The sequence below is a fragment of the Triticum dicoccoides genome, chromosome 3B, assembly GCF_002162155.2.
Source record: "Triticum dicoccoides isolate Atlit2015 ecotype Zavitan chromosome 3B, WEW_v2.0, whole genome shotgun sequence".
NCBI classification, from domain to species: Eukaryota; Viridiplantae; Streptophyta; class Magnoliopsida; order Poales; family Poaceae; genus Triticum; species Triticum dicoccoides.
The window spans coordinates 154584208-154656102 of record NC_041385.1 but is presented as its reverse complement, the minus strand read 5'-3'; the positions used below and the strand labels follow the sequence as shown (position 1 = coordinate 154656102).

The window sequence follows — 71895 nt, the reverse complement described above, 5'->3', positions numbered from 1 at the left end:
CTATGCCGTACCGGACACAATCGTCTCGACAAAGACCGGAGACAAGCTCGTGTCTACCCAAGACAGAGGCTTTCCCGGGTTCCTCCCGGTATGCATGAGAGGCATATGATGGTGACGACTATCCAAAACATATCAAACTCCAACACCATGAATCATCAAAATGCACTCATGAGTTTGAACGTATCATCACATAAAATGACGGATACTCCGTGTCGAGGTGGTATTGCAACCGTATCAGACAACACACACAAAATTATGCCAGGGTTCAGAATGCTTGCCTTCAAGTTGTGGGGAGGCAGGGTGCACTCCAAAACTTTTGAAAGCTTTCTCCTCTCTCCAAAAATCCTATTTAAAATATTTTTGAATCAATATATAGTTTCAAAAACAGTACCAAAAAGTTGTCTGAAATTTTTTCAATTAAATCTGAAAATAAACTAGACAATATTTGAGAGAGGTAGGAAAAAGAATCAACTCCTTTGAAGTCATATTTAAAAAGTTATAGCCAGTCAAAGTTTGGTCAAATTCTGTTTTTTAAATAAAACAGAAGAAAAAGAAAACGTTTCGAACTAACCACGTCGAAAGTGTATTCTAGAAGTACATCTTCACTTATCCAGCATGGAATGGTGCACGGGTCGCTGACAGTGGGTCCAGGGGGCCCACTGGTCAGGTTTGACCAGTCACCTTTCCCTCCTCTTCCTCTGCCCGAGCGGGGGCGGAACTCCGGCGATCGCCGCCGGCATTTGGAGGCTCCTCGCGGGGCTTCGAGGGCGGGGATGGATCCGCCAGTCCAGGGCGGTCCTCCCAGTGGTCGCCGGGCTGGCGGGGACGGAGGGAGTCACCGGCGGGGAGCTCTGCGGCGGAAGGCAGCTTCAGGTGAATTGGGGTTTCGTCCCACGGTGGTTCCCGAGCGAGATTGAGAGGTTGGGCAGCTCCGCACGGTCGAAGGGAGTCGGGTGGTGGTGTTGGTTGGTCGGGGGAGGGCCTGGTTGCGATGAACGGCATCGAAGGGCGGCGGCGGCCGAGATGGCCGGAGGTGGAGAAGGTGGCCTTCCCAGGTCGGTCGCAGGCTAGGGAAGCACTAGGAGGGTGGTGTGAGATCTCCATGAGGGATTGGACGCACTCGGGGCTCCTTTTATAGACGGCCAAGGTCGGTTCCCGCGGCGGCCGGAGATAAGATCGGCGAACCGCCTTGCTGTAGCTTACAGGGCATCGTGGCGGCGACAGGTGCTAGCGGACGAGCTCGGGCTGTTCCATGAGTGAGCTGGCGTGCTGGTGTGGCTCGAGCGGCGCCGTCCGGGGCAGGAGTCCACTGCGGCTGGCCGCTAGCCGCCTTGACCGACCTGACGGCGGCGCTGTGCGGCCCCAGGGACGAGCTGGCGTGTGCTGGGGAGTGGATGAGGTCAGGGTGTGGCTCCGCAGGCGAGCAAAGGCCAGGGGTGCGGGGTGGCGAACGCGGCGGCTTGGTTGCACGTGCGCGTGCAAAACGTGTGCTCTAGGCGTGCCCAGAGCACGCATGCGACATGCTCGACAGAATGCCAGGGTGGGCTAGAGTGCTCTAGTGAGGCTGGCAACTAACAGGACTAGACTAGAGTTTGTAAGGAAGTTAATGGACAAGGGGTTTAGGCCAAGGGATCAAGTTTACAATGCTAACTAAAAACCATGCCAAAACTGGCCATGCACACAAGGTGTTTGACATAATGCTAGAGGCATCTAGGCAGTTCTTGGAGTGGCCAAAATCTCCAGATCCTAGTCTCTTTAGGTGTAGGTGATGGTGGCCAGGTTAGTTTGTCAAACATAGAAACTTGTTAGCGCAAAAGTTTGAGAAAACCAATTTTGGGCAGAAACTAAAGGCTGTCATTTCATGGACCAAAAATATTTCAATGGGTTCATGCTTCTGGACTTAAGGGTTTTGTAGGAAGGACTACAAGCAGGAAAAAGAACCATGGGTAAAAGAGCAAGCAAAAATATGGTTGCAGTACAAATCCTCAAGTTGGACCAGAATGAAAATGAGGTTGATTCACTCAAAATTTTCAAATGACATAACTGGGTTTTTGCATAAAGATGGATAATATACTCCTACTGACCTCCCCTAATATTGGTGGAAGTTTTAAAGAAATATTTATATAGGTTGTAGTGCAAAATTGCCCACTGGACCAGATTTGAAAACTTGGTGTAGAGCTCAAAATCTCCAATGAACAGAAGATATTTGTGCATGAAAGTGATTTAGGGACATCATATGTCATCCCCAAATTTTGGTGGAAATATTAGATGCATTTATCAAATGGTTGTAGTGCAAAAGAGGCTCCAAAACTTTATAAAAATTACTTTAAAAGAATAAAGCTCAGGAAAAATAATTATGCAAATAAAACCACTGGTCAAGAATTGTTTTATTGAGTGAGCATACAAGTCCAATAATATTTTTGGAAAGTTTCCACTTGGGGTAAAAACTCCTCAATATTAAAGTAAAGGGGTTCTGAATTCAAAAGAAAATCCAGAAAGCAAAAAATTTAAACTCCTGGGAAAATTTCAATAATTCAAAACATGGTTAAATTTTTCGGGGTGTTACAACACTACCCCCCTTAAGGAAAATCTCGTCCTCAAGATTTGATAAGGGTTTTTAAAAAAAAAATCTTTACTCCTACTATCACAAAAACAACCATCCTACTTCTGTAATTAAAACGTAGCTACAGTGAGAGGGCAATAAGTGGTGCAAAACTACAATGTGGCATACTCGCGTTGCGTGAAAAAATTTATGGTCAGTTTCTACTATTGGTTACAGTAAATTTAGAATAAACTTCTAAATTACTGAAAAAAATACGTTGGTCGTACCCAAGAGCACAGTGCTCTCTGTGGCCGATAGGCAGACCCAGGGCCCACTGTCGGTCTCTTCCTCTTCCTCTGGCTCTCTCTTCTTCCTCTCTCCCGCGCGCTTTCTCGTGCTTTCTCCACCGGCGACGTCTAGCTGGTAGGGCATCTAGGACGTACTGCGGTAGTGCGCGGCGTGCTAGCTGCCGGCGCAGCGTGCACTCACCTCGCGGGCCAGTGTGTTGTCGGCACTGCTCGCGGATTCGCCTCCGAACACCGGCGATCGAGCAACGAGCGGTGCTGGTGGACTTCGTCCATCGCACACCGATCTCGAGCTATAAAACGACTGCGGTGCTCCTTCTTCTTCCTCCACCTGACCTCGCTTCTCCTTCTCCTCCCTTCTCCTTCATTTTTGTCTGCAGGAGCTCGAGATGAGGCTCTAATGGCGGAGGTGATGCCGGAATGGTACGTGGTCCTGATGTGCGGAGGGTTGGCGGCATTGCTGGGGTTCTCCGTGCTCCTGTGCGTGATGATCCTCGATGATCGTCGTGATGCGGCCGCTCGAGTGTTAGTTCTCCGCGGTGGCGGTGATCACGACGATTAGGTGCGGTGTTAGGTGCTAACTGCTGTCAGGGTGCCGGAGGTAACTCGTACCCGAGTAATTACTCACAAATCTCTCTCTCTGAGACTATGGGGTGTTAGGGAGGTGATTAGTTTGGTGCAAAAATGCGTGGATTTGCACTAGGTGGTGTGGTTGGGGTCGTGAGTCTGCTGTTATGGTGCTGCGAGAAATAAAAATCTATGTCGTGAAGAAATGTATGCTGCAACAACTCCGAGAAAAAAAAATTCTCACTTCAGGATTTACTGAGAGTGAAAACGGTTAATAAAATATTATCGTAGTAAAAATCACCCACATAGATTGAAACTAACAATTTAACTCATCGCACAAATTTAGGATACCACACACAAGTTGCACACATAAATAAATATAGCGACAATAAACACAGCAATGACATCTACAACGACAATGGTAATTGGACAGGGTCCTGAGAAAAAGTCTCTGGAATCGGGACACACTCTTCTTCTATCGGAGGAAGTGGATTGACTAGTCGATGAATGTGCCTCTCCTGGTTGGGCCTCAGTGGTCTGCCGATGGCGATCTGAGGATTCAAATCAGTGAGGCTCTGAAGATAACCCATTACTCGCTGGGTTAAATGCTCTTGAGCAATGACATACTGGGCAAGATTGGCCAGTACTGGGTCTCTCTCGATTCGTCCACCGGGAAAAGATGCTACTTCTCCGGGTGCTGCACGACTCGGGAAATAGTAATATCGCCGTTCGCTGGCATAGGGGACCGCGAATCAAAGACGAGTAAGCGCCTCATATGCAGCAGCTTCTATGGCCATATGCGGAGTCGGCATAGATTTCACCACGAAGGAAGCTTCCGTGGGGTCTTGGTTAGGGTTTGCGGGAGGGACGTGCACCACTGCCCAATATTTTGAGGTGGATGGGGTGATCCTCGATTTGAGCAACTCATACTGGGGTGGATGGGTGGCACTCATGGTACTGCAGGTAAAGTCCCACAAAATTTTAACAAAGCTGCCTGGAGTTCTCAGATAAATGCTAGGGCTCGGCATGGCAATGGAAATGGTTGTGCGAGTGGTGCTCAAGGTGAGGGGTACCTGGTAAGATCATGGGGTGGCCTTTTATATATCATTGGGGCTGGGTTATTTACCGCGGTGAAGAGTAACTAGTCTATCGAGTCTACTCCATGGGGTCGGGGTCAATGCTACAGATACACCTATCTCGTAAAAGTGACATATTATTGTGGGAGTCGTCGGTGTGGTTTTGGTAGCTGTGCCCGAAAAAAATGCAACCGCATGCTAACATATTTAATGCAAGGATACTATTTAAAACAGAGGCATACCAGTAGGCTGCGATTATTCAAGGTGACGCAAGATTACATAATTACAGGGCGTGGGCATGCTGAGACTCGGTACTACTCGAGTGACTTAGTCTACCTCGTTTATATCTAAATGAGCCTGCCTTGTGGACGTCGAGGCCTCTCCACGGGTTTCACCGTCGGGATTAGCTGGAGGGGGGTGAGGGGCTGCCGGGTCGGGGTAGCGATGATGACCATCCCGGGGATTGTTGGCCACAATCCCGCTGGAGCGTGTTCCCAAAAGGCGACGAAGCACTTCTGGGGACACCAAAGTATTTTGGTCGATGGCCGGGGCAGTCCTCAAGGACTCGATCGGGTGTCCGAACAACACGACTGGGTTGTCGGCGTCGGGCTCATCTTCTCCTCTTGCCGGGGCTCAGCGGACCAGTTCTCCATGAGCTGCGATCAGATCAAGGGTGATTTGATCGAACAGCTCCTCTAGTGCACCTACATAGCGCACCAAATGCAACAGTGCAGGATCCGTCTCGTGATCTCCGTTGACAACCTGGGGTGGCCTACCATACCCGTCACGGCTGGTGTAGTAGTAGAACGAGCGACAGTTAACTCTGGGCGACAAGTGCCGGAGTTGAACTATAGCCTCTAGAGCAGCTAGTTGGATGGCTTGTGGCTCAAAGGAAGTTGTCCTTCCGGTGAACCTATAGGGGCGTTCTGGCGATAGACCCCTACCATAGATGTGTACAGTGGCCCAGAATTGACGGCTCTCACCGCTCATGGGTCCTTGGTACGCAACATATTCTGGAGGCTCCTCTAATGCAAAGGCACGGCGGGTGAGGTTTGCTAGCACGGTCACAAATCCTCCAAGGTTGTTTGCCATGGTTTCATTGTGCATGACGGGTCCAGGCATTATGGCTTGGTTTGGGGAAAGAGGTTGTGTTGTGTTGTGTTGAGGTTAGCGTACCCTTTTTATAGAAAAAGAGGGCGGAGTCTTCCTTCGCACGCTTGTGAATGAGACAATTTAGGTGTCGGTCACTGGCGTGTGATCGACAGGCTAGACTGATAGGTTAGGCACCGACTGCCAAAAGGTGTCGGGTCACTGTGGGGCTTATCTTACATGAGAAGCTTGGCCGGGGTTAGGTTATGGTCTGGTGGTTTGGTTAACCTAGGTTTATTGACCTGGCTAAGATAGGATTAGCCAATGGTCAGCCTGGCTCTGATACCAAGTTTGTCAGGACCGGATTTCGGGATATTAATTTCCTAGGAAATGGCCCTTATGCTTACCAGCCCCAGGATTACTGTTAGCTGGAGAGACATAAACTTGATACAATAACTCCAAGCAAAATACATAATATGTAGTACAAGACCATTCTGGCATGTGAGTACAACACAAGGTTTCTAGTGGTTGATGGCGGAAGCGTTTTGTGGATCATCGGTGTCTATGGGACTCCATTTCCCACAGGAACAGCTGGCCAGATTAACTCCTATCCTCGCGAGGCTGCTATCACCATTGCTTAGGTTCCGAGGCTGTCATCTCGTCGCTCCTCTCCGGGCAAGAAATCTGGCCAAGACAAGTCCCAGGGACAAGCCAGTGAGTACTTTGAATGTACTCGCAAACATTATGAACACGGGTATAATATAACAAATGATAATCATGCTCTGAAAATCCTATGATCGCAACGTCAGTCTCAGAAATAAAATCCATGATGCATGCAAGCAAGTTAATCACATAGCACATGAGTAATGCAATTAGAGAGTAGAAATAGAATGCCTCAGTCGGGCTTCTGAGCGACACCACAGAAAGGGCTCATAAGTGAAATGAGTAACAAACGTGCCGCAGTCGGGCGTCTGTGCGACGCCACATAAAGGGCTTATAAAGTAAATACATAACAAGCATGCCACAGTCGGGCGTCTCAGCGACACCACATAAAGGGCTTATATGGTAAATAAATAACAAACATGCCACAGTCGGGCGTCTGTGCGACACCACATAAAGGGCTTATATGGTAAATAAATAACAAACATGCCACAGTCGGGCGTCTGTGCGACACCACATAAAGGGCTTATAACAGAATAATCACAGTGAATATCCAGGAGGTAGAACCGTCCCAGGGATACTCAATAAATCAAATAATGAACATAGTTAGTCCACAATAATACTAATCATACTCATCATATGTCACCTGTCATAGTCAATGTTCTGACTTAGTAGTTTTTCCCCCGAAGACCGACACTAAGACCGACACTTGACCCAACCCAGACTGTAGTCCTTAACTATGGACACGGCTATTCGAATAGATATAATCTCTGCAGAGGGTGTACTCTTTATCCACGAGTAACGGATTCCGTTAGTCCATCCGGACTAATTCTGCCTACGGTCTTTTAATTGAAAACAGACCTAACCACACACACCAGCCTGACTTATCGGCGTCTGGAATCACCCATGACACATGTTTAAGAAAAACTCTAAGTGGGGAGGCTACAACCTCGATTAGCATGGGATCACAAAATTTATACCGCGCGCAAACTGGGGGAGCCACCCCCTTCGGCTACAACCAAAACACCCATGCCCCTGGACCAGGTGGCATGCCTACCGGATGCAGCCGGTATCTTCCACCATGGCCTCTCTGTACGGTGTGTGCTAGAAAGGGGTTGACAACTTACTGAACCGTACCCTACCTACGGCAGGGACAAGTGGTAGCACGAAACAAGTATGGGGGTTACTGGAACAAGACTCGATCTACGGTCGACTCAGGAGGTTTAGGTGTTACCTGCACGATTAGCACAACAAATATGTTTCAACCAACAGCCACAATCATCACTCATCATGTCTCACTATGCCGTACCGGACACAATCATCTCGACAAAGACTGGAGACAGGCTCGTGTCTACCCAAGACAGAGGCTTTCCCGGGTTCCTCCCGGTATGCATGAGAGGCATATGATGGTGACGACTATCCAAAACATATCAAACTCCAACACCATGAATCATCAAAATGCACTCATGAGTTTGAACGTATCATCACATAAAATGACGGATACTCCGTGTCGAGGTGGTATTGCAACCGTATCAGACAACACACACAAAATTATGCCAGGGTTCAGAATGCTTGCCTTCAAGTTGTGGGGAGGCAGGGTGCACTCCAAAACTTTTGAAAGCTTTCTCCTCTCTCCAAAAATCTTATTTAAAATATTTTTGAATCAATATATAGTTTCAAAAACAGTACCAAAAAGTTGTCTGAATTTTTTCAATTAAATCTGAAAATAAACTAGACAATATTTGAGAGAGGCAGGAAAAAGAATCAACTCCATTGAAGTCATATTTAAAAAGTTATAGCCAGTCAAAGTTTGGTTAAATTCTATTTTTTTAAATAAAACAGAAGAAAAAGAAAACGTTTCGAACTAACCACGTCGAAAGTGTATTCTGGAAGTACGTCTTCACTTATCCAGCATGGAATGGCGCACGGGTCGCTGACAGTGGGTCCAGGGGGCCCACTGGTCAGGTTTGACCAGTCACCTTTCCCTCCTCTTCCTCTGCCCGAGCGGGGGCAGAACTCCGGCGATCGCCGCCGGCGTTTGGCGGCTCCTCATGGGGCTCCGAGGGCGGGGATGGATCCGCCAGTCCAGGGCGGTCCTCCCGGTGGTCGCCGGGCTGGCGGGGACGGAGGGAGTCACCAGCGGGGAGCTCTGCGGTGGAAGGCAGCTTCAGGTGAATTGGGGTTTCGTCCCACGGTGGTTCCCGAGCGAGATTGAGAGGTTGGGCAGCTCCGCACGGTCGAAGGGAGTCGGGTGGTGGTGTTGGTTGGTCGGGGGAGGGCCTGGTTGCGATGAACGACACCGAAGGGCGGCGGCGGCCGAGATGGCCGGAGATGGAGAAGGTGGCCTTCGCAGGTCGGTCGCAGGCTAGGGAAGCACTAGGAGGGTGGTGTGAGATCGCCATGAGGGATTGGACGCACTCGGGGCTCCTTTTATAGACGGCCAAGGTCGGTTCCCGCGGCGGCCGGAGATAAGATCGGCGAACCGCCTTGCTGTAGCTTGCAGGGCATCGTGGCGGCGACAGGTGCTAGCGGACGAGCTCGTGGATGAGCTCGGGCTGTTCCATGAGTGAGCTGGCGTGCTGGTGTGGCTCGAGCGGCGCCGTCCGGGGCAGGAGCCCACTGTGGCTGGCCGCTAGCCGCCTTGGCCGACCTGACGGCGGCGCTGTGCGGCCCCAGGGATGAGCTGGCGTGTGCTGGGGAGTGGATGAGGTCAGGGTGTGGCTCCGTAGGCGAGCAAAGGCTAGGGGCGCGGGGTGGCGAACGCGGCGGCTCAGTTGCGCGCGCGTGCAAAACGTGTGCTCTCGGAGCGCCCAGAGCACGCACGCGACATGCTCGACAGAATGCCAGGGTGGTCTAGAGTGCTCGAGTGAGGCTGGCAACCAACAGGACTAGGCTAGAGTTTGTAAGCAAGTTAATGGACAAGGGGTTTAGGCCAAGGGATCAAGTTTACAATGCTAACTAAAAACCATGCCAAAACTGGCCATGCACACAAGGTGTTTGACATAATGCTAAAGGCATCTAGGCAGTTCTTGGAGTGGCCAAAATCTCCAGATCCTAGTCTCTTTAGGTGTAGGTGATGGTGGCCAGGTTAGTTTGTCAAACATAGAAACTTGTTAGCGCAAAAGTTTGAGAAAACCAATTTTGGGCAGAAACTAAAGGCTGTTATTTCATGGACCAAAAATATTCCAATGGGTTCATGCTCCTGGACTTAAGGGTTTTGTAGGAAGGACTACAAGCAGGAAAAAGAACCATGGGTAAAAGAGCAAGCAAAAATATGGTTGCAGTACAAATCCTTAAGTTGGACCAGAATGAAAATGAGGTTGATTCACTCAAAATTTTCAAATGACATAACTGGGTTTTTGCATAAAGATGGATAATATACTCCTACTGACCTCCCCTAATTTTGGTGGAAGTTTTAAAGAAATATTTATATAGGTTGTAGTGCAAAATTGCCCACTAGACCAGATTTGAAAACTTGGTGTAGAGCTCAAAATCTCCAATGAACAGAAGATATTTGTGCATGAAAGTGATTTAGGGACATCATATGCCATCCCCAAATGTTGGTGAAAATATTAGATGCATTTATCAAATGGTTGTAGTGCAAATGAGGCTCCAAAACTTTATAAAAATTACTTTAAAAGAATAAAGCTCAGGAAAAATAATTATGCAAATAAAACCACTGATCAAGAATTGTTTTATTGAGTGAGCATACAAGTCCAATAATATTTTTGGAAAGTTTCCACTTGGGGTAAAAACTCCTCAATATTAAAGCAAAGGGGTTCTGAATTCAAAAGAAAATCCAGAAAGCAAAAATTTTAAACTCCTGGCAAAATTTCAATAATTCAAAACATGGTTAAATTTTTCGGGGTGTTACAGGTTATGGCTAATGTTAAGATTTAGGGTTAGGGTTAGAGGTTTTGTTAGCAATGTGGTATATTTAGCTGTGTACATTTCTTATACTTATGTTACCATTTTTTAGATGGACAAGATTGTGAATATTCATTATGTTGACAAAGAGGCATTCATGAATGTGGATATTGTTGACAAGTATGAGGAAGTATTGATATTTCTTGAGACTCCTAGTTATGAAGAGGTTGTGGAAGAAACACAGATAAGATTAAAGTGGGTGAATGCAAGTGACCAAGTTGAATTAGTAGGAAGATATGATGTTGGGTCGGCACACAAGTGTCGAATGAAGACAATGCCTATCAAGTCCAATTTGCATTGGGTTGCATATAAGGAGGTTGTTGCATCCTCGGCAGTCAAGTCACTCGAAGTCTTTGCAAGTAAGGTGGTCAAGGCTCCTCTCTTTCATGTTGACTTGAACCAAACCTTAGTAGATGATGTGAGCCCGGTTAGTAGTGTGCCTCCTATTGTTGAGCATAAAGTTTAAGCGGAAGCCAATGAGTATCCCCAATATGAGTTCGGAGGTAGTGCACCAATGAAATATGATGGCAATGACTCCGACGAAGAGTATGAGAGGCACCACAACATTGTTGGTGATGTAGAGGCTGAAGTAAGGCATCAGGACATGGATCCTGACATTATCTATCAACGTGCTTGTGTGGATGACTCAGATGATGAAGGCCGGTGAATGAGTTGAACGAGGATGGCTTGACTGAGAAAGAAGCAGAGTGGTACACAAAAATCACCGGTAGGGATTACAAAGTTCCCTTGTTTTGTGATGTTAGCCTTGCAGATAAGGCTATAGTCGACGGTGGCATGAGCAAGACAATTGAGGCTAGACAGTTCCCAAGTAGTACACCCGACGCAATTTCGATGTCGTACATGAGGAAAGGTTTGATGTTTGAGCACATGCTAGAATTCAGGATGTGGTTGTGTGAGTATGCTGTCAAACACCACATGCCTTTCATAGTTGTTCACTCGGACTGCAACAAGCGATGCACCATGAAATGTGAGGTAGAAAGATGCAAATGGAAAGTCAATGGAAGACTCACGAAAGATGGTTGGTGGAAGATAACTAGTTGCAAAGCCACTCACCAATGCACACCGCCGGCCGTAGAAGCACGGAAGACACACCGTCAACTAACCTCGGAATTCATTGGTTATAAATACCAGAAACATATAGCCGAGGATCCAACCATTAAAGTGAAGTTGTTGATGAGTTGGATTGAAGATAAGTTCGGATATAAGGTCAAGTACGGGAAGACATGGAAGGCCAAGCAAGTCGCTCTCAAAATGTTGTACGGTGGATGGGAAGAGGCTTACAACATGCTACCCAGGTTGCTGGGAGCAATGTCGTATAGAAACCCAGGAATGTACCACTATGTCCAAGATATTGAAGGAGTGTTCCGTCGTGCCTTTTGGACATTTGGCCCATGCATTGCAGCTTTTGAGCATTGTCGACCGGTTCTGTCTATAAATGGGACATTCTTGACAGGGAAATACAAGGGCACACTCATGATAGCAATGGCACATGATGCTAATGATCAGGTGTTGCCTGTGGCATTTGCTTTGGTCTCCATGGAGAACCAAGACAACTGGGAATGGTTCATGAGACTTGTTAGGAGCACGGTCATTCCTCCGAATAGGGAGGTATGTGCTACCTCTTGAGCACTGCGTTGGATTTCCCCGAAGAGGAGAGGATGATGCAGCAAAGTAGAGTAAGTATTTCCCTTAGTTTTTGAGAACCAAGGTATCAATCCAGTAGGAGACCACACACAAGTCCCTCGTACCTACACAAAACGATAGCTCCTTGCAACCAACGCGATTAGGGGTTGTCAATCCCTTCACGGTCACTTACGAGAGTGAGATCTGATAGAGATGATAAATAATATTTTTGGTATTTTTGGTATATAGATGCAAAGTGAAAATTAAAAGGCAAAGTAAAAACAAAGCAAGTAATAAAGTAATGGAGATTGATATGATGAGAATAGACCCGGGGGCCATAGGTTTCACTAGTGGCTTCTCTCAAGAGCATAGATATTCTACGATGGGTGAACAAATTACTATTGAGCAATTGACAGAATTGAGCATAGTTATGAGTATATCTAGGTAATGATCATGTATATAGGCATCACGTCCAAGACAAGTAGATCGAAATGATTCTGCATCTACTACTATTACTCCACTCATCGACCGCTATCCAGCATGCATCTAGAGTATTAAGTTAAAAATAGAGTAACGCCTTAAGAAAGATGACATGATGTAGAGGGATAAATTCATGCAATATGATAAAAACCCCATCTTGTTATCCTCGATGGCAACAATACAATACGTGCCTTGCTGCCCCTTCTGTCACTGGGAAAGGACATCGTAAGATTGAACCCAAAGCTAAGCACTTCTCCCATTGCAAGAACTACCAATCTAGTTGGCCAAACCAAATGGATAATTCGAAGAGACTTGCAAAGATAACTCAATCATACATAAAAGAATTCAGATAAGATTCAAATATTATTCATAGATAAGCTGGATCATAAACCCACAATTCATCGGTCTCAACAAACACACCGCAAAAAGAAGATTACATCGAATAGATCTCCACAAGAGAGGGGGAGAACATTGTATTGAGATCCAAAAAGAGAGAAGAAGCCATCTAGCTACTAGCTAACCCGTAGGTCTGAAGTAAACTACTCACACTTCATCGAAGGGGCTATTGTGTTGATGTAGAAGCCCTCCGTGGTGGATGCCCCCTCCGGCAGAGCTCCGGAACAGGCCCCAAGATGGGATCTTGTGGATACAGAAGGTTGCGGTGGTGGAATTTGGTTTTTGGCTCCCCTGATCGTTTGGGGATACGTAGGTATATATAGGAGGAAGGAGTACGTCGGTGGAGCAACGGGGGGGCCACGAGGCAGGGGGCGCGCCCTAGGGGGGGCACGCCCCCACCCTCGTGACCGCCTCTATTACTTCTTGGAGTAGGGTCCAAGTCTCCTGGATCACGTTCGGTGAGAAAATCACGTTCCTGAAGGTTTCATTCCGTTTGGACTCCGTTTGATATTTCGTTTCTTCGAAACACTGAAATAGGCAAAAAAACAGCAATTCTGGGTTGGGCCTCCGGTTAATAGGTTAGTCCCAAAAATAATATAAAAGTGGAAAATAAAGCCCAATATAGTCCAAAACAGTAGATAAAGTAGCATGGAGCAATAAAAAATTATAGATACATTGGAGACATATCAGTATGCATCATATTCGATCGACTCAAAGGCATATTGAAGGCCGTGGATATTCATATTCCAGGATATGCGAGGCTTCACCGCTGATGGTGTCTGAGGCACTTCGTTGCAAACTTTTACAGGGCTTGTAAGAACAAGGATCTTTGCAAGGATCTTAACTCCGCATGTGTAGCCTTCTCCGTTAAGTCATTCATGACACGCTTGAACAAAATCTATGAGAAGGCAAACGAAGGTGGGAAAGATTTCTTAGAAATGAATATTGATGAGAGACACAAGTGTTCACAGGCATGTGATGAAGGAGGCATGAGATATGGTGACATGACAAGCAATCTTGTTGAGTGCTTCAACTTTGTCTTGAAGGGTGCCCGTCAGTTGCCGATGATGGCAATAGCGGAATATACCTTTTACAAGCTAAATGAGTATTTTTTGAAGCACTCCGATGAAATCGACAAGTTGATTGCTGATAGTGAGAAGCCTCCCAATGAAATTTATCCGAAGAAGGTTGCCGAGTGGCTGGAGTTTTAGAGAGACAAGTCAGCCATCCAGCGAGTCACTTGTTTCGATAATGTAGAAATGAAATACCAAGTGGATGAGCCAGGTGGGACAACTAGAGATGGACAATCATATGGTGGTCACTCATTTAAGGTGGCTCTTAGGACAAGACATTGCACTTGTGAGCGGCCTAGTAAGTACCACTGGCCATGCTCACACATGATGTCAGCGGCCCGCATCAGGAATGTGGATATCTCCGATGGAGTAGTTGTGAGGTTGCATGAATTCAACTTGCAAACTCATAAGTTAACATGGGCGTCTAGATTCCACCCTTTTCTGGACGCATCGCAGTGGCCAGAGTATTATGGTCCTAACATTAGGCCCGATCCGGAGATGATGGTACAACCCAAGGGTAGAAGGATAACAAAGCGATACAGGAATGATATGGATGACCTCATGAGAACCAGAGAGTTTGGTAGTGGACATTTCATGGAGCCACGTGTACTCTAAATTGCTTTGGAGTCCTCTATGTGTACTCCTTTATGTGGTGAACTATGTGATGTCACAATTGCTTTGGACTCCTCTATGTGTACTACTTTATGTGGTGAACTATGTGATGTCACAATTGCTTTGGACTCCTCTATGTGTACTACTTTATGTGGTGAACTATGTGATGTCACAATTGCTTTGGACTACTTTATGTGGTGAACTATGTGTACCACCAAATTTCTTTGGAGTTTGTTTTTCACATCCTGTTCTGATAGCAACGCCAAACCAGGGGCGTTGTACTGTACTCTGGCAACGCCAATGACCCTAGCATTTCTGCCCTACATCAAAACATTTAATTTGGCTTGGCGTTCCTTTAAGACAGAGGCTGCCTGGGACTTTTCCACGAAACGTTGTGGTGTACGCTGGCAACGCCAATGACCCTGGCGTTTCAGCCCTACAGCGAAACGCTCTACGTGGCTTGGAGTTTCTTTAAGACAGAGGCTGCCTGGGACACGTACATGAAACGTTGCCGCTCACACCTGAAATGCCAGCTGTGCTCGGCGTTTCCAAGCCACATACAAATGCCAAAGTCTTTGGCGTTTCTGCCCTGTTATGCAGATCACAGCTGTAAGGGCATATTTATCCCCAAGATGTTTTGGTGATTGATGGCAATGCTTTTGCGGACTAATCGTGTGCGTTGAGTTCTTTCAGAGATTCATCCTTTGGCACGAGACGATTACCTCCCCTCGGTGTTTTATTCAAGGCGGTGTAGCTCCTTCGTTTCTCTGTTGGTGGACTAGTTTCGTAGGAGTCACCGTACTATCAAGAGGGGATCTGCTTTGGTAAGGCTAGGGTGGAATCAACACGTACACATCCTTATCACACCCGATGTTCCTTTCCGCTTCATTGGAGCTTCCCTTCCTATTTGTGCCTGCCCTGACCTGTCCCAGCGGTAGTACCGCGGTCCTCAGCGGTAGTACCGCTGAAGCACGTCAAGCGGTAGTACCGCTCTCCGAGCGGTAGTACCGCTTGCGGTCTTCGGCCGTAGTACCGCAGTGGTTCCGGGCTACTACCACCTCGACTCGAGACTGCTGTTTTTCATGTCGGGTTTTAAGGTACTAGTTGCGGCAGTAGTGGCGGTAGTACCGCTCCAAGCGGTAGTACCGCCAAGACTTCCGCGTTAGTACCGCTCTGGGGCCAGGACCCTGCATCCCTCGTCAGCGCGGCAGTACCGCTGGGATGGAGCGGTAGTACCGCTTGTCAGCGGTAGTACCGTCCTACCCAAGCGGTAGTACCGCTCTGTGCGTGGCTGTTTGGGGAGGTAACGGTTGGATTGTTTCCCCCACTATATAAAGGTGTCTTCTTCCCCAAAGTTGACCCACCTCTTCCTCCAAAATCTCCATTGTTGCTCCAAGCTCCATTTTCACCCGATCTCTCTCCCTAGCCAATCAAACTTGTTGATTTGCTCGGGATTGGGTGAGAAGGCCCCGATCTACACTTTCACCAAGAGAAATTTGATTCCCCCCACTAATCCCTAGCGGATCTTGTTACTCTTGGGTGTTTGAGCACCCTAGACGGTTGAGGTCACCTCAGAGCCATAGTCCATTGTGGTGAAGCTTCGTGGTGTCGTTGGGAGCCTCCAATTAAGTTGTGGAGATTGCCCCAACCTTGTTTGTAAAGGTTTGGTTGCCGCCTTCAAGGGCACCAATAGTGGATTCACGACATCTCGCATTGTGTGAGGGCGTGAGGAGAATATGGTGGCCCTAGTGGCTACAACGGATCAATCCATTCAAATAAATGAAACCATTAGGTACGCCCCGGGATCTACTCTATTTCTAGATTTTCTAATGTCGAGATCCGATGCGAAAGCAAAGTCTTGGGGAGAATTGTGCCTCCATACCGCTCTAACGGAGACGTACTTCCCCTTAAAAGGAAGGAACTTCGGTAACACATCCTCGTCTCCACCGGCTCCACTCTTGGTTATTTCGTGCCTTTACTTTTGCAAGCCTACTTGTGTTGTATCTCTTGCTTGCTTATGTGCTAGTTGTTGTTGCATCATATAGGTTGCTCACATAGTTGCATATCTAGACAACATATTTTGTTGCAAAGTTTAAATTGGTAAAGAAAAGCTTAAAAATTGTTAGTTGCCTATTCACCCCCTCTCTAGTCAACTATATCGATCCTTTCAATTGGTATCAGAGCCTCGTCTCTTTATTAAGGACTTTACCGTCCGAAGAGTATGGTTGACACCACAGACGGTGCGGAGGAGCACTCCGATGTGAATCCTATCTCGTCTACGGCCAATGGGGGAACCTCGGTCTCTCGTGAGGAATTCAATGTGGCTCTAGACACATTGAAGGACTCCATGATGACCAAGGTTGAAAGCATGTTTACTAAATTTCTTGAAGGACTTAAACTGTCCACCTCGCCGATGAAAGTGGGTGATACCACTAACAAGGTGACGGATGCTACCTCCGACAAGGGGGAAGCTAACAGTGAAAAGAGTCCTTCTACTAGTGGTATAAATGGCACCGGCATCTTTGCCCATGTGGAACCTCCAATTTATGGAGGATCGATTCCCTCTACTCATTTAAATCATGCCGGTCCTCCTCCTAAGATTGTGAAAAATGAGCATTTTGATTCTTGGGTGTATCGTTTCAAGCGTCATTTAAAACATGTGAATACTAATCTTTGGAGAATCATTGAAGAAGGTTTCTATCCACATGACCCAAGCAACTTCACCCCTCGAGAAGCCGTGGATAATCAATTCAATGAGAGTGCTCTCTTCACCATCCAAGATGCAATCCTTCCCGAAGATCTCCCTCATCTTCGACCTCATGCCATGGACAAAGACGCATGGCAATGCGTTGTGTCTCTCTATCGAGGAAGTGCTAGCATTCAATGCTCCAACTATGAAGTGGTACAAGATGAAGCCGATGAGTTTGCAATGAAAGAAGATGAAGAACTTCGTGAGCTCTTTCGAAGAGTGACCACACTCGCGGTCTCACTCTGAGATCATGGGAGCAAGGACACGGATGAAAATTGGATCAAGCGCAAGTTCCTCCAGGCCATGATGCCCTACAACAAGGCCATGTCCTCCGTCATTCGTCAAAGACCGGACTTCCACTCCATGACCTCAAGTGAAGTGTTGGATGAGTTCGTTGCAATGAGCATTTTGGACAAGACCGCCGACAATGCGGTGCTCCGTTCCCAAAGGGTAAAGAAGCCAAACCTTGCTTTGAAGGCCAAGGTTAGTGTGGAAGAAGAGGAAGAAGAGGAAGATGAGGAGAGAAACCCCGAAGACACCAAATATGATTATCATGAGCACATGGCTCTTGCTTCAAGACAATTCTGGAGCAAGAAGAATACAAGACCCAACTTCAACAAGAACAACTCAAGTGGCGTCAAGGGCAAGCAACGAGTTAGAACTTGCTTCAACTGTGGCAATGTGAGCCATTTCGTTGCGGATTGTCCTTACGAGAAGCGGGAAGACAATGGTGGCAAGTTCATCCGAAAAGACAAAGCCAAGTCCTTCCCCAACAAGAACAACTTCACCAAGAAGACTCCTACTCGTGGGTTGGTGGTTCAAGAAGAATACCATGAGGATGACGATGATGATGAAAATGGAGAAGCGATGTCCATGGCATCTGTTTCCATTGCTTCCACTCCCCGGGTGTCTCTCTTTGATTCACCCAACGAGAACATCACCGCCAAGTGCCTCATGGCTAAAGCTTCCAACAAGGTAACCCCCAACATCAAAACCACCATCATTACTAATCCCTCCTTGGAGGATTGCATTGATGAACATGATGGGTCTAATGAGGAAGTGAATGAATTGGATTCTTTTATGAGTAATCTCAAGGGCAAATCCAAGAAGCACTGTGTTGCTCTCTTGGAACAACTTGGTGAGGCCAATGACATGATCGAGGCTCACGAAGAAACCATCTCTAAGATGGAAGGTCATAGTCGTGACTATGCCGATGAGATATCGTATCTCTCTAATGCTCTTGAGGAAGAGCGTGTGCATCGTTTGACTCTTGAGGAGTCATACAATGATAACCATGCTAAGTTAAAGAAAGATCTTGATCATGCTCTTGTCATGTCTCGTGTGCTAACTTCCGAGAAGGCTAAACTTGGGGCTGATCATGCTAGACTCAAAGAGGAGTTTGAGATACTTGACAAGGCCCACAAGGTCTTGAAGGGTGCTCACGCTAATATCAAGGAGTCTCATGCTCAACTCCAAGTTAAGCTAACCAAGGAAAAGGCCACCTTCCCTCATATGGTACTAATTGATAATGCATATGCTACTAACCATGTTGTGAGCATGTGCATCTTGTGGAGGAGAATGACAAGTTGAGGGATCAACTTGAGATAAGGCCTTGTGATTGCATTCGAGGTGAGAAGAACCTCAACGACCTTTTGAGCAATCAAAAGGAAGTTGTGGCCAAGAAGGGAATTGGGTTTGCACCCAAGTCCAAGAATAAGAAGGAGAATGACAAGACCAAACGTCCTCCTCCTCTCAAGCAAACTTTTGTGAAGGAGGGAGAGGGTGCTCCTAAGGAGAAGAAGGAAAAAGTGAAGGACGTTGATGTCAAAAAGGGCAAAACCATTTCCTCCAACAAAGCCGGCGACTTTAACCCGTCATATGTGTTGTGCCGTGCTAGTGATGGACATGTTTATGCTAAATTTGTTGGTTCTCCTTATGAGTACATTGAATGGTCTATTTGGGTTCCTAAGACCCTTGTTACTAACATCAAAGGACCCATTACTAAATGGGTACCTAAAACCAAGCATTGATCTCTTGTAGGTGTTTGCTTCCGGTGGGGGATCATGGTTGCTCGATAGTGGAGCAACAAATCATATGACCAGGAGCAAGGAGTTGGTGGTGGACGTGCAAAAGATTCCATCTATGCCCACCAATGTCGAGTGGGGTGATGCCTCACATTCTAAGGTATTGGGTCTTGGCAAGGTTGTCATTTCTCATGATCTAACGATCGAGAAATTCATGCTTGTTGAGTCCCTTGCATACAATTTACTTTCCGTTCGTCAACTTGCAATCATGGGCTTTGCCACTTTCTTTGACATTGATACCGTGGCCCTCTTGTGGAGCAAGACTCTTAAAGTAGCCTTTGTTGGGCATGTCGAGAACGGTCTCTATGTGATTAACTTTTCGGAGCGACCCACTAAGACCGCGACATGCCTAATGGCTAAAGTTGACGTGGGATGGCTTTGGCATCGCCGTTTAGCCCACGTCAATATGAGATCTTTGCAAAGTCTTCTCAAGGGGGACCATGTCCGTGGACTAACAAACGTTAGTTTTGCCAAAGATCGTGCTTTCAGTGCTTGTATTGAAGGAAAGCTCCATGAGAAGGCTCACCCTCCCACGACCATCATCTACTCGAAGAGACCCTTGGAGCTCCTTCACATGGATCTCTTTGGGCCTCCATCTTTTGATAGTCTTGGAGGTAGAAAGTATTGCTTGGTGATTGTGGATGATTATTCAAGATACACTTGGGTATACTTCTTCAAGAGGAAGAGTGAGGCTCAACAAACCGTCATCGACTTTGCAAATGAAGCTCAACGTCAACATAATGCAAAGATCTTGACTATAAGAAGTGATAACGGCACCGAGTTCAAGAACTACACCTTGTATGAGTTTCTTAGTGATGAGGGGATCAAGCATCAATATGCTGCACCATATACCCCTCAACAAAATGGTGTTGCGGAGAGGAAGAACCGGACGTTGATGGATGCGGCAAGGACCATGATGGTGGAGTTCAAGTCTCCATACAACTTTTGGGCCGAAGCCATCAACACAGCATGTCATGCATCCAATCGGCTCTATCTCTGCAAAGGCTTGAACGAGACTCCTTATGAGATACTCACCAGCAACAAGCCCAATCTCAAGTACTTCCGGGTGTTCGGGTGTAAGTGTTTCATTCTCAAGAAAGGTGTTCGTTTGTCTAAATTTGAGGCTAGAGCTTATGAGGGCATATTTGTTGGTTATGCTACAAACTCTCATGCTTACCGTGTTCTCAACAAGTCCACCAGACTCATTGAGGAGACGTGTAACGTGGAGTTTGACGAAAATAATGGCTCCCAAGTGGAGCAAAGTGGTACTTGTGATGTAGGTGATGAAATTCCTCCCCAAGCCATAAGAAGAATGGGTATTGGTCATATTCTACCCATTAAGGAACCCCTTGTGGCCGAAGGAGAAGGACAATGCTCCAATCAAGTGGAGCCTTCACCTACTCAAGACCCACACGCTTCCGAAGAACAAAGTGAAGGCCCTCAACCTCGTGAACAAGACCAAGGGCAAGATCAATCTCAAGATGGTGGTGAACCTCCAAATGATGCCCAAGGTCAAGTTCTTTCCTTTGAGCAAGTTCAAGATCATGAGCAAGCTCAAGATCAAGAACAAGCTCAAGACGGTGCTCAAGATAATCAAGTTAACCCTCCCCCTTCCACATCCGAGGAGGAATTAGAGCGTTGTGCCGTGAAGATTGCTTCCAAAATCACCACCAAAGGCCATCTCATGGAGAATGTGGTTGGAAGCCTAAGAAAGGGGGTAAGCACTCGTAGACAATTAGCAAACTATTGTGAACATCACGCGTTTGTCTCTTGTGTTGAACCCCAAAAGGTCCATGAGGCGCTCGAAGACTCGGATTGGCTCAATGCCATGCATGAAGAACTCAACAACTTCGAGTACAACAAGGTGTGGAGATTGGTGCCAAGGCCATCGGGGAACCACAACGTCGTTGGAACCAAGTGGATATTCAAGAATAAGCAAGATGCTCATGGGAACATTATTCGCAACAAGGCAAGATTGGTAGCACAAGGCTACTCCCAAGTCGAGGGTATCGACTATGGTGAAACCTTTGCTCCCGTTGCTCGCCTTGAATCCATTCGTTTGTTGATTGCTTATGCTTCCCATCACAACTTTAAGTTGCAACAAATGGATGTGAAAAGTGCTTTTCTTAATGGTCCTATTAATGAGTTGGTCTATGTCAAGCAACCCCCCGGGTTCGAGGACCCCTACTTCCTGGATCATGTGTATCAACTCGATAAGGCACTCTATGGCCTTAAACAAGCCCCACGTGCGTGGTATGACCACCTTACCGAGTTGTTACAAGATCGTGGATTTGAGGTAGGGCAAATCGATCCCACTCTTTTTACTAAGAAGGTCAAAGGGGAGTTGTTTGTATGCCAACTATATGTTGATGATATTATCTTTGGTTCCCCTAACAAAGCTTTCAATGAGGAATTTGCCGCTCTCATGACCTCCAAGTTCAAGATGTCTTTGATGGGAGAGGTGAAGTTCTTCCTTGGTTTTGATATCAAACAACGAAGAGAAGGTACCTTCATCAACCAAGCCAAATACACTCAAGACATGCTAAAAAGATTCAAGCTAAGTGATGTCAAGCCGGCTACTACACCAATGCCTACCAAGTGCCAACTTGACATTGATCCCAATGGTAAAGCGGTGGATCAAAAGGTATATCGCTCCATGATTGGCTCCTTGCTTTACCTTTGTGCATCTAGACCGGATATCATGTTGAGTGTGGGAATGTGTGCACAGTTTCAAGCCGCACCAAAGGAAAGTCACTATGTGGCGGTCAAGAGAATCTTTCGATATCTGGCTCATACCCCAAACTTTGGCTTATGGTACCCAAGGGGAGAAAACTTCAAGCTTGAAGGATTTACGGATTCTGATTGGGCGGGAGACAAAGTGGATAGGAAGTCCACCTCCGGAGGGTGCCAATTTCTCGGGTGCTCTTCGGTGAGTTGGTCTTCCAAGAAGCAAAGTTGTGTGTCTCTCTCATCCACCGAAGCGGAATATGTGGCGGCCGATAGTTGTTGTGCACAACTCTTATGGATGAGGCAAACTTTAAAGGAATACGGTGTCATTTGTGACAAAGTGCCTCTTTGGTGTGATAACGAAAGTGCCATCAAGATTTCTCTCAACCCGGTGCAACACTTCAAGACGAAGCATATTGAGATTCGGCATCATTTCATCAGGGATCACATTAGGCGAGGGAAGATCGAGCTCAAGTATGTCAACACTCATGATAACCTTGCAGATATTTTCACGAAGCCCTTGGATGAAGCAAGATTTCACGAGTTAAGGCATGAGCTAAATATCATTGATTCGAGCAATGTGACTTGAACCCTTGCACACCCCACCTCACTCAACTTGTTGTCTAGTTTAGATGTAGGCATGGACATAGGGGGAGTGTTGTTCTCTCAATGAACTCTCCCTCCCCCCATTATGCATAAATTGATCTAGTCTTTCAATTTAACCATTTTTTTGGTACTAGTGCTTCAAGGACGAGTTTTGGTCATGGGTCCAAGGTAAAAATCTTCGCGACGGCATACCTCTTGACTCAAACATAGGTGGCCTCGGCCACCGCCCTCTCTTGAAGAGGTGTGTTCTGGACCGTTGTTAGTGTGTTTGTGGCCGTGTTGGTCTTTCCTCCTTCTTGGCTGTGTTTTTCGTTTCTTTTTGAGCTTTAGCCGTCTGTCTAGAGGCCTGTTGGTTGCTGAGCGGTACTACCGCTGGTGGTGCGCGGTACTACCGCTCTAAGCGGTACTACCGCCCACCAGCGCGGTACTACTGCTGCGAGGCGGGGGCAGGGGGTTATATCGAGGGTAGGGGGAGTTTTCTTCTCCCCCATACCCATTCGCTCGCCCCCTCGCTCTGTTCGTCTCTCCAGCAACCGGCGCTGCGGGAGGGCTCCGGTGGATCTCCTTCTCCGGGGCGTTCCTCTCCATTTCCTTCAGTGGAGACGATCCCCACCTTGTCCTCTTGCCATGGATGCCGGTATTGCCCCCGTTCCCTCTCTCTTCTTGTCTAGATTTCCAATCTAGCATCATAGGGGCAATAGTGGTTGCATCTCTAGATTTTTGGCCAAATCTAGGCTTGAGTAGGATGGAGAAGGCATCTAGGCAGTTTGGATTGGTGGTTGGTAGGAGTATTTTTTAATTTGGTAGGACAGTAGTGCCGGATCTGACCACGGCAGTAGGAAACTGTTGTTTCCCTGTCTCGAGCGGTACTACTGCTCCCTCTGGAGCGGTACTGCCGCTTGGAGCGGTACTGCCGCTCACAGGTCGCGGTACTACCGCCCTCTACCAGGTTCCACCATACTCTTACTACTCAGTGATCCTTTTTGGTTGTGTTTGGTGGCTTATGCTCGTTCTTTCTGGTTGTTTGCGTGTTCTTGTGTGTGGTTCCAGGTGATGAGCTTCCTGAGCATCAGGCTTGGCGTATCAACCCTGGTCGTGCCACGTCAAAGCGTTACCGCACAACTGAGTCTGCAGGAGGTTCCTCAAGTGCTCCACCTCCACCTCAAGTCAAGAAGAAGTCTACTGTCAAGCCGAAGCAATCTGGCAAAACCATGCCAGAAATGCAAGCCAAGGAGTTCTGGGCAAGGCGTCGCCGCAACCCCTATGAGGCAGACCACGATCCCACTTTGGTCAATCGTCCGTTCTGGAACAGGTTTCAGTTTGCCATCTTCTTTGATGTACTCAAAGCCAATAAGAACCTATTTGTTAACATGCACTCCATCGATACCGACCATATGGAGAAGGATCCTGAATACTTTGGTGAAGCTCTTCAGATGTGCACTCAACTGAACATTCTTGGTGTCATGCAATTCAACAAAGATTATGATGCTGATATTGTGGCCCAATTCTATGCCACGGTTCATCTCGGGACTGATGAGGATAAGACACTGACTTGGATGACCAATGGCAAGTTGCTTTCAGTCAAGTGGAAGGCGTTCATGGAGTTGATTGGGGTGGAAGATCAAGGGCTTGCGTCTCCTGTCGGCTTTCGCCCACACCGCAATACCACCTCCACTCACAAGCAAGCTCTATGGCCCTACTGCACTTTGAAGATCAACCCTGAGACGAAGAAGGAAACGTATGAGCTGCCTGCCTTTCTGGACATTCTTAACCTGTCTTCCGTGAGACTCTTTTCCCTCGCATCGGGAATCTGGATATGGTTCATTCTTATCTCGTGGACATGCTTCTCTCCTGCCAGCGTGAGAAGGAACAAAAGTCCGGAGAGTCCCTGGATATCTCTCATGTTATGTGGTATGAAATTTTATCTGCTATCTCCGAGCGCAAGTGCCTGATTTATGGTCCGTTCATCATGCTGCTTATTGAGAAGGCTTGGGATCATCTCTATCCCAAGGTGATGCTAGAGACTGGAGAGCTGGTTTCTCACGACATCAAGCGTCTGAGGAAGAAGGACAACTGGGGCACTCAGGTCCCTAAATCTAGAGGTCCTTCATCTGCTACTGCCATGGGGACTGAGGAGGAGGCTGAGGCTGAGGATGAGGATGAGGATGATGATGACTATGTGCCTTCTGCGGCAGAGCCCTCATGGGCAAAGAAGCTCAAGCTCAAGATGAAGAATCTGTTCTGCATGGAGTCTCACGGTCAGTACATGACTCATGTGTCTGAGAAGAAGGCCCAAGGTCGTCACAAGGAGCTCATGCGTCAGTTGGGCGCCGCCGTTAACAGTGGATCTGAGGACCAGCTTACTAAGGAGGAGGAGTGGATTCAGCAGCACTGTCCGTGGACCGATTCTGATGTCGAGCACTTCCCGACCGACGACGGTGGCGCAGACGATCCCGCTGAGATCTGATATTTGAGTCCCTCTCTTGCTATCACCTGGAGCCGTAGCAACACCCCCTCTCCTTTTTGGTGTCTCGATGCCAAAGGGGGAGAGAGTTTAGGGATTTGTGTTTTGTGCCTTCCGTCTTCTATGTTTGTGTTTTCTTGCAGTTTGCTTTGTTTGGTTTGTGTCAGTGAGACCTAAGTTCCTGTCATATGGTGTGAGACATATGCTACCTTATCTTTCGAGTATCATTATCTATGTCTATCTAGCCTATGAGTTGCATGCTTATCCTGTTATCTATGTTGCTCTCATATACGCTGCTTAGGTGGTTGGTCTCTAAAATGTAGGGGGAGCGTTGATCCTGGTATGTGTACCATGCAGTCCAAAGCACTTATCTAGATAGCACCCATCTAGGGGGAGCCCATCTACATTTTAGGACGGTGGGGTTTTGCGCTTGTCCTATATCTTTCCTGTTTGTGCAAATCCCGTATTGTCATCAATTCACCAAAAAGGGGGAGATTGTAAGGGCATATTTATGAAGGAAATATGCCCTAGAGGCAATAATAAAGTTATTATTTATTTCCTCATATCATGATAAATGTTTATTATTCATGCTAGAATTGTATTAACCGGAAACATGATACATGTGTGAATACATAGACAAACATATAGTCACTAGTATGCCTCTACTTGACTAGCTCATTAATCAAAGATGGTTATGTTTCCTAACCATAGACATGTGTTGTCATTTGATTAATGGGATCACATCATTAGAAGAATGATGTGATTGACATGACCCATTCCGTTAGCCTAGCACTTGATCGTTTAGTATATTGCTATTGCTTTCTTCATGACTTATACATGTTCCTGTAACTATGAGAAATATGCAACTCCTGTTTACCGGAGGAACACTTTGGGTACTACCAAACGTCACAACGTAACTGGGTGATTATAAAGGAGTACTACAGGTGTCTCCGAAGGTACATGTTGAGTTGGCGTATTTCGAGATTAGGTTTTGTCACTCCGATTGTCGGAGAGGTATCTCTGGGCCCTCTTGGTAATGCACATCTTTATAAGACTTGCAAGCAATGTGACCAAATGAGTTGGTTACGGAATGATGCATTACGGAACGAGTAAAGAGACTTGCCAGTAACGAGATTGAACTAGGTATTGGATACCGACGATCAAATCTCGGGCAAGTAACATACCGATGACAAAGGGAACAACGTATGTTGTTATGCGGTTTAACCGATAAAGATCTTCGTAGAATATGTAGGAACCAATATGGGCATCCAGGTTCTGCTATTGGTTATTTACCGAGAATAGTTCTAGGTCATGTCTACATAGTTCTCGAACCCGTAGGGTCCGCACGCTTAACGTTACGATGACAGTTTTATTATGAGTTTAGTTTTGATGTACTGAAGTTTGTTCGGAGTCCCGGATGTGATCACGGACGTAACGAGGAGTCTCGAAATGGTCGAGACATAAAGATCGATATATTGGAAGCCTATATTTGGACATCGGAATCGTTCCGGGTGAAATCGGCATTTTACCGGAGTACCGGGAGGTTACCGGAACCCCCCCGGGGGGTTATTGGGCCTACATGGGCCTCGCGGGAGAAGAGGGAAGGAGGCAGGAGGAGGCCGCGCGCCCCTCCCTTCCTAGTCCGAATAGGACAAGGGAAGGGGGGCGGCGCCCCCCCTTTCCTTCCCCTCTTCCTCCTCTTTCCCCCCTTCTCCCATTCCAACTAGGAAAGAAGGGAGTCCTACTCCCGGTGGGAGTAGGACTCCCCCCTTGGCGCGCCCTCCTTGGCCGACCGCCTCCTCCCCCCTGGCTCCTTTATATACGGGGGCGGGGGGCACCCCATAGACACACAAGTTGATCTACGGATCGTTCCTTAGCCGTGTGCGGTGCCCCCCTCCACCATATTCCACCTCGGTCATATCGTCGCAGAGTTTAGGCGAAGCCCTGCGCCGGTAGAGCATCATCATCGTCACCACGCCGTCGTGCTGACGGAACTCGTCCCCGAAGCTTAGCTGGATCGAAGCCCGGGGATCGTCATCGAGCTGAACGTGTGCTGAACTCGCAGGTGCCGTACGTTCGGTACTTGGATCGGTCGGATCGTGAAGACGTACGACTACATCAACCGCGTTGTCATAACGCTTCCGCTTACGGTCTACGAGGGTACATGGACTACACTCTCCCCTCTCGTTGCTATGCCATCACCATGATCTTGCATGTACGTAGGAATTTTTTTGAAATTACTACGTTCCCCAACAGTGGCATCCGAGCCTAGGTTTTATGCGTTGATGTTATATGCATGAGTAGAACACAAGTGAGTTGTGGGCGATACAAGTCATACTGCTTACCAGCATGTCATACTTTGGTTCGGCGGTATTGTGAGATGAAGCGGCCCGGTACGACATTATGCGTACGCTTACGCGAGACTGGTTTCACCGTTGCGAGCACTCGTGCTTAAAGGTGGCTGGCGGGTGTCTGTCTCTCTCACTTTAGCTAAATCGAGTGTGGCTACGCCCGGTCCTTGCGAAGGTTAAAACAGCAACAACTTGACGAACTATCGTTGTGGTTTTTATGCGTAGGTAAGAACGGTTCTTGCTAAAGCCCGTAGCAGCCACGTAGAATTTGCAACAACAAAGTAGAGGACGTCTAACTTGTTTTTGCATGGCATGTTGTGATGTGATATGGTCAAGACGTGATGCTATATTTTATTGTATGAGATGATCATGTTTTGTAACCGAAGTTATCGGCAACTGGCAGGAGCCATATGGTTGTCGCTTTATTGTATGAAATGCAAACGCCCTATAATTGCTTTACTTTATCTCTAAGCGGTAGCGATAGTCATAGAAGCAATAGATGGCGTAACGACAACGATGCTACGATGGAGATCAAGGTGTCGCGCCGATGACGATGGTGATCACGACGGTGCTTCGAAGATGGAGATCACAAGCACAAGATGATGATGGCCATATCATATCACTTATATTGATTGCATGTGATGTTTATCCTTTATGCATCTTATCTTGCTTTGATTGACGGTAGCATTTTAAGATGATCTCTCACTAATAATCAAGAAGTGTTCTCCCTGAGTATGCACCATTGCGAAAGTTCTTCGTGCTGAGACACCACGTGATGATCGAGTGTGATAGGCTCTACGTTCAAATACAACGGGTGCAAAACAGTTGCACACGCGGAATACTCAGGTCATACTTGACGAGCCTAGCATATACAGATATGGCCTCGGAACACGGAGACCAAAAGGTCGAACATGAGTCATAATAGTAGATATGATCAACATAGTGATGTTCACCATTGAAACTACTCCATCTCACGTGATGATCGGACATGGTTTAGTTGATTTGGATCACGTGATCACTTAGATGACTAGAGAGATGTCTGTCTAAGTGGGAGTTCTTAAGTAATATGATTAATTGAACTTAAATTCATCATGAACTTAGTACCTGATAGTATTTTGCTTGTCTATGTTTGTTTGTAGATAGATGGCTCGTGCTGTTGTTCCATTGAATTTTAATGCGTTCCTTGAGAAAGCAAAGTTGAAAGATGATGGTAGCAATTACACGGACTGGGTCCGTAACCTGAGGATTATCCTCATTACTGCACAGAAAAGTTACGTCCTGGAAGCACCGCTGGGTGCCAGGCCTGCTGCTGATGCAACTGACGACGTTAAGAACGTCTGGCAGAGCAAAGCTGATGACTACTCGATAGTTTAGTGTGCCATGCTTTAATGCTTAGAACCGGGTCTTCAACGACGTTTTGAACGTCATGAAGCATATGAGATGTTCCAGGAGTTGAAGTTAATATTTCAAGCAAATGCCCGGATTGAGAGATATGAAGTCTCCAATAAGTTCTATAGCTGCAAGATGGAGGAGAATAGTTCTGTCAGTGAACATATACTCAAAATGTCTGGGTATAATAATCACTTGATTCAACTGGGAGTTAATCTTCCTGATGATAGTGTCATTGACAGAATTCTTCAATCACTGCCACCAAGCTACAAGAGCTTCGTGATGAACTATAATATGCAAGGGATGAACAAGACTATTCCCGAGCTCTTCGCGATGCTAAAAGCCGCGGAGGTAGAAATCAAGAAGGAGCATCAAGTGTTGATGGTTAACAAGACCACCAGTTTCAAGAAAAAGGGCAAAGGGAAGAAGAAGGGGAACTTCAAAAAGAACAGCAAGCAAGTTGCTGCTCAAGAGAAGAAACCCAAGTCTGGACCTAAGCCTGAAACTGAGTGCTTCTACTACAAGCAGACTGGACACTGGAAGCGGAACTGCCCCAAGTATTTGGCGGATAAGAAGGATGGCAAAGTGAATAAAGGTATATGTGGTATACATGTTATTGATCTGTACCTTACTAATGCTCGCAGTAGCACCTGGGTATTTGATACTGGTTCTGTTGCTAATATTTGCAACTCGAAACAGGGACTACGAATTAAGCGAAGATTGGCTAAGGACGAGGTGACGATGCGCGTGGGAAATGGTTCCAAAGTCGATGTGATCGCGGTCGGCACGCTACCTCTACATCTACCATCGGGATTAGTTTTAGACCTAAATAATTGTTATTTGGTGCCAGCGTTGAGCATGAACATTATATCTGGATCTTGTTTGATGCGAGACGGTTATTCATTTAAATTAGAGAATAATGGTTGTTCTATTTATATGAGTAATATCTTTTATGGTCATGCACCCTTGAAAAGTGGTCTATTTTTATTGAATCTCGATAGTAGTGATACACATATTCATAGTGTTGAAACCAAAAGATGCAGAGTTGATAACGATAGTGCAACTTATTTGTGGCACTGCCGTTTAGGTCATATTGGTGTAAAGCGCATGAAGAAACTCCATACTGATGGGCTTTTGGAATCACTTGATTATGAATCACTTGGTACTTGCGAACCGTGCCTCATGGGCAAGATGACTAAAACGCCGTTCTCCGGAACTATGGAGCGAGCAACTGATTTGTTGGAAATCATACATACTGATGTTTGTGGTCCAATGAATGTTGAGGCTCGCGGTGGGTATCGTTATTTTCTCACCTTCACAAATGATTTGAGCAGATATGGGTATATCTACTTGATGAAACACAAGTCTGAAACATTTGAAAAGTTCAAAGAATTTCAGAGTGAAGTGGAAAATCATCATAACAAGAAAATAAAATTTCTACGATCTGATCGTGTAGGAGAATATTTGAGTTACGAGTTTGGTCTACACTTGAAACAATGCGGAATAGTTTCGCAACTCACGCCACCCGGAACACCACAACAAAATGGTGTGTCCGAACGTCGTAATCGTACTTTACTAGATATGGTGCGATCTATGATGTCTCTTACTGATTTACCGCTATCATTTTGGGGTTATGCTTTAGAGACGGCCGCATTCACGTTAAATAGGGCACCATCAAAATCCGTTGAGACGACGCCTTATGAACTGTGGTTTGGCAAGAAACCAAAGTTGTCATTTCTTAAAGTTTGGGGCTGCGATGCTTATGTGAAGAAACTTCAACCAGATAAGCTCGAACCCAAATCGGAGAAATGTGTCTTCATAGGATACCCAAAAGAGACTATTGGGTACACCTTCTATCACAGATCTGAGGGCAAGATTTTCGTTGCTAAAATCGGATCCTTTCTAGAGAAGGAGTTTCTCTCGAAAGAAGTGAGTGGGAGGAAAGTAGAACTTGATGAGATAACTGTATCTACTCCCTTATTGGAAAGTAGTTCATCGCAAGAACCGGTTCCTGTGACAACTACACCAATTAGTGAGGAAGCTAATGATATTGATCATGAAACTTCAGATCAAGTTTCTACTGAACCTCGTAGGTCTACCAGAGTAAGATCCGCACCAGAGTGGTACGGTAATCCAATTCTGGAAGTCATGTTGCTTGACCATGATGAACCTACGAACTATGAGGAAGCGATGATGAGCCCAGATTCCGCAAAATGGCTAGAGGCCATGAAATCTGAGATAGGATCCAGTATGAAAACAAAGTATGGACTTTGGTTGACTTGCCCGATGATTGGCAAGCAATTGAGAATAAATGGATCTTTAAGAAGAAGACTGACGCTGATGGTAATGTAACTGTCTATAAAGCTCGACTTGTTGCGAAAGGTTTTCGACAAGTTCAAGGAGTTGACTACGATGAGACTTTCTCACCCGTAGTGATGCTTAAGTCTGTCCGAATCATGTTAGCTATTGCTGCATTTCATAATTATGAAATTTGGCAAATGGATGTCAAAACTGCATTCTTGAATGGATTTCTGGAAGAAGAGTTGTATATGATGCAGCCAGAAGGTTTTGTAGATCCAAAAGGTGCTAACAAAGTGTGCAAGCTCCAGCGTTCCATTTATGGACTGGTGCAAGCATCTCGGAGTTGGAATAAACGCTTTGATAGTGTATCAAAGCATATGGTTTACAAGAAAGTGAGTGGGAGCTCTGTAGCATTTCTGATATGTCAGGACCCCGATCCTAAGTCACATCGATCTAGCATGTAACACCTCATATCACTTTGCGGCCTCACGCACGGTATTCCCACGGGTGTCGCCTTACCATGCCCGGGACCGTTTGCGCCTTTTGGCACACGTATATGATAGTGTCGCTAGCATCCATATGACAGAGAACCCGGGCTGACATGGCTAGTCGTGAACCCAAAGTGGCACTAACTTACAGGGACACACATACATGACCCAGCATCGAACGTGTCGGTCATCAGCGAGTGAATCCGGGCTGTAGCAACTGGGCTAACAGGACTCCGGTAAACCGGGCTGTAGCGCGCTAACAGGACTCCGGTATTCATCGCGTGACATTTCCTCGAAGGGACAGACACAGGAACGAAGAAGGACACATGCCGGCCAGCCTAAGTGTTCCGGAGCAGTAGCACGCTACCATGGCTCAGTGGAAACACTAGGAGACATTTCCCGGTAAGAGAGGCTACTAAGGATAAACAACTAGATAGTCAGATCCCACACAGAGCAATACACGTTACACGTACGCATAACATGCAAGTATGTGTTGTACAACATGGCATCACAGCATAACTCAATAACTCACATAGATAAAGCTCAAAGAGCCATCATAGCCTTTATTTCAAACAGGGGTCACAAGACCCATCATACAGAGCATACAAGCAACAAGCGGAAGCATTACATGTCTGGGTACAGACATCTACAAATGAAAAAGGCTGAAGAGCCTGACTATCTACAACATCCGATCAAGATCGTAGCTGAGGTACAAACTACTCGTCGAAGTCCACGAGAACACTATTAAGACCGAAGTCTCCGCTGCAAAAACGTAAATAAAGAAACATGAGTACAAAGGTACTCAGCAAGACTTACATCAGATCCTATCATACATGCATGTGTATCAAGAAGGTAATGTGGGGTTTAGTTGCAGCAAGCCAGCTTTGACTCAGTGGCTATCTTGTTCTACGACTACCAGAAACTCTTGAGGTGATATGGCGCACACGAGTCCACTAATCACCACACAATACACTACTATGGATTTATCCCCGTCTCCCTACGAGAAGGCCATCCATAGCACTCACACTTGTCTTGAGCTTTTTAGAGTATACACTTCAAGTTGTCTATGTACCATGTAAGCATCCAAGAAGTCCATAACCGCGGACCCGGCTATTCGAATAGATCATGTTAACCCTGCAAGGGTGTACTTCTTCACACACGCTCTCGCCACTTACCGCCATGTACACGTCATGTACCTCGGCAACCTTCAAGCGGAAGCCTGGCGAGGGTGTCCGCCACGACCTGACTAACCACACAAGACTCTAGTCCAGGTTTATCGCCTATTTGGGTTCCATCCGCAAGGAGATCCGGCCGGGGTTTCGCTCACGGCCCCAAACGATGTGTGCAGGGTTCCCGAGCCCACCATCCGGGTGACACTCGGTACACCAGGCCACGTGTGCCTAGTCTGTCCCAAGCCCACCCTGCCGGGTGCCACTTGGTAGAAAAATAGCACTACCTACAAACACCAGAAACTAGTTGCGACTCCTGGACAGAGACCAAGTTGGTTAATAAGTCGAGAAGGGTCGAGTTACCGGAACCCAATGTGTGGTAGTATCGAGTCATTGGACAACATACATAGAACTCAGTGCTTAAGGACGGTTCCAGTGAGACAACTCACCATGTACTCCTACATGGCCTCTCACCGCTACCTTTACCAAATCGTGTTCACACACTTCACTCTCAGCATCAGAACATATCATAACACTCCAACTCATTCCCAATGAATCAGACCTGACACAACTCTAAGCAATAGCAGGCATAGCATGGTAGGAACATGGCTTCAATCAACTCCTACACATGCTAGTGGGTTTCAACTATTTACTATGGCAATGACAGGTCATGCAGAGGAATGGGTTCAACTACCGCAGCACAAAGTAGCAGATGAATCGTTGTTGTCCTAATGCAATAACTGAGAGCAGGAGCGAGAGAGTAGGATTGTATCGGAATGAACAAGGGGGTTTGCTTGCCTGGTAGATCAATAAGGGAGGCACTGCTTCACAGACAGGTACTCTGGAACGGTCTCCGGAGCAGGACCTATCGAGAAGGAACGGTGCCGGCAATCAATACACAATCATATGCAACAATATGATGCATGAACATGGCATGTAGATGTGATGCTGATTGTGCTAATGCAGCTAGCATTATATTTGGATGAAGTCCATTTGAACCAAAGGTTCAAATGCATCTCCAAAATAAGCTCTTTATATAAGCCATTATAGTGTTTCACTTATACAACATGTATAAGTTGGTTTGTCATGCATGAAACTAGTACAGATGGATAGATTACATTTTTCTGATAATTTTTCATATATAAATTATTTCAATCTGAGCTACGGTTGAATTGATATGAATTTTTGAAGTTTAAAACATTTTCTGGAATTTCCTGAATTATTTTAATTCCAGAAAATATGTTATTGCGCCAGCATGACGTCAGCACGACGTCAGCAGGTCAACCGGGGCTGACCAGGGTCAAACCTGACGTGTGGGGTCCACACGTCAGTGTCACAGTTAGTTAACAGGGGGGTTAATTCTAATCTAACTTAGATTAGTGGCGCTGGGGCCCACTGTCAGTGTCAGGGGGTTAACTAAGCGGTGATTAGCACTAAACTAATCACCTGATGGGCCGGGCCCACATGGCGGGGCTCAGGCGACGGGGCTCGCCGCCGGCGACCTCTGGACGCGGCGGAGTCCGCGTCACAGGCCACGGGGACGGCGTCTGAGAGCACCGGGGCGTAGCCCGGGCTCGTCCGCATCCAGGGGAGCAGACGGGAAGCCGCGAGGACGCCGGAGCTCACCAGGGCGAAGCTCGGGGCGGCGGTCGGAGTTCGGCTTCGAGCAGAAACGGGCTGCGGGGCACGGGGAGGCCACCTGAGGGGCTCGGCGGCACCCTCGTGGCACCGGGAGCACGATGGGGTGCTCGGTTTGGGCGGAGGCGAGCCGAGACGACAACGGCGACATGGACGGCGGCGAGAGGCTTCGGCCGTGGTGGGGAGGAGGGCTACGGCGTGCGGGCAGCTAAACGGAGAGAGGGGAACGGTGGCGGAGCTCACCGCGGTTGCAGCGGGCGTCGAAGCGGGCTCGGGGACGCACTGGAGACGGCGGGGCGGCGATGGGGATCCACGGCGGCCGGAGGTGAAGAAGGCGACAGCGACGGCTCCACGGGGCGTCCGGCGAGGCACGGCTTGATGGAGAGGTGGTGGACGATGTGGCGGAGCTACCGGACTCGAAGAAAGGGAGAGGGGGAGGTGGTGGCCGCGGCAATGGCGTGCGGCGGCGACGGCGCGTTTGGGCGGTCGCGTGGGAGAGAGACCAGGGGAAGGGGAGGAATGAAAGAGAGGGAGAGAGGTGCGGGGCGGCGCGTGGCGTCGTTCCAGGGCGTCCAGGGCGACGAGGAGGACGAAGCAGGAGGTGGCCGGACGCGTGGCCGCGGCCGGCTAGGGCGCGGGCACGCACCTGCTTGGGCGAGGGGGAGAAGACGACAGAGGAGGAGGCGGCTGGGCCGGGCTGGCCAGCTGGGCCGGCCAGGCCGCACAGGAGCTGGGCCGCAGGTAAATCTCCCTCTTTTATTTCTTTTTCTATTTTTCTGACATATGTTTTGATTTAATTAAAATACTAAATCATTTTATTACCTTATGCCAATTTTTGCAGGAGCTAACTATATTATTCCAGAGCTCCTTAATAAATGGCATAGTTTTTGGACCATATTTCATATATATAACGATATATATCCAAAGCAAATAATTATCAGATTAATCCAAATGGCCAAAATTAAATATCCATGAGCTCCTAAAATATTTGTTGAATTTTACCTCTGACCAATATTTTCAGAGAACAACATGAACATTTCCTTGGATCTTTTTGGAACAATTTTTATTTGGGTCATTTTCAGAGATGATTCTGAGGGTTTCACAAATCCCCATTTCAAATTTAAATGGAATTTAACATGATGCACAAATGACTAGCTAGTCTAGGTCATACCAGAACTAGGGATGTATTATATGTAGATGACAAATTATTAATTGGAAATGATATAGAATTTCTGGATAGCATAAAGGGATACTTGAATAAAAGTTTTTCAATGAAAGACCTCGGTGAAGCTGCTTACATATTGGGCATCAAGATCTATAGAGATAGATCAAGACGCTTAATAGGACTTTCACAAAGCACATACCTTGATAAAATTTTGAAAAAGTTCAAAATGGATCAGGCAAAAAAAGGGTTCTTGCCCATACTACAAGGTGTGAAGTTGAGTCAAACTCAATGCCCGACCACAGCAGAAGATAGAGAGAAAATGAAAGATGTTCCCTATGCTTCAGCCATAGGCTCTATCATGTATGCAATGCTGTGTACCAGACCTGACGTATGCTTAGCAATAAGCTTGGCAGGAAGGTACCAAAGTAATCCAGGAGTGGATCACTGGACAGCGGTCAAGAACATCCTGAAATACCTGAAAAGGACTAAGGATATGTTTCTCGTATATGAATGTGACAAAGAGCTAGTCGTAAATGGTTACGTTGATGCAAGCTTTGACACTGATCCGGGCGATTCTAAATCGCAAACCGGATACGTGTTTTTATTAAACGGTGGAGCTGTAAGTTGGTGCAGTTCTAAACAAAGCATCGTGGCAGGATCTACATGTGAAGCGGAGTACATAGCTGCTTCGGAAGCAGCAAATGAAGGAGTCTGGATGAAGGAGTTCATTTCCGATCTAGGTGTCATACCTAGTGCATCGGGACCAATGAAAATCTTTTGTGACAATACTGGTGCAATTGCCTTGGCAAACGAATCCAGATTTCACAAGAGGACCAAGCACATCAAGAGACGCTTCAATTCCATTCGGGACCAAGTCCAAGTGGGAGACATAGAGATTTGCAAGATACATACGGATCTGAATGTTGCAGACCCGTTGACTAAGCCACTCTCACGAGCAAAACATGATCAGCACCAAGACTCCATGGGTGTTAGAATCATTACTATGTAATCTAGATTATTGACTCTAGTGCAAGTGGGAGACTGAAGGAAATATGCCCTAGAGGCAATAATAAAGTTATTATTTATTTCCTCATATCATGATAAATGTTTATTATTCATGCTAGAATTGTATTAACCGGAAACATGATACATGTGTGAATACATAGACAAACATATAGTCACTAGTATGCCTCTACTTGACTAGCTCATTAATCAAAGATGGTTATGTTTCCTAACCATAGACATGTGTTGTCATTTGATTAATGGGATCACATCATTAGAAGAATGATGTGATTGACATGACCCATTCTGTTAGCCTAGCACTTGATCGTTTAGTATATTGCTATTGCTTTCTTCATGACTTATACATGTTCCTGTAACTATGAGAAATATGCAACTCCCGTTTACCGGAGGAACACTTTGGGTACTACCAAACATCACAACGTAACTGGGTGATTATAAAGGAGTACTACAGGTGTCTCCGAAGGTACATGTTGAGTTGGCGTATTTTGAGATTAGGTTTTGTCACTCCGATTGTCGGAGAGGTATCTCTGGGCCCTCTCGGTAATGCACATCTTTATAAGCCTTGCAAGCAATGTGACCAAATGAGTTGGTTACGGAATGATGCATTACGGAACGAGTAAAGAGACTTGCCGGTAACGAGATTGAACTAGGTATTGGATACCGACGATCAAATCTCGGGCAAGTAACATACCGATGACAAAGGGAACAATGTATGTTGTTATGCGGTTTGACCGATAAAGATCTTCGTAGAATATGTAGGAACCAGTATGGGCATCCAGGTTCCGCTATTGGTTATTGACCGATAATAGTTCTAGGTCATGTCTACATAGTTCTCGAACCCGTAGGGTCCGCACGCTTAACGTTACGATGACAGTTTTATTATGAGTTTATAAGTTTTGATGTACCAAAGTTTGTTCGGAGTCCCGGATGTGATCACGGACGTAACGAGGAGTCTCGAAATGGTCGAGACATAAAGATCGATATATTGGAAGCCTATATTTGGACATCGGAATCGTTCCGGGTGAAATCGGCATTTTACCGGAGTACCGGGAGGTTACCGGAACACCCCCCCCCCCTTGGGGGGGTTATTGGGCCTACATGGGCCTCGAGGGAGAAGAGGGAAGGAGGCAGGAGGGGGCCGCGCGCCCCTCCCCTTCCTAGTCCAAATAGGACAAGGGAAGGGGGGCGGCGCCCCCCCTTTCCTTCCCCTCTTCCTCCTCTTTCCCCCCTTCTCCTATTCCAACTAGGAAAGAAGGGAGTCCTACTCCCGGTGGGAGTAGGACTCCCCCCTTGGCGCACCCTCCTTGGCCGGCCGCCTCCTCCCCCCTGGCTCCTTTATATACGGGGGCGGGGGGCACCCCATAGACACACAAGTTGATCTACGGATCGTTCCTTAGCCGTGTGCGGTGCCCCCCTCCACCATATTCCACCTCGGTCATATCGTCGCGGAGTTTAGGCGAAGCCCTGCGCCAGTAGAGCATCATCATCGTCACCACGCCGTCGTGCTGACGGAACTCATCCCCGAAGCTTAGCTGGATCGAAGCCCGGGGATTGTCATCGAGCTGAACGTGTGCTGAACTCGGAGGTGCCGTACGTTCAGTACTTGGATCGGTCGGATCATGAAGACGTACGACTACATCAACCGCGTTGTCATAACGCTTCCGCTTACGGTCTACGAGGGTACGTGGACTACACTCTCCCCTCTCGTTGCTATGCCATCACCATGATCTTGCGTGTACGTAGGAATTTTTTTGAAATTACTACGTTCCCCAACAATTTATCCCCAAGATGTTTTGGTGATTGATGACAATGCTTTGCGGACTAATCGTGTGCGTTGAGTTCTTTCAGAGATTCATCCTTTGGCACGAGACGATTACCTCCCCTCGTTGTTTTATTAAAGACGGTGTAGCTCCTTCGTTTCTCTGTTGGTGGACTAGTTTCGTAGGAGTCACCGTACTATCAAGAGGGGATCCGCTTTGGTAAGGCTAGGGTGGAATCAACACATACACATCCTTATCACACCCGATGTTCCTTTCTGCTTCATTGGAGCTTCCCTTCCTATCTGTGTCTGCCCTACCCTGCCCAGCGGTAGTACCACGGTCCTCAGCGGTAGTACCGCCGAAGCACGTCAAGCGGTAGTACCGCTCCCCGAGCGGTAGTACCACTCCCCAAGCGGTAGTACCGCTCTCTGAGCGGTAGTACCACTTGCGGTCTTCGGCCGTAGTACCACAGTGGTTCCGGGCTACTACCGCCTCGACTCGAGACTGCTGTTTTTCGTGTCGGGTTTTACGGTACTAGTTGCGGCAGTAGTGGCGGTAGTACCGCTCCAAGCGGTAGTACCGCCAAGACTTCCGCGGTAGTTTCGCTCTGGGGCCAGGACCCTGCATCCCTCGTCAGCGCGGCAGTACCGCTGGGAGGGAGCGGTAGTACCACTTGTCAGCGGTAGTACCATCCTTCCCAAGCGGTAGTACCGCTCTGTGCGTGGCTGTTTGGGGAGGTAACGGTTGGATTGTTTCCCCCACTATATAAAGGTGTCTTCTTCCCCAAAGTTGACCCACCTCTTCCCCCAAAAGCTCCATTGTTTCTCCAAGCTCCATTTTCGCCCGATCTCTCTCCCTAGCCAATCAAACTTGTTGATTTGCTCGGGATTGGGTGAGAAGGCCCCAATCTACACTTCCACCAAGAGAAATTTGATTCCCCCCACTAATCCCTAGCGGATCTTGTTACTCTTGGGTGTTTGAGCACCCTAGACGGTTGAGGTCACCTTGGAGCCATAGTCCATTGTGGTGAAGCTTCGTGGTGTCGTTGGGAGCCTCCAATTAAGTTGTGGAGATTGCCCCAACCTTGTTTGTAAAGGTTTGGTCGCCGCCTTCAAGGGCACCAATAGTGGATTCACGGCATCTCGCGTTGTGTGACGGCGTGAGGAGAATACGGTGGCCCTAGTGGCTTCTTGGGGAGCATTGTGCCTCCACACCGCTCTAACGGAGACGTACTTCCCCTTAAAAGGAAGGAACTTCGGTAACACATCCTCGTCTCCACCGGCTCCACTCTTGGTTATTTCGTGCCTTTACTTTTGCAAGCCTACTTGTGTTGTATCTCTTGCTTGCTTATGTGCTAGTTGTTGTTGCATCATATATGTTGCTCACATAGTTGCATATCTAGATAACCTATTTTGTTGCAAAGTTTAAATTGGTAAAGAAAAGCTTAAAAATTGTTAGTTGCCTATTCACCCCCCCTCTAGTCAACTATATCGATCCTTTCAACAGCAAACCCTGCTGCCCATTCCATCACAGGTAGCAAAGGTACAGCAACAGTTTAGTTAATGATCCAACGGTTTTCACAATATAAATGCCAAGTACAGCAATAGTATAGCAATGAGACATATTTTCGGCAACGAACTTAACATGATCCAGCTTACATAATAATTAACAAGTCTTGGTGACATAGAACTAACAAGTCCATCCGACATAAAACATAACAAGTTCATCACATATAGAACTAACAAGTTCGCTCCATCTGAAACGCTAACTACATTTCTAGTTCACCAATTATAGAACTAACAAGTTCGCATCAGTCATCACTTCACTTCTTGCCTCTTTTTGCAGCCATCTTCCCCCTGTTGACGTACCCCTCTGGAGTCTTCTGCCATCCAGGATGTCGGATGGTTCTTGAGCTAACTCGGCGTGCTTCTTCAGAAGGCTGAGAAGGTTGAGTTGGTTGTGGAGCATCTTCCATCTGCGAAGCCCCAAGCTCCACATAGTCCGGATCCGCATTGTAGTCTGCCTCCTCCTCTTCATCTTCCTGTTCATCAATCCGTGCTTGGATCGAAGAAGCAGCTACTCGGCTGGAAGATGGACGAGCGGAAGAAGCACGTGCTTGGCTCGAAGATGGACGAGCGGAAGAAAGCACATCTGATACGTCTCCGTCGTATCTATAATTTTTGATTGTTCCATGCCAATATTATTCACTTTCATATACTTTTGGCAACTTTTTATATTATTTTTGGGACTAACTTATTGACCCAGTGCCTAGTGCCCGTTCCTGTCTGTTGCATGTTTTATGTTTCGCAGAATATCCATATCAAACGGAGTCCAAACGGGATAAAAATGGACAGAGCTTATTTTTGGAAAATATGGAAAATTCCGGAAGAAAAATCCACGTGAGACAGTGCCCGAGGTGGTCACGAGGTAGGGGCGCACGCCCGTACCAGGAGGGCGCACCCCCTAACCTCGTGAGCCCACCGTAAGGCGGTTGACGCTCTTCTTTTGCCGCAAGAAAGCTAATATTCGGAAAAAAAACACGGCGAAGGTTTCAGGCCAATCGGAGTTACGGATCTCCATATATACACGAAACGGTGAAACAGAGCCAGAACAGAACGCAGAAACAAAGAGATAGATCCAATCTCGGAGGGGCTCTCGCCCCTCCCACGCCCTGGGAGCCAAGGACCAGAGGGGAAACCCTTCTCCCATCTAGGGAGGAGGTCAAGGAAGAAGAAGAAGAAGGGGGGCCCTCTCCCCCTTGCTTCCGGTGGCGCCGGAACGCCGCCGGGGGCCATCATCATCACCGCGATCTTCACCAACACCACCGTCATCTTCACCAACATCTCCATCACCTTCCCCCATCTATATCCAGCAGTCCACTCTCCCGCAACCCGCTGTACCCTCTACTTGAACATGGTGCTTTATGCTTCATATTATTATCCAATGATGTGTTGCCATCCTATGATGTCTGAGTAGATTTTTCGTTGTCCTATCGGTGATTGATGAATTACTATGATTGGTTTGAGTTGCATGTTTTATTATTGGTGCTTTCCTATTGTGCCCTCCGTGTCGTGCAAGCGTGGGGGATTCCCGCTGTAGGGTTTGCAATATGTTTATGGTTTGCTTATGGTGGGTGGCATGAATGACAGAAGCACAGACCCGAGTAAGTAGGTTGTTTGCATATGGGATAAAGGGGACTTGATACTTTAATGCTATGGTTGGGTTTTACCTTAATGAATCTTTAGTAGTTGCGGATGCTTGGTAGAGTTCCAATCATAAGTGCATATGATCCAAGTAGAGAAAGTATGTTAGCTTATGCCTCTCCCTCAAATAGAATTGCAATAGTGATTACCGGTCTAGTAACGTAGTCAATTGCCTAGGGACAATTTCACAACTCCTACCACCACTTTTCCACACTCGCTATATTTACTTTATTGCATCTTTATCTAAACAGCCCCTAGTTTTTATTTACGTGTTCTTTATTATCTTGCAAACCTATCCTATCACACCTACAAAGTCCTTCTAGTTTCATACTTGTTTTAGGTAAAGCGAATGTCAAGCGTGCGTAGAGTCGTATCAGTGGCCGATAGGACTTGAGAGAGTATTTGTTCTACCTTTAGCTCCTTGTTGGGTTCGACACTCTTACTTATCGAAAGAGGCTACAACTATTCCGTATACTTGCGGGTTATCAAGACCTTTTTCTGGCGCCGTTGCCGGGGAGTCATAGCATGGGGTGAATATTCTCGTGGGTGCTTGTTTGCTTTATCACTAAGTAATTTTTATTTGCTGTCCTTAGTTGTTTTCTATCTTTAGTCATGGGTAGGAAACGCAAAATACCAACAAAATTAGTTGTACCTACTGCTCCAATGGTTGAAGAACCACTCAAAATCTATCACACTACTGAAGCTTTTTACTTGGATCATCTTCGATCCCTATGTGCTCGTGCTGAAACCCCAACTAGCTTAGTTGAGGGCAAATCTTTAGATGAGCATGCTTGTTATGTGCGACACCGTATATCTGAAAAAGGGAAACTATTATGGGATCAAATTCAACGTTTGCAATGCTATGCTTGGAATTTATGTTATCTATATGATTTTACTTGTTGCTCTAAAAACCCTAAGAAACACCTTCCCTACCAATGTGAGTTTAGTGATAATGGAATCGTATCTTCGTATGCTAAGGGTGTTTATAATTACTATGATGTTCAACAAATTGAAGAATTTGTTGCTTTTAAGGGTGCTTTAGAAATTGCTTCTTTGATTGAAAAGTATGATGCTACTCTTTACAATTCTGAAAATTTTGCCATACTTGAATATTGTTATGATAATTATGCTTCTAATGCCTATGTTAAACCATATATTGAGAAATTCTCCGCTGTCCAAGAAGAGACTAATATTTTGCAGGAATCTATGGAAGAAGAAATTGATGAAACTGTGAGCTCATTGGATGAAAAAGATGATGAGAAGAGCGAAGAACAAAAGGAGGAAGAGCGGATTGATCACCCGTGCCCACCTTCCAATGAGAGTAACTCTTCAACTCATACACTGTTCAATTCCCCTTCGTGCTTACCGAAGGATGATTGCCATGATGATTGCTATGATCCCATTGATTCTCTTGAAATATCCCTTTTCGATGATGCTTGCTATGCTTGTGGCCAAGATGCCAATATGAATTATGCTTATGGAGATGAACTTGCTATAGTTCCTTATGTTAAACATGAAATTGTTGCTATTGCACCCACGCATGATAGTCCTATTATCTTTTTGAATTCTTTCGACTACACTATATCGGAAAAGTTTGTGCTTATTAAGGATTATATTGATGGGTTGCCTTTTACCATTGCACATGATGATTTTGATGAATGTAATATGCATGTGCTTGCTGCTCCTACTTGCAATTATTATGAGAGAGGAACTCTATCTTCGCCTCTTCATGTTTCCAATATGTTAGAATTGCAAGAATCTGCTTATACTATGCATTGGCCTTTACTTGGCGTGCATGAATTGTTCTTTTATGACATGCCGATCCATAGAAAGAGAGTTAGACTTCGTTGTTGCATCATATATGTTACTTTGTGCTCACTAATAAATTACAAATCATTGTTAATTAAAATTGGCTTTGATATACCTTGGGATCCGGGTGGATTCACTACTTGAGCACTATATGCCTAGCATAATGGCTTCAAAGAAAGCGCTGCCAGGGAGACAACCCGGAAGTTTTAGAGAGTCATTTATTCCTGTTGAGTGCTTTCATATAGTTTAAACAACAAAAATAAAGAGGGGAACCCAAAACTTTTCAAAAAGAGAAGTGAAAGTGAGAGAGACGAGCATTGTGAAAGTGGGGGACGTCCTTGAACTTTGTTCATGCCCATGGGAACTCTGTGAATCTTAATTACAGAAACTTTTCAATAAAAATAATTATCCCCTTGTACAATTCCATTGTATTATAAAAATAATGTGGCAAGGTTTGCCTTTAGAATGTTTACAATGCTTGTTGGTTTGTACGGTTAAGGACAGAAACTTTGGCTGTAGTGCGCGATTTTACATTTTTAACTGGAACGTAAAATGGTTCTGATTCTTTTTGCACTGTCTTTCTGTACAAATTTTTTATTTTTACTAATTTTCGTAGATTTTTTGGGGTACTAGAAGTATGGTGGATGTTCAGATTGCTACAGACTGTTCTGTTTTAGACAGATTCTGTTTTTGATGCATAGTTTGCTTGTTTTGATGAAACTATCAATTTATATCAGTGGATTAATCCATGAAAAAGTTATATTACAGTAGAAAAAATGCAAAAACAAAATATGAATTGGTTTGCAACAGTATTTAGAGTGGTGATTTTCTTTATTATACTAACGGATCTTACCGAGTTTTCTGTTGAAGTTTTGTGTGGATGTAGTGTCTAATCGAGGATGTTTCGATGTGAGAAGAAGGAAGAGAGGCAAGAGCTCAAGCTTGGGGATGCCCGAGGCACCCCAAGTAAATATTCAAGGAGACTCAAGCGTCTAAGCTTGGGGATGCTGGGGAGGCATCCCCTCTTTCTTCAACAAGTATCGGTATGTTTTCGTATTCGTTTCGTTTATGCATTATGTGCAAGTCTTGGAGCGTCTTTTGCAATTAGGTTTTTATTTTTCTTTTATGCACCATGCTGGTATGAGATAGTCCTTGGTTGATTTATAGAATGCTCATTGCACTTCACTTAAATCTTTTGAGTATGGCTTTATAGAATGCTTCATGTGCTTCACTTATATCATTTGAAGTTTGGATTGTCTGTTTCTCTTCATATAGACAACCGCCATTTGTAGAATGATATTTTGCTTCACTTATATTTGTTAGAGCGTGGGCATATATTTTGTAGAAAGAATTAAACTCTCTTGCTTCACTTATATCTATTTAGAGAGATGACAGAAATTGGTCATTCACATGGTTAGTCATAAAATCCTACATAAACTTGTAGATCGCTGAATATGATATGTTTGATTCCTTGCAATAGTTTTGCGATATAAAGGTGGTGATATTAGAGTTATGCTAGTGGGTGACTTTGGACTAGTAGAAGCACTTGTGTTGAGGTTTGTGATTCCCGTAGCATGCACGTATGGTGAACCGCTTTGTGATGAAGTTGGAGCACAATTTTATTTATTGATTGTATTCCTTATGAGTGGCGGTCGGGGACGAGCAATGGTCTTTTCCTACCAATCTATCCCCCAGGAGCATGCTCGTAGTACTTTGTTTTCAATGGCTTGTAGATTTTTGCAATAAGTATATGAGTTCTTTATGACTAGTGTTGAGTCCATGGATTATATGCACTCTCATCCTTCCATCATTGCTAGCCTCTTCGGTACCGTGCATTGCCCTTTCTCACCTCGAGAGTCGGTGCAAACTTCGCCGGTGCATCCAAACTCCGTGATATGATACGCTCTGTCACACATAAGCCTCCTTATATCTTCCTCAAAACAGCCACCATACCTATCTATCATGGCATTTCCATAGCCATTCCGAGATATATTGCCATGCAACTTCCATCATCATCATATACATGACTTGAGCATTCATTGTCATATTGCTTTGCATGATCGTAAGATAGCTAGCATGATGTTTTCATGGCTTGTCCGTTTTTTGATGACATTGCTACGCTAGATCATTGCACATCCCGGTACACCGCCGGAGGCATTCATATAGAGTCATATCTTTGTTCTAGATATTGAGTTGTAAGTAAATAAAAGTGTGATGATCATCATTATTAGAGCATTGCCCGAGTGAGGAAAGGATGATGGAGACTATGATTCCCCCACAAGTCGGGATGAGACTCCAGACTTTATGAAAAATAAAAGAGGCCAAAGAAGCCCAAATAAAAAAAAGAGGCCAAAGAAGCCCACTAAAAAAAGTAAAAGAAAAAAATGAGAGAAAAAGAGAGAAGGGGCAATGTTACTATCCTTTTACCACACTTGTGCTTCAGAGTAGCACCATGTTCTTCATAGAGAAAGCCTCCTATGCTTTCACTTTCATATACTAGTGGGAATTTTCATTATAGAACTTGGCTTGTATATTCCGATGATGGGCTTCCTCAAATGCCCGAGGTCTTCATGAGCAAGCAAGTTGGATGCACACCCACTTAGTTTTCAGTTTGAGCTTTCATACACTTATAGCTCTAGTGCATCCGTTGCATGGCAATCCCTACTCACTCACATTGATATCTATTGATGGGCATCTCCATAGCCCGTTGATACGCCTAGTTGATGTGAGACTTTCTCCCTTTTTGTCTTCTCCACATAACTCCCACCATCATAGTCTATTCCACCTATAGTGCTATGTCCATGGCTCACGCTCATGTATTGCGTGAAAGTTGAAAAAGTTTGAGATTATTAAAGTATGAAACAATTGCTTGGCTTGTCATCGGGGTTGTGCATGATTAAATATTTTGTGTGATGAAGATAGAGCAACAACCAGACTATATGATTTTGTAGGGATAACTTTCTTTGGCCATGTTGTTTTGAAAAGACATGATTGCTTTATTGGTACGCTCGAAGTATTATTGCTTTTATGTCAAATGATAGACTATTGCTTTGAATCACTCGTGTCTAAATATTCATGCCATGATTAGACATATGATCAAGATTATGCTAGGTAGCATTCCACATTAAAAATTATTCTTTTTTATCATTTACCTACTCGAGGACGAGCCGGAATTAAGCTTGGGGATGCTGATACGTCTCCGTCGTATCTATAATTTTTAATTGTTCCATGCCAATATTATTCACTTTCATATACTTTTTGGCAACTTTTTATATTATTTTTGGGACTAACTTATTGATCCAGTGCCCAGTGCCAGTTCCTGTCTGTTGCATGTTTTATGTTTCGCAGAATATCCATATCAAACGGAGTCTAAACGGGATAAAAACGGACGGAGCTTATTTTTGGAAAATCTAGAAAATTCCGGAAGAAAAATCCATGCGAGACGGTGCCCGAGGTGGTCACGAGGTAGGGGCCCACGCCCGTACCAGGAGGGCGCGCCCCCTACCCTCGTGAGCCCACCGTAAGGCGGTTTACGCTCTTCTTTTGCCGCAAGAAAGCTAATATTCGGAAAAAAATCACGGTGAAGGCTTCCGGCCAATCGGAGTTACGGATCTCCATATATACACGAAACGGTGAAACAGAGCCAGAACAAAACGCAGAAACAGAGAGATAGATCCAATCTCGGAGGGGCTCTCGCCCCTCCCACGCCATGGGAGCCAAGGACCAGAGGGGAAACCCTTCTCCCATCTAGGGAGGAGGTCAAGGAAGAAGAAGAAGAAGGGGGGCCCTCTCCCCCTTGCTTCCGGTGGCGCAGGAACGCCGTCGGGGGCCATCATCATCACCGCGATCTTCACCAACACCGCCGTCATCTTCACCAACATCTCCATCACCTTCCCCCATCTATATCCAGCGGTCCACTCTCCCGCAACCCGCTGTACCCTCTACTTGAACATGGTGCTTTATGCTTCATATTATTATCCAATGATGTGTTGTCATCCTATGATGTCTGAGTAGATTTTTCATTGTCCTATCGGTGATTGATGAATTGCTATGATTGGTTTGAGTTGCGTGTTTTATTATTGGTGCTTTCCTATTGTGCCCTCCGTGTTGTGCAAGCGTGAGGGATTCCCGCTGTAGGGTTTGCAATATGTTTATGGTTTGCTTATGGTGGGTGGCGTGAGTGACAGAAGCACAGACCCGAGTAAGTAGGTTGTTTGCATATGGGATAAAGGGGACTTGATACTTTAATGCTATGGTTGGATTTTACCTTAATGAATCTTTAGTAGTTGCGGATGCTTGCTAGAGTTCCAATCATAAGTGCATATGATCCAGGTAGAGAAAGTATGTTAGCTTATGCCTCTCCCTCAAATAGAATTGCAATAGTGATTACCGGTCTAGTAACGTAGTCAATTGCCTAGGGACAATTTCACAACTCCTACCACCACTTTTCCACACTCGCTATATTTACTTTATTGCATCTTTATCTAAACAGCCCCTAGTTTTTATTTACGTGTTCTTTATTATCTTGCAAACCTATCCTATCACACCTACAAAGTCCTTTTAGTTTCATACTTGTTTTAGGTAAAGCGAACGTCAAGCATGCGTAGAGTCGTATCAGTGACCGATAGGACTTGAGAGAGTATTTGTTCTACCTTTAGCTCCTCGTTGGGTTCGACACTCTTACTTATCGAAGAGGCTACAACTATCCCGTATACTTGCGGGTTATCAACATCCATTCTATACTGAGCACGTGCACGCACATCCATGGATGAACCGCCATGGCAAGAGAGTAAAGCGGCTAGTGTTCGGCAACGATTCACAACCTTCTGTAGAGGCAAAGACATTGACATGTAAATATGCAAAAATAGTTCACATGATATAAAACATATGTTCATATTAAGAAGGCCTCTAACCTGTAGAGTACTCCTAACGAGAACGTCCGTTTCTCTACCAGGTGCGCGGCCAAGCAGCACATTACTATCATTGATACATCTCCATAGCTCCGTGCCCTAAATAAAACTTAAGTGACACACCACTCATGGAGAAATGACACATGTTCAAAAAAGAGACAAAAAGACATACCACTCGGTCATGCAGAGGGCCATAATCTAGGTGTGCTCCAATGGTCTCCCTAATAGAGTTGTTCAATGCACCATCAGCAGCCTCACTTGGCATTACTTCCAAGCAATCGACACGAGTCCAAGCACCCTTAAGGATAACTCTGTACTCTTTGCGAAGCCACTCCAAATGACTGAAATATGCCCCCTCATCATTGTCAGGTGTGTGATCATCTTCAACTCGGGCATTCCTCTGAGCATTCCACATGTCCACCCACATAAGATGGTGATCCTCCCAATTAGTGACATTCTTGTTGTGTTGTTGGCTCGTCCTACAAAGCATGAGAAGTATCGGTATCAACTTCATTTTTCCATGGTACACATTGATCAACATATGGTACAAGAAACTCTCACCTATGTAGCACCACACTTGTCTCAACATACTCCGGCGGGGTGCGTTGTTGTACTCCAAATTGCTTCAAACACGATGTGGAAGATGCCACTCCACCGCAAAAAAGCATATCATGGGGCAACGCACACGCCAAAGATGTTGGTCACGAAGGCACATATTGCTTAAAGGGAACTGCCTAAGTACCAAGTACGGCCTCCAATTAACCTACATCACAACATGTCACTAGCTCATGCACAACAAAAAAAATCTGTAATGATGGCAAGGCATTTGATAATTACCTGGTTGTAAGTAAGCATGTCAAGCTCGCTTATGTATGCCTTGTACCGCCCCATGGCGGCGATACTCGACACTTGGACAATAGCCCACATGTATGCGATAGTGGGATACCGCTCCTCATCCCCGTCAAAAGGCCACTCCCAAGGTTCTTCCGGAGCAATGGTCAAGTTACGACCCACAGGGATACACTCCCACATTCAAATCTGTAGGGCCCAAACAAAATCACCAAGACAAGATTTCGGCTTACTTCTCATACATGCTCCGTCCAACTGCATGACCGGGTACACACATTAAACAATCACATGCAAAAATCTCTTTCATATAATGAGAATGCATCAAATTAGCATTACCTGACGGTACAAGAAGGCTAGTGCCGCCGACCCCCAACTCCACTTAACATCCCAGTTACGAAGAGGGTCCAAGAACATCCACGAGGCTGTGTCTCCCGTCCCGTCAGGAAACACCACTTGAGTCAAAAGATTCCATAAGTAAGCCCTGGCGTACCTCTCCACAATAGCCGGACTGGCACTCTCTGGGCACTCGTAAAAATGTTCTTGTAGCCACGAGAACAAAACACCAGATGGCCTAGGATCCTTCTTTGTTTCATGAATCCACGGGGGAGGTTTCAACACCAACCAAACCTGCAACCCTTTGTCGCCACCCCTCAGACTTCACCTTCCCGGTAAGAGCCCTGCTCTTGATCGGAAGACCGGAGATCATCGCAATATCCTCCAAAGTGACGTCATCTCACCAAGAGCAAGGTGAAAAGAGTGCGTCTGCGGCCTCCGACGGTCCGTAAGGGCGGTAATGGCCGTTGAGTTCAGCCATGGTGGTGTGCCTTTAAAGTTGAGCACAAACTGGAGAAGACCCATTCTTCTAAATAATGCTCGTAGCGACGGTCATACTTCAGGGACTCACGTGGGTTGTGGCCTCTCAACCGAAGTACTGGAGGAACTTACAAAAAACACACACACAATTTATATACTTCTCTAAACTACTCACAATATGAGAATCAACAATGTAGATACATAATTACCTCCCCTCTTTCCACTAGCACATCATGATGCTTCTCCTCGTAATAATCATCAAGGCTGGGATATTTATCCGGCTCAAACATCCTACAAAATAAGGTCAATGGATTTGTTATGATATATGCTTAAAATTATGACCACATCATATGCAAAATCGTGTGAGAACTATTACAAATTATCCCAAAGATACAAATCACGAACCACATTACCAACACCAATTCTTTTCAATCTATTTTATCCTAAAGAATCTATCACAACTAATTATTAACAAATAATAGGTTCAACCTAATCCGAAAAATGGTCTCTCTCTAAATCCAATACTAAACAAGTTAACTAAGAATACTTCAACACAAGGAGTACAGGCCGGCCAGGAGTACATGTCTTCTTTCTAAACATAATGTAACCAAAATATTCATCAAACAAATAACTAATAACTCATCTTAGGGTTCCACCATGTTTAAAAAAATGCATCTACAATAGCTAATCTTGACTGAAAATAAATGGAGGATTGGGAAGAGAATACCTCAAGCAACTCGGGATGCTCCGATCTACTCATTTTGATGATCAAAATAGCAGATTTGGGGGAGATTTGGTGAAGAAAAGGGAGGGGGCGGCCGCCAGTTCGTCCCTGGAAGAACTGCCCGACTAGGGCGGCGAGTGGGTCGGGTTAGGCCCCCGCGGCCCGGCACGCATTAGTTAATCCAGTCCAGAAACGTCAGGGACATTGCGTTTCTCACGTGCCATGTCAGCGAAAACAGCGGGTTCAGACTGACTGTGGGCCAGGGCAGAAACGCAAGCTACCACGGCGTTTCCGTGTTGGCCAGGAACGCTAGCTGTCTCGGCGTTTCAATATTGGGTGGAAATGCCACGGGACCTGGCGTTTCTAAAAGGGCCAAATCGTAAAATACTTTTACGTGGGGTTCAGTTTGTGACGATAAACGTTGACAAAGTCAGAAAAGTGATTTCGGCCCCAAATCGACGCCCAAATGAAGGGAAGTTGAGAAAAAAAAACACGAAGGGAAGCGCAGCGCAGCGCCCCCTCTCCTACCTCCACCGCTCAGAGTCCAGAACCCTCCTGCTCCTCCTCCGGCGGCGACAGCAGCGGGCGGCGGGGATGAGCACGTGGAGCTAAGTCGTCACGGCGCACTAGCCGCCCCTGCGTCGGCAACTTCACCAGCCCTCACTAGCTCGACCTCGCCGTGGCGTACTCACCCGCACAACCCCTCTCTCCGCTCCCTCCCTCGAATCCCCAGTCTAGTAGGGTTCAGCTCCCACCCGGATCCGCGTATTAATTCCTGCCATACTCACCTTGGCCTCCTTTCTGCGTTCGAATTCCCGGGGCCCTAGGGTTTTGCTCCCAGCTAGAGGCGGGCGCCTGATTCATTCCTCTCCGGCGAGTTGTTTTTTCTGATTGGCTTTCTGGGAGGATCTGAGGTCATGAGTGCAGGTGCACAGCACTACTGCATACAGTATTTCTCTCGGTAATCAGTATCCTTCTGAAAGTTCTTCTGTAGTCCGATTCCACCTTCCAGTCTGGTTCGGAGCTATATATATATAGGACTCCTCAATTGAACTCTGCGAAAATCGATGGAGAAAGCTTCTGTTTCGGATGATTCTCCAGATTCGAGCGCCGATTGCGATTGGTCCCAGCTTCAGACTGATCTGCTCCTCCAGATCTTTGGCATTCTTGAGATCCCTGATCTCTTCAGCTCAGGTGTGGTCTGTCGATCCTGGCACCTCATTTATCTGGAGGCCCGCCGTCTCCGGCGGTGCTCGCCGAACCAGAGCCCCTGCCTTGTTTACTCACCCGGCAACCGTGACGCTAACACGGTCACCCTGCATAACATGTCCACCAACAAGCTTTACCACGTCACTCTATCGGAGCCTGCCTTCTGCACACGCCACGTCATGGGCTCCTCCTACGGCTGGCTTATCACTGCGGATGAGCGGTCGAATCTCATACTAGTCAACCCTGTAACCAGAGCTCAGATAACTATGCCTCCCCCTGAAACCATGAACAATGTTAGACTGCGCTACACTGAAGAGGGCGTGCTAGATGGATACGATGTTCTTTACATGGATCTCTTCTCTCGGGATTTTGACAATGAAATGGAGCCGTACCATCTTACACTTGAAGAAGCCCGCTTCTACCTCTATGCGAGGGTCGTTCTTTCTTGTGATCCCTCCCATGGAAACTGCACAGTTCTCGTAGTACAATTGCCAAAGGATCAACTCTCTTATACTAGGGTTGGGGACACCAAATGGACCTGGATTGATGCAAATCCAAATTGTAGGGCTTATCAAGATATACTTTATAACAGTAATGATGGTTTGTTTTATGGTGTTCGTGGTAGGGGTCAGGTTGATACTATTAATCTTAATGGACCTTCCGCTGAAGTGAAAGTTATTTTGAAGCCGATCATATCCTATCAAGCGCATAGTAGATATATTGTTCAAGCACCATGGGGAGATTTTTTCCAGATATGGAGACATGATAAATATAATAAGGAGAATGGGAGAAAGGACCGGGTTGCAGACAAGTTTTTCGTGTACAAGATTGATTTTGTTGAACAAAAGCTCGTCCAAACAAATAACATCCAAGATCATGCAATGTTCATTGGTTACAACAGTTCATTCATGCTTCCAGTGAAAGACTTCTCTACGTTGATTCCCAACAGCATCTACCACACAGATGACTTGCTGCATTATATTTTCTGTCACAGATTTGGTCTTAGGCAGGCCGTTGTCTTTAATATGAAAGATAGCAGTTTCATTGAGTTATCGCCCCCTAGTTCAGATTCAAGATTAAACTGGCCACCCTCGGTTTGGATTCAACCATCACTTACTTGAGGTTAGTGAAACTTACTAATGCAGAATATACACGTTATTTTATTTATCTGCTTTATACTTTGTTTTTTTGGATATCTATCCATGTTCTTTAGTTGGCCAGTTAGACCTTTGTAATCGGCACAAGTGATCATGTCTCCTCCATCTTGTGGAGTCATGCACTTAGGCTGCATGATCAGTATTAAGTAATGGCTACAATTTTTTTCAATATTTCTACTTGTAAATAGATGTTTCGGATGTAAACCTATCCATTCAGTAGGATAAGATTGCTATGGTTGTTTTCAAGGAACACACTTAACTAAGTACTCTCTTGCTTAAAGTGTATTAATACAGAAAGTGTAGAACTTGTAGTGTTGCTAAAACGCGCTTAAATGCTTATCCTTTTATGCTTATTATGGCTGCCAAACCAAATATTTATACTTAAATCTAGATCGAAATCCTTTTGTTGCTCTTGGATGGTTCGGTACATGATACATCAACAATTAAGGAGGCCTACGAATAAATATTGAAGTGCCTGAACTAGCTTTGTTAATATCCTACTCCGAATTGTTTTATTCGTCTGTCCCTAAATCTTTATGTCAAATTATTATCTCTTTCCTAAGGTACCAGCATACTGTTTCGAGTGATCCTAAAACAGATTCTGAACTTTTTAGGCGTTACAATATCACTTTTCCAATTTATTATCATCACTATTTATGATGATTAGTATTACTTATCATATAAGGTTAGGTCATGAATTTGTCCCCGTGCCAGAACCATGACTAGGTTTCGAGATCTTATGGGTTTCAACTCTTGCCTATGCTGACTTTTCTGGGGCTAAAATGCTTTGTTGTTGTTGTTGCTGTTGTTGTTGTTGTGTTCAATACATGTATGATCAACTAGCTGGTACGAAGTAATGTAAATAATTTCAATCATGTATTCATGTAGCACATCCATCCCCTATTCTCAGTACAAATCCGATGGTCACTGTAGAAATATAATCATATTGCGTAAACCCCAAAATAAGAGTAGCAATTGTCTCGGACCATTAGCCCAAAGTCAACTCTAAATTTTGTAGACACAATTATTTATTCATTGTAAATAGGTAATAATCATCTCTTTTGTGCTAGCAAAATATTGTATACTACTAAATAGTTGCAACATGATGTTCGGAGCTAGTCATCATAACCGATGCTTTATTTTTTGTTTTCCAGATTATTCTTGCAAATATCCAGTGAATGGAACACTGTTTATCAAGGCCTTCAAATATAGAGGCCCTACTTGGAATTAGCTGCCTAAATGGCACACAACTGACTCATGCCTATTTTAAGGTCCTGCCAGTAATAAACCAGGCCTGTTTTCAAGGTCCTGCTCAGCAATTATGAAACGAATCATTTGTGTTCTGTGTATTTTCATCTTGCTACTTTTTAAAATGAACCAGCACGTTATCCGAAAGAATTATTAGCTTTGCACAAATATGCCTAGACGCTGATACTCACTACGCGTTGTCTCTGCTTAAGGGGCCTTAAAAGTGCTTGAGTGTCCAGGCAAGTTTGGAACTTATTGTGCACTTTGTTCAGAGATATTACAGGCTAGTTAAGAAGACATGTCAATGGGAAAATATTCAGTTGTAGCTTTGTACCATTTTATGTTGAAATATAATGGATTTTGTTCTGAACTTCTGATGAGGCCTTTCTACTGGTTGTTGCGACAGGCACCAGAGCATTCACATCTTAAGGTTCACATCTTGGAAAACAAACTTATCTTGAGAAGGTGCATCCCTTGGTCATCACAACAGTTCAAATAACAAGGATAGAGCCTCTGCTGCGTCTATTGTTTTAGTTGGTTCAAGTGAGGAACTCGGGATATCAATAACTGTTCGTCAGGCAAGTGTAAGGAAACTTTTCGTTTGGTGTACCACCCATGCCGATGAATATCTTTAGTTTATGCAGACAGTTTGATCACTACTAGTCCACTGTTTCAGCAAAGGTTTATTGTTGATGGAATTGAAACTTTGGTCAGGATAGGTATCCCAGTTAACGCTGCTATCTCCTTGTGATGGAACTGTTTGTTCTTTCGTCATTATAGATGGACTTATTGGAGAAAATTTTGCATTCAAGCAAATCTTTCCTTTGCTCAGGATTCTTGTTTATAATCTCATGTATCGATTCCTCCAAGATGAGTAATCCAGAGCGATGACATAGTTGGAACTTCTTTGCTCTTGTTGATGATGGCCTTTTCTGCTTTGGAAAGCCTTGTATCAATCAATTCTTCCAGCAAGTATTTTTGGCAGGAAAAACTATCTTTTGGAGTAATGGATATAGTCATTGGTGAAAAATAGATAGATTGGGGATTCTGTTGGAGATCGACTATGAATACGGCGTTTCCAACTGCGCTGGAAGGTGGGTAAGGATGGTTAGCGAATGGGCTCCCTTGAATGTGTTGGTGCCGACGCGTTCAGCTGCGGTTTGGACGCTCGAATCAGGACTGGAAGTCTCATCCTGCTGTGAGATCTGCTGTAGAGAGGACCTGATGCAAAACCTGCCTGGAGAAGACACCAACCTAGCCCCCGCGTCGCTCCTCCCGCGGGTGACACGGGCGGCGCCGGCACCCCTTGCCACTAGCCCTCCTCCTCCTCCCCTTACCTGCCGCCGCCGGCCAGAGCCGCCGAGGCAAAGCCCTCCGCGGTGGCTGGCGGCGGGGGTCTTCTCCCCTCCTCGCGTTCGTGGCCTGCGGGAGCGGCCAGGCCGAGCGAAGGCGCCGGGCGCGCAGATCTTGGTGGCGCGGCGGCGACGATCTTGACGGCGGTGGGCCCATGGCGCGGTTGCAGATGGGTCGACGCCGAGCTGTGTGGCGGCTGCGTGCGGGTCTCCTCGTGGCGGCGGCCTTCGCCGGCGGCAGGGCGGCACGTGTGTGGCATCTGGCGAGGGGTGGGGACGCGGCCACGGTGGCTTCTCGTGCGAGTACGCGGAGAAGAGGCTGTGGCGTGTGTCCTCGGGGAGGATGGCTATCCTCGCCTAGATCCGTCGGTGGCATGGCGGCGGAGGTCGCAGTGGCCGGTCGGCGGTGGCGGAACTTGGCCGGTGGCAGCGGCGAGGTTCTGTCTGGATCCCGGGGCGGCGGCCCTGGAGGGTGGCGGCTGGTGAAGCTAGGGCTTCCCGCGGTGGCATGGCGTGGTGCAGTCCCTATCCAAGGTGGATCTGTGACGGCGATCTGCTTTGGATTGGTTCGAATCAGAGACGGTGACGAGCGCGCGGGATCCTTCTCGGCGGCTCTTGCGGCTTGGCGAGGCGGGGTGGGAGCCCTCCTCCTAGGCTCCAGTGATGGCACACTCAGGCAGTGGCCGATGCGCCAGGGATCCTACGATGGCACTGTTGCTGCGGGTGGTCGCCGGATCTAGGCGGCTGGATCTGGGGCTTTGAAGGCGGTCAAGACGGTGCACGGGTTGTTGGGTGGATTTCTTGGGACGGATCCGAGTGAAAACCTGGTCTTCGGTTGATGGCCGGAACCGGTGATGACGATGCCCTTATCATCGTTTCCTTCATGAAGACATCATCGAGGTGAAGCTCCCAACTCCACTTAATACCTCCGGGGGAAACCCTAGATCAGCTGATCGGATGTTGGCGGCATTCATGTGTCGTAACCCCTTTGGGGTGGCATTCTTGGAGGTGCACTCGGCTTCGCGGGACCAGCGGATGGCTTCTTTGGTGGAGCGGTGCTTCATCCTACATATTGATGGCGACGGATCTTGACGGCGTGGTGCAGTGCAGATTCGGAGTTCGATGTGGGAGGATGGACTCGCGCAGGAGGACGGCGCTGTCTGGCGTCGTGGTGGCGTCGATGGCAGAGAGACCTGGCACAGTAGATGCAACAGTACAACTCTGAAGATGGACTCGTGGCAGGTGGTTGCGGCGGCCTCATACTCGGCAGGCGTCCTGGTTGAGGAGTGTGCCGGACTAGTAGGTGCCCCATACTAGGCAGGCGTCCTGGTTGGGACCTCAGGTCTTACATGTTTAGGTTTGGCTGTGATGTCTGTTTGGTATTAGGCCCAGGCTATCAGCGCCCCTTATCAATTGGATAGGTGTAGCGACATTTGTTGCTTAGACGGTGGCTTTAGTTTTACTGTTGTGTGAATTTGTAAGGTCTTGTAAGAATAATTAATAAAGTGGCCGTATGCATCGTCCAGATGCAGAGACCGGGGGTCATCCTCCTTTTCTGAAAAAAAAAAGACACCAACCTGTGAGCTGTGAGCCTGTGAGGAGGGGATCGTTGGCTTGTCCATGCCGCTCCTATAATGCGGTCGTCACAGCTCTCTGGCTGGACTCGCAGCAGGCCCCCAACCGACTGTCCGTTTAGCCAACGGCCAGTTCAAAACTTCGAATTTGAAATCTTGCATTTAATGCCGTTATTATTGCTTTGGCATGCACACGTGCTATAAGCTTTATGCAACGTGCTATTTGCACTTGCAGGCCGTTCTGAAAATGTTCGCGTACGTCCCGATAGTAATATCTTTGTTTGGGTGAGGAGCATTTTGTTAAGAGACAACTGAGTCGGGATTTGAACGTAATTTCAACCATTGGACAACAACACATCCAATCATAAATGGACTAGATTTATTTATAGGCTCGATCCAAATGCAAGCCAACACACAACACTCAAACATACAGACACAGTCTCTGACCTCTACCCAGAAGTTCAGAACATCGAAACAGTAGCTATCACAGCATCAGGAACAGCAGCGTCATGAGATCACCATTTGTTCACCAGCACATCATCGCTCAGCGGGCGGGGTACACGAACCGCCTGAGGACTCGCATCAACTCGTCGGCCGCCTGGCCGAACGGCTGACGGACAGAGAAGCCATGCTGCTGCCCCTCGAACTCGACAAGCTCGACGTCTTTCCCCATGTCCTTGAGCCTCGCCGCGTACCCCAGCGAGCGGTCACGAAGCACGTCGCCCAACGGAGCCACGACTAGAGCCGGCGGGAGCTCCAACGGCGCGAGGCTGGGGCTCTCCGGACCGAAAGGGTTCGCCACCGGGTGGTCCCGGCTCGCCCCGACCGGAAGCGACATGTGCCAGAGCTGGTCGGACAACTCCAGCGGCAGGAACACGTCCGACGGCGGGTCTGCCTCCGCAGCCGTGCGCTCGGCGCCGGTGAAGAAGGCAGAGAGGAGTACGTACCCGACTATGCGCACCGGGCTGACCTCGAGGCGCGCCGAGGCGACCTGGACGATGAGGTGGTGGGACAAGTTGGCGCCGGCCGAGACGCCGGAGAGGAACGTCTGGGCGAAGCAGGCGGACTCCGCGAGCCACGGGTCGGCGCCGGCGCCGAGCTCGGCCTGGCCGCGCAGCCAGGAGAGGAAAGCCGCGCCGTCGTCGATCGCGGCGGGGAGGCGATGCTCCGGGGCGAGGCGGTACTGCACGGACAGCACGACGGCCGGGAGCTCGGAGGCGGCGCGGAGGCAGAACGAGTGGAAGGTCGGCTGCGCGAAGGAGCCGAGGCAGTAGCCGCCGCCGTGAAAGTACACCAGCACCGGGAGCTTGTCGCCGCCGGCCACCACCGAAGTCGGCCTGTAGACGCGGACGCGAAGGCCGTGCGCCGCGTGGTACACGACGTCCTTCCACTGCACGCCCGGGACGTCCGGGAACGGCTCCTTTGGGCCGAGGACGGACTCGTCGCCGCGGACGACGGAACCGTCGCTGAGGATCTGCACGAGGCCGAGGAGATCCTCCACGACGTGCGGTGCCGTGTCGCCGGACATGGTTGGTTTTAGCTTTGAGGACACGGTGATTGTCTAGACTTATAGTAGAGCCATCCAAGTCGGTTAGAGAAGGATCCAAAGCGAGGTTACGTCAGGTCACATGTCACCCTCGATAATTTGAATCTCGGTGTGGCGCGGGATCCAAAGCGCGTCGGATAGAATACTGAGTCCTCTTCAATGCCGTGGGAAGAAAGATAGACTAGCGCCGGGGAAAAAGAATAACTAGCCGTGAAAAAACAAGACTCCATTTTGCCTCTGGGTTTGCTTTTTTACACCTATGACTAATGCAACATCAGGTTAGAGAGAAAGGGAAAAAAATTATATGAGACCAGGTCTCATATAAAGCAGGTGAGACCCGTCTTGAGGGATGACACGTGGCATTCACAAATCACAAAGCATCTAATCCCCCCCCCCCCCCCGATTTCAGGTGGGAGTGGGGTAAATGCTTTGTGATTTGTGAATGTCATGTGTCATTTATCAGGATGGGTCTCACCTGCTAATCCGTGAGACCTGGTCTCATAGAATTTTTTTCCGAGAGAAAGTAAGCCCACAAGACTTAGTGTAAGGATTAGCGCGTAGAGGGAGTCGGTAGAGAAAGGGCACTGATCTGCGCCGGTGTGCCGGCCGAACACCGTACCGTGGAGGTACGATATGTTCCATAATAACCGCACGATTGCTTCTTCCCCCAATTGCTTCGTTGGTAAAAAAAAGTCATGCCGTCTGTTCATCCCCACTGCCCCGTGATCTCCCATACGCCAGCCAGCTCGTCGGCTGCCCTCGTCCATGACGCTGCCGTCCTCGTCGCAGTCGTCCGCCCTCGTCCCGCCGGCCACCTTCCTCGTCGCAGCCGTCCGCCGTTGTCCCCGCCGGCCACCATCCTAGTCACCAGCCCAACCACCGCCGTCCATCCTTGTTGCTTTGCCCCGTGCAAAGGCCGCACCCCGCGGTTGAAGCTCTTGTTGAGACCGTTGTAGCTCCGGTTGCGACGACTGAAGCTCGCCAGCATGCTCGCCGCCGCTCATCCCCGGTGTGCAGCTTGCAACAAAATATCGAGCACCGGGGGAGATGCCCAGTGCTACAACTAACGACCAAAAAAGCTACAACTAGCGATAGGAAAAGCTTCAACCGGCTACGAAAAAAGCTTCAACCAGTATACGACTGGTGCTATGGATGACCAAGAAAAATAACAATCGGTGACAGAAAAATCTTCATCTAGCGATGAAAAAAGCTTCATCTGACTATAAAAAAAGTTTCAACCGTGGAAACGAAGCCATGGACGAAAAACGAAAAGTTGCAACCAACGGTTATAAAAGTTACAACCGCATTGAAAAAAGCTTCAAACTTCTTATCTCAGCTACGCCCCCCGCGATGACGATGACGCCGTTTTGCTGCAACCGTAGTAGATTTTTGCTACCACCGGCGATTGAATTTGCTACAACCGGTTCTAGCAAAAATTCGCCGCGGGGTGTAGTCTGCCATGGCTGGTTGCAGCTCCGGCGTGGCCGGGTCCGGTGAGGTAGGCAGAGCTCCGATGCATGCGGATCCGCGCGGATCTGGTCGAGGGCGGCCAGATCGGCTGATTCCCATGACAGTGACGCCCCTGGGAGGCCTCCGACGCGGGCAACGGGTTGACCATGGCAACGGGGAGAGAGAAGAGAGAGATGACCGAGAGGAAGAAGAGAAAAGGCAGGAGGGAGAAGACGTACGTGGGCGGGCCCCTCATCCTACGTGTCGCTAGGCGCGTTTGCGCGTGGACGCGACCGGCCAAAGCTTCGGCCGGTGCACCGTCGCCAAACGATTCCCGTAGAAAAATCATCCACAAGTATATGATTGTTTATTCCTTGCACGGTAAGTCCGTAGGAAAAACTAAGAGAAAAAAAGTAGTCGTGTTAATCTCTTCATACTCATTTCAAGTTCTGGAGGGAGTTCCCGTTTGGTAGCTTTTTTTTGAGACAATTTCATGAAGCTTTATTAATTCGTCACAATGTTTACAGGGACGGACAAAAGATTTTCCGGATGACCTAACCAAACATGGCGGCCACCTCCCAGTGTGAGTGCGTGCTTCACTAAATTGTGAGCCTCAAAACTTGAGCTCCTACTTTCATAGACTATATTACATGAAGTGAAAAAACGAGACATATCTCTAATCTCCTGAACTATTGCACCATAGCAAGCCAAACTCCGCTTCTGGATGTCTTCCACCACTACTTTGCAATCGGAAGCCACATGTATATTCTGAGTATATAGATCATTGGTCAAAGCCAAGGCCTCCCGTATAGCTAGGGTTTCAAGCGTGAGTGGATCTGAAATGAATCTGAAGACTAGTGCTGAGGCACCCAGGAATGTACCTCCCTGATCCCTACCAAATGTTCCCGTTTGGTAGCTGATAGAGCAAATCTAGCCCCACATACCCCCTCAGTTTCACTGTGGGCTCACCCTCCTTCAATCAGGTGATGCTATGTTGTAAATACTTCCTTTTTTAGTTTGCATATAAATTTTGATTAAAGTCAAACTTTGTTAACTTTGACTAAGTTTATAGAAAAAAAATCGGAATTCATAATATGAAATCAATATCCTTAGATGCATCATGAAATTAATTTTCATACCATATAGCTTTAGTATTATAGATGTTGATATTTTTTTTTACAAAGTTGGTCACATTTTACAAAGTTTGACTTTGACCAAATATTATATGCAGACTAAAAGAAAACGGAGGGAGTATCTTGTTATTGTGGCATTACTGGTAAAAATACAGTCGGTGATGCGGTGTAGTTATGTTTGTTTTGAGCCCAAGCTAGCTACACTTTATGGAGGGGGCACACAATCCAGTGGCTCCCGATGGCCGCCGCCAAGCAAACCCCCGGCCCTAGCCCATTGGCATTGCCTGTTCCAGCAGCGGGGGCCTTGCATGAAAGAAAACCTATGATTAAGTAGCAGTTGCTGCGAGCTCGCACGATGCCATGCCCGTGGCCGTCGGCGATGATCCGTGCGGGATTCACGCCCCGCCATGCGCCCTACACACCCCTCGTAGCCGCCGCCACCATCGCCACGCCAAGCCGCCGCCACCGCCCTGCGCCGCGCGCCGATGACCAGAAGCTAGAACCGTGAGTGTCTGATCGGAGTTAGCCACGCACGTGACGACCAAACCCCGCCCGCGACCACCACAACAGTAGCCTCCCCATGGCGATCCCGGCGAGCTCAAACCAACGAGAGACGCTTTCAATCCCCGCACCACCAGATCCAACAAGCAACACGCCCGAGCCACCGTGCAGCTCTCCACGACACCGTCACGACAACTCAGCACCTCGGCCAATCACCACCAAGGAGTCGCCGCGCCCCGCGCCATGCCATTCTCCGGCCTGGTCAGATCGGCCCACACCAACCTCAGCCACGCGAGAGGGATAAGGAGCCCCGCCGCCACCGCCGCCGCACGGGCTTCGCTCACTGGCGCGCCCCGACGACGACACGGAGAGAGGAGGGAGGACGGCCGGGGGCGGCAGCGATGACTCAGGTTCCTCCCCTGCCACCCGCGGGAGGGTCAGAGTGGGGAGAAACTTTCAGAATTTCCAACAGGGAGAAGCTATACCTACTTCTTGCCCTTTTGTGCGATCTCTTCTCAATTTCCAAGCGCAGGGCTTTGTAATACGTGCTGTACATTGTCTGTGAGACGAGTGAGAACCTGACGCTTGATGGCTACTTTCTGTGTTAAAAGAAAAAGAATTAGGTACTGGGTCGTGATTTGACCAAAATCCCAACCATTGTACACCTATACGTCCAACCAGAAATGAAAATCGAAAGAAGATTTATAATTTATTTATTTCTCGACACACAACATCCAACATAGCAGAGTCTCCGACCCTTATCAGCAGTTCAGAACATCGAAACAGTAGCATGATCACCATTCACCAACCCATCAGCGCTCAGCGGGCGTGTCACCTTGGTACACGAACCGTCTGAGGACTCGCATCAACTCGTCGGCCGCCTCGCCGAACGGCCGAAGGACAGAGAAGCCATGCTGCTGTCCTTCGAACTCGACAAGCTCCACGTCTTTCCCCATGCCCTTGAGCCTCGCCGCGTACCCCAGCACGCGGTCACGGAGCACGTCGCCCAACGGCGCCACGACGAGAGCCGGCGGGAGCTCCACCGGCGCGAGGCTGGGGCTCTCGGGCCCGAACGGGTTGGCCACCGGGTGATCCCTGGTCGCTCCGACCGGAAGCGACATGTGCCAGAGCTGCTCGCATATCTCCACAGGCAGGGACACGCCCGTCGGCGGGTCGGCCTCCAATGCCGTGCGCTCGGCGCCGCCGAAGAAGGCGGAGAGGAGTACGTACCCGACGACGCGCACGGGGCTGACTGGGAGCCGCGCCGTGGCGACCTGGGCGGTGAGGTGGTGGGCCAGGTTGGCGCCCGCCGACACGCCGGAGATGAAGGCCCGGGCGAAGTCCGCCGACTCCGCGAGCCACGGGTCGGCGCCGGCGCCGAGCTCGGCCTGGCCGCGCAGCCAGGAGAGGAAAGCCGCGCCGTCGTCGATGGCCGCAGGGAGGCGGTGCTCGGGGGCGAGGCGGTACTGCACAGACAGCACGACGGCCGGGAGCTCGGCGGCGGCGCGGAGGCAGAACGCGTGGAAGGTCGGCTGCGCGAAGGAGTGTTACACTGTATTTACACGTGTATATTGTAACGTTGTATACCACCTCATTATATATATATATGTGATAGGCCACCCATAGAGGGTTGTGCCGGTTCCCCCTAAAGCCTATTGTCTTACATGGTATCACGCTAGGTTACGTCCGCTTCCGCCTAAAAACCCTAAACCGCCGCCGCCGCCGCCGCCGCCGCCGTCGTCCGACTGCTATGACGTCCGCCGCTGCGTCCGGCTCCACCGCCACCGGTTTTCTGCCGGCCTCCCTCGCGGCACTTCTCTCGAGGCCGCTGGATGCCGCCTCCCTTCAGGCGCCGATCGGGACATGGAGCGTCGGCTCCCTCTTCGCGCTCCCGTCGGCTGCTACTTCGCCCGGGCAGGCGCTTGTGGCCCACACCACCGCCGCCCCGTCAACCGCGGCTGTCGCGCCCTCGGCCACTGCGCCGCTGGTGGCGGAGGACGTCGCGCTGGCAGGCTTCGCGGCGTCAACCGCGGCCATCGCGCCCTCTGTCACCGTGCCGGCTGCCCCTCCGACTGTCTCCACGGTGTTCTCACCTTAGCCAGTCTCCTCGATGGGATCGCAGCCGCCGCCGCCGTTTCACTTCGGCCATCTCATCACCATCAAGTTGTCGTCGGACAATTACATCTTCTGGCGCGCGCAGGTTCTTCCGCTTCTTGGGAGTCACTACCTGCTTGGCTATGTCGACGGCTCTCTCCCTTGCCCTCCTGCGCTGGTTGACAGCGTGCATAGTCCGGTCTATAATCCGGCTCACCGTGTCTGGACAGGGCAGGATCAGGCGAACCTCTCCTCCATCCAGGGGTCGCTCTCTCCGGCCGTTGCTGGGCTTGTTGTCTTCGCCAAGACGTCCCACGAGGCATGGACTATTCTTGAGCGCTCGTTTGCGGCACAGTCGCAGGCTCGTGTATCTGGACTCCGTCGCCAACTTGGGGAGTGTCAGAAGCTTGACTCCACCGCCACTGAGTTCTACAACAAAGTCAAGAGTCTCACCGACACGCTGGCCTCCATTGGACAGCCCCTCACCGACTCCGAGTTCAACTCGTTTATTGTTAATGGTCTTGATGAGGAGTATGACGCCCTAGTCGAGATCATCAATGAGAGGGGCAACTCCACGCCCATGCCAGCACACGAGGTCTTTTCACGCCTCCTGCTTACTGAGCAACGAGTCGAGACGCGCCGATCCAGGGGCAATGACGCCCTCTCGGCAAACGCCGCCACCAAGGGTGGTCACTCCTCTGCTTCATCCAGGGCTCCTTCGGGGCAGTCACCACCACCCGCCTCGGCCCCTCCTCCTACTGCGACGCTACCAGGGGCTGGCGGTCCACGTGTGTGCCAGCTTTGTGGTCGCGATGGGCACTGGGCCTCGAAGTGTCACAAGCGCTTCCAGCGGGGTTTTCTTGGTCTTGGCAATGACGGGAAGGATACACGCAACTTTGCTCGTCAGGTCGCCATGGCTGATCGTCCGCCGCCGCAGAAGCCACAGGGACACACTCAGTCCTACTCCATTGATCCCCACTGGTACATGGACTCTGGGGCGACAGAGCACCTGACCAGTGAGATGGGGAAGCTTCACACTCGTGAACCCTACCATGGCTCCGACAAGATCCACACCGCCAATGGAGCAGGTATGCACATCTCTCATATTGGTCAAGCATCACTTCTCACTAGACATGCCAATAGGAGTCTTCAACTTCGCAATGTTCTTCGAGTTCCATCTGTGACACGTAATCTTCTTTCAGTTCCTAAACTCACTCGTGATAATAATGTGCTTTGTGAATTTCATCCTTTTGATCTTTTTATTAAGGATCGGGGCACGAGGGACATTCTTCTTAGTGGGCGGCTCTGCCAAGGTCTGTATCGTCTGGAGCATCCTGGCGTCGCTCGCGTCTTCAGTGGAGTTCGGGTATCTCCGTCACAGTGGCATGCTCGTCTTGGTCACCCGGCCACACCTATTGTCCGGCATGTTTTGCGTCGTCATGAGCTTCCTAGTGTGTCTAGTAATAAAGATGTAGCAGTGTGTGATGCTTGTCAGCAGGGGAAGAGTCATCAACTTCCTTTTTCGGAGTCCAGTCGTGAGGTGAAACATCCTTTAGAACTTGTGTTTTCAGATGTATGGGGTCCTGCTCAGACTTCTGTTAGTGGTCATAATTATTATATCAGTTTTGTTGATGCTTACAGCCGCTTCACCTGGCTTTATCTTATCAAACGTAAATCTGATGTGTTTGACATTTTTGTTCAGTTCCAAAAACATGTTGAACGTCTTCTCAAGCACACAATTGTTCATGTTCAGTCGGACTGGGGTGGCGAGTATCGCAACCTCAACTCTTTTTTTCAGTCGCTTGGGATCACTCACCGTTTAGCATGTCCACATACACATCAGCAGAATGGTTCAGTAGAACGTAAGCATCGTCACATTGTTGAAGCTGGTCTGACTCTTTTGGCCCATGCATCTGTTCCGTTTCGTTTTTGGAGTGATGCTTTCACCACTGCATGTTTTCTCATCAATCGTACTCCCACTCGTGTTTTGAATATGAAGACTCCCATTGAAGTTCTCCTTAATGAACAACCGGACTACACCTTTCTCAAGGTGTTTGGGTGTGCTTGCTGGCCCCATCTTCGTCCATATAACAAGCGTAAGCTCGAGTTTCATTCCAAGAAGTGTGTTTTTCTTGGTTATAGCTCTCTTCATAAAGGGTACAAATGTCTTCATGTTCCCACTAATCGTGTCTACATCTCTCGGGATGTTGTGTTTGATGAGCATGTTTTTCCCTTTGCCAAACTCCCTGTGTCCACTACCGAGCCACCTGTCATGCATTCATCCTCTGTTGCTTCTGACCAATTTGATGATGTTGCATATTCTCCTCTATTGTTGCCTAACCATGGTGCAGGCACTGGTCGTGGGGCTCGTTTGGAGATTCTGGAAGCGCCATCTTCCTCTTCGTCACCATCGCCTTCATCCTCGGCACCTTCTGTTGTGCATGAGGAGCACATGGCACCCCTGCATGGCCTCGGTTTCCGTGCTCATGCACGGCCGATCGACGTCCTGGCCCGATCGCCTCTGACTTCTGGGCTGCCTTCGTCATCGTCGCGCCCTGCAACCCCGCCGACTGGGCCAGCCTCCTCGGTCCCCGTCTCGCCCAGGGCGTCGGGGCAGTCATCACCAGGCCTGGCCTTGCCCGCCCCTGCCTCGCCCAGGGTGTCTGGGCCCTTCTCACCAGGGCCGGCCTCGCCTGCTCTTGCCTCGCCAAGGCCGTCTGGGCCGGTGTCACCGGAGCTGGCCTCGCCCACCCTCGGTTCGCCCATGGCCTCTGAGCCCCTGTCGTCGGACCAGTCTTCGCCATGCAGCCCGGAGTCGTCTGTCCCGAGCTCGCCTGAGGTGATTCCTGCATCTCCGGCGACCGTCACGTCTCCGTCACCTTCGCCTCCGCCGGCTCCTGCTGCTGCTCTACGTCCACATACGCGCAGTCGGAGTGGCATTTTTCAGCCTAAGCAACGTCACGATGGCACAGTTGCTTGGTTAGCGGCGTGCATGTCTGCTGCTCTCGCAGATCCATCCTTTGAGCCACGCACGTATCAAGCTGCTATGCGCATTCCTCATTGGAGAGAGGCCATGGAGCAGGAGTATCAAGCGCTTCTTCGCAATCAGACATGGACTCTTGTTCCTCCACAATCACGGGTAAATGTCATTGATTCCAAATGGGTTTTCAAAGTGAAGAGGCATTCTGATGGGTCCATTGAGCGCTATAAGGCTCGCCTGGTTGCTCGTGGTTTTCGACAGCGTTTTGGACTTGACTATGAAGACACCTTCAGTCCAGTGGTCAAGCCTACTACCATCAGACTTCTTCTCTCTCTGGCTGTTACTCGAGGTTGGTTTCTTCGTCAGCTTGATGTTCAAAATGCTTTTCTTCATGGTGTCTTGGCGGAGGAGGTTTACATGCGCCAGCCTCCGGGTTTCTCTGATCCGGATCGCCCTGATCATCTCTGTCGTCTGTCCAAGACAATTTATGGTCTGAAGCAGGCTCCTCGTGCTTGGCATGCTCGTCTTGCAATGGCTCTTCGTGCTCATGGTTTTGCATCATCAACTGCTGACTCCTCATTGTTTCTTCTTCAAAGGCCTGAGGTTACTATGTACTTGTTGGTCTATGTAGATGATATTATTTTGGTCAGCTCCTCTCAGTCGGCTGCTACTGCGCTTGTTCGCTCACTTGGTGCTGATTTTGCGGTCAAGGACCTTGGGAAGCTTCATTACTTTCTTGGTGTGGAGGTTACTTCTCGTGCTGCTGGCCTTGTTATGATGCAGAAGAAGTACTCTCTGGATTTGTTGCAGCGAGCTGGGATGCTTAAGTGCAAACCGACGACTACACCCATGTTTACCACTGATAAGCTCAATGCTGTTGATGGTGTGCTTCTTTCTTCTTCTGATGCGACCGAGTACCGGAGTATTGTTGGTGGGCTCCAGTACTTGACGATCACGCGACCAGACATTTCCTATGCTGTTAACCGAGTCTGCCAGTATCTGCAGTCACCCCGTGACATTCATTGGTCTGCTGTTAAGCGGATTTTGCGCTATATTCGTTTCACGGTGGCTCATGGTTTGCATATTCGGCCGTCTGACTCTGGTTGTCTTTCAGCATATTCTGATGCAGACTGGGCTGGCAATCCAGATGACAGGCGATCCACGGGGGGTTATGCTGTCTTCTTTGGCTCTAACCTGATTGCTTGGAGTGCTCGGAAACAGGCTACTGTCTCGCGTAGCAGTACTGAGGCTGAGTATAAGGATGTGGCCAATGCCACATCAGAGATTATCTGGGTACAGTCCTTGCTTCAGGAGTTAAGTATACCCCTATCACAGCCTCCTGTTCTTTGGTGTGATAACATCGGTGCTACATACCTTTCTGCAAATCCGGTATTCCATGCCCGAACGAAACACATTGAAGTTGACTATCACTTTGTGCGTGAACGTGTCTCTCAGAAGCAACTACAGATCAAGTTTATTTCTTCCAAGGATCAACTTGCTGACATCTTCACCAAGCCATTGCCTTTGCCACAGTTTGAGACTTGCAGGCGCAATCTTACCTTTCTAGATTCATTAGAAAGTGGCTAAGATTGAGGGAGGGTGTTAGACTGTATTTACACGTGTATATTGTAACATTGTATACCACCTCATTATATATATATATATGTGATAGGCCACCCCTAGAGAGTTGTGCCGGTTTCCCCCAAAGCCTATTGTCTTACAAGGAGCCGAGGCAGTAGCCGCCGCCGTGGAAGTACACCAGCACCGGAAGCTTGACGCTGCAGGCCACAGACGACGACGCCGGCCTGTAGACGCGGACGCTAAGGCTGTGCGCCGCGTGGTACACCACGTCCTTCCATTCCACGCCGGGGACGTCCGGGAGCGGCTCCTTTGGTCCGAGGACGGACTCGTCGCCGCGGACGACGGAGGCGTCGCTGAGGAGCTGGACGACGCCGAGGAGATCCTCCACGACGTGCGGTGCCGTGTCGCCGGCCATGATGTGAGTGTGATACGGATACGGTCGATGGTTGCCGCCCCGGTCGTTGCGGTTTATGGACGTTGAGGCGGGCGTCCACTTGTAGGGAAGGATCCACGTGGTCACCTCTTCCGTGCACGTGAGCTGAAGAGACCACTCTGGATCTTGGATCTGTGACAGCTTTGGCCTTCTCGAGGATCTGACTCCACACTTCAAATGCCTTGGGAAGAAAGAAAGATAAACGAGCTCCGGGGAAAAAAATAGACTAACTGTTGAAAAACAAAAATGCTGGATTACGGATCAGGACGTACAAGTTTTCTCGCCCTTATTTTTAGTACTCATATAATACTGCTGCCCTTTGACTTGCTTTTGCCTTTTCACAAGAATTAAGATAGTGTCCTCTCCCTGAATTGAGAAAGAAGAGAGAATACCTATGTGCTGCTATGCCAATGGTCCAGAATTGCTATCCGTACTACTTTGGTCTTTGATTGTAAAGAAATATAAAAGCGTTTAGATTACTAAAGTAGTGATTTCTCTTCATTTGCCCTAAGTTCTTTTTTCACAATCATACATACACATACGCACATGCGTTCAGCCTTATGAACAGACATACGCACACTCTATCTCTATGAGCATCTTCGAGAGACTGAGACGACACATCATTTCGAGATTGACGAAGTCACCACAGACGCCTTCTTCGTAGTCAATGGAACGTCTCCTCGCACTGAACGCACATCACAGAAAGGTCTGAAATAAATCCAGAAAAATGCGAGCGTCAATGTTAAGTCTGAAACTTGAATTCTGACGGGCAGGGGATATCATTGTCCTCCTAACCATTCAACAACAGGTTGGTACGTATTCTCCTTTGAGTTTTGCTACCGATAATCCTACACCTACGAAGAAAGCTACGAAATTCTAACGTAACCTTCCTAAAAATTTCTCTCCCACCCCCTCTCCCGCCAAAATTTCCCAAGATTGCTCAAGGTTCAGCTTCCTCCGACCCAACTTCCCAAGATTGGAGAGAAAAGGCACAGGCCGAGCCCGACAAAAGGCTCGAACCTCGCCCGGCTTTGAATTAACAAAGCCATCAATGGGCCAGGATTATAACGAGGTACAACAAACATAAACAAAGCAGCAGATACATGGCGCAGAAGGAAGGCTAAAATGCTACGGCCAAACAAGAAAGGCTACAATTTGAGACCTAATAGAGGGCTGGATGGGGTCGCGCCACAGGAAATGGGGCTTGCTCCCCCTAGAGCAAGTAAGAAGAAAGGCACCGAGCGCGACCACCACCCCAAGCAAGCTATCGGAAAAACAAGCCGCAGCCTAAAGCAAGAAGCACGCTGAAGACACTAGCCCCTGAACGGGAGCGCCCCAGGAAGACACGGCGAAGAGATGAGCACCCCAGTCACCACGAGATCCAGACCTCGCCAAGAACACCATCCCTCAGTCGCCGACGCGTCCAAGTCGCTGTAGAGGTGACCACTATCCCCTCTCGCCCAGGTCGAGGGCGTCGACCCGTCGGACAGACCGACCCACATGGCGAGGAGGGCACGACGTCTTGAAGAGGAAGCCAGCCGACCATGGCGAAGCGACACCACTGAAGAGAGAACCGCTGCCATCAAGACCACCCAAGAACGCACTGCAGCCATCCCACCTCCCCTTAGACCCAAAGCGGCGCCTTCAAGAAGGTAACGGAGCCAGGCACTGCCACTGCCCAACCAAAGTTGTGCATTTTCACCCAGGTGTAGGGGGGACGAGGGGGAGGAAGCTGGACCTCGAAGCTGCCTTCAAGAAGGAAATTAATAATGCCTGGAGCACCGCCGACGTCGTGGCCGCCGCAGCCTGCCAAGAAATTACTCCGATCCAGAGCTCCCGACCCCAAATCTGCGTAGTCAGCCACAAGAACTGGTCGGACTGACAATTTGGAAGCAGTAGCAGGGGGCGCTGTCTTCAGATCTGGCGAAGGAGAGCAGCAGGGGAGCACTCTAGGCGGCGCCCGCATCCACCGCCGACTTGCCGCCCGCGCGGCCGAGTGGAGGCGGCCCGCAACACCGACGAGCGCTGCTCGTCGCCAGGACGACGCCACCCTCACCAGCAAAGGTTGTCGCCTCAAACCCTAGGCCTGAGCCCGAGCGGCGTCATGGCCGAGGGCCTTGCCGCCACCCTCATCAGCGGCCGCGCAGGGGACCCAGCGCCCGTCTCCGGCGGCGGCGAGGGAAGGAATCGAGATGGAGGGGGTAGGCGGATGGGGAGGTTGGTCGCCCTCGAGAGGGCGACGCGAGGGATCAGGGGGGGGGGGGTAAAGTCCGCATCCAACTTCCCAAGATTTCTCAAGGTTCAGCCCCAAACAGGGTGCGAGTGCAATTGGTGGAACTGTCGTGATAAATCAATGGGAAGGCATCTGTTTGTGGTGCAGCTGCGGCGATGAATTGAAGATGCTTCCGATTATGCTTTTGACGTCTCTCGGTTGACTCGTTCCATAAGAATATCTTTCTTTCTTTTTTGCATCAAGAATATCTTTATTTCGATGAGCGGGTATTTTCTTTCGAAAACAAGGATGACTCCCGACTTTGCATCAGGGCGATGCATGTAGTCATATCATTAATTATTCATCAAGACATTACAAAGTAATACATCAATTAGTCTAAAGATACAATTGAGGGAGTCATGGATTAACGGGTCCTTGGACGCCCGGCCTGGTTGACATGGGCCGGACTAATGGGCTGCGAAGATACAAGACCGAAGACTCTCACCCGTGTCCGGATGGGACTCTCCTTGGCGTGGAAGGCTAGCTTAGCGTCTAGATATGAAGATTCCTTTCTCTGTAACCGACTTTGTACATCCCTAGTCCCCTCCGATGTCTATATAAACCGGAGGGCTTAGTCCGTAGAGACAATCATAATCATATAGGCTAGACTTCTAGGGGTTTATCCATTACGATCTCGTGGTATATCAACTCTTGTAATACTCATATTCATCAAGATCAATCAAGCAGGAAGTGGGGTATTACCTCCATAGAGAGGGCCCGGACTTGGGTAAAAATCGTGTCCCCCTTCTCCTGTTACCATCAACCTTAGACGC

The 71895-nt window shown here is 47.9% G+C and overlaps 3 protein-coding genes across 5 annotated transcripts; 1 reads left to right on the top strand and 2 right to left on the bottom strand.

Annotated features, from left to right (window-relative positions):
- The first annotated feature begins 51110 nt into the window (after positions 1–51110).
- Positions 51111–55113, top strand: LOC119275294 (F-box only protein 7-like). 3 transcript variants are annotated; one of them, XR_005135610.1, is made up of 3 exons: positions 51111–52924; positions 54114–54264; positions 54614–55113. XR_005135610.1 is itself a non-coding variant. In XM_037556114.1 (2 exons), exon 1 carries the CDS (start codon positions 51661–51663, stop codon positions 52921–52923), a length of 1263 nt encoding a protein of 420 aa, XP_037412011.1. In that variant the 5' UTR covers positions 51111–51660; the 3' UTR covers position 52924; positions 54614–55113. The 3 variants fall into 3 exon arrangements, 2 of the variants coding, with proteins under 2 accessions (XP_037412011.1, XP_037412012.1); XM_037556114.1 differs by lacking the exon at positions 54114–54264; XM_037556115.1 differs by lacking the exon at positions 54614–55113 and having other exon boundaries at positions 54114–54589.
- A 2377-nt stretch (positions 55114–57490) lies between these two features.
- LOC119281028 (probable carboxylesterase 15) lies at positions 57491–58661 on the bottom strand. Its single transcript, XM_037561679.1, has one exon. It carries the CDS (start codon positions 58659–58661, stop codon positions 57678–57680), a length of 984 nt encoding a protein of 327 aa, XP_037417576.1. The 3' UTR covers positions 57491–57677.
- A 3797-nt stretch (positions 58662–62458) lies between these two features.
- LOC119281026 (probable carboxylesterase 15) lies at positions 62459–68891 on the bottom strand. Its single transcript, XM_037561678.1, has 2 exons — positions 68561–68891; positions 62459–63304 (listed from the first exon to the last, which is right to left on the bottom strand). The coding sequence occupies exons 1-2, from the start codon at positions 68830–68832 to the stop codon at positions 62575–62577; spliced, it is 1002 nt and encodes a 333-aa protein (XP_037417575.1). The 5' UTR covers positions 68833–68891; the 3' UTR covers positions 62459–62574.
- Positions 68892–71895: the final 3004 nt, after the last annotated feature.

Bases quoted from the DNA above. Each gene is read 5' to 3' on its own strand.
- LOC119275294 (XM_037556114.1), top strand. From the start codon at position 51,661: ATGGAGAAAGCTTCTGTTTCGGATGATTCTCCAGATTCGAGCGCCGAT.
- LOC119281028 (XM_037561679.1), bottom strand. From the start codon at position 58,661: ATGTCCGGCGACACGGCACCGCACGTCGTGGAGGATCTCCTCGGCCTC.
- LOC119281026 (XM_037561678.1), bottom strand. From the start codon at position 68,832: ATGGCCGGCGACACGGCACCGCACGTCGTGGAGGATCTCCTCGGCGTC. The intron at 63,305-68,560 runs CTTGTAAGACAA...AGTGTAACACTC, and splicing joins GGCGGCTACTGCCTCGGCTC to CTTCGCGCAGCCGACCTTCC.